At 42.5% G+C, this 50,639-nt stretch overlaps 1 protein-coding gene and 1 long non-coding RNA gene across 3 annotated transcripts; one reads left to right on the forward strand and one right to left on the reverse strand.

Moving 5' to 3' along the window:
- Positions 1-15,150: 15,150 nt before the first annotated feature.
- On the reverse strand, positions 15,151-20,684 carry isl1a (ISL LIM homeobox 1a). 2 transcript variants are annotated; one of them, XM_019860858.1, is made up of 6 exons: positions 20,520-20,684; positions 20,130-20,319; positions 19,411-19,670; positions 18,269-18,552; positions 17,622-17,789; positions 15,151-16,745 (listed from the first exon to the last, which is right to left on the reverse strand). In XM_019860858.1, exons 1-6 carry the CDS (start codon positions 20,545-20,547, stop codon positions 16,629-16,631), a joined length of 1,047 nt encoding a protein of 348 aa, XP_019716417.1. In that variant the 5' UTR covers positions 20,548-20,684; the 3' UTR covers positions 15,151-16,628. The 2 variants fall into 2 exon arrangements, with proteins under 2 accessions (XP_019716417.1, XP_019716416.1); XM_019860857.1 differs by having other exon boundaries at positions 18,269-18,555.
- Positions 20,685-32,819: 12,135 nt separating this feature from the next.
- LOC109510525 (uncharacterized) lies at positions 32,820-33,955 on the forward strand. Its single transcript, XR_002167142.1, has 3 exons — positions 32,820-32,951; positions 33,503-33,592; positions 33,855-33,955. It is a non-coding gene; the product is annotated as an uncharacterized LOC109510525 (long non-coding RNA).
- The last annotated feature ends 16,684 nt before the right edge of the window (positions 33,956-50,639 follow it).

The following is a 50,639-nucleotide window of genomic DNA, read 5'->3' on the forward strand; positions in this document are numbered from 1 at the left end:
ACCTTGTTTGGCCGGGCGACGTCTGAGCCGGCATGTCATTTATTTTATTGTCTCTCATCATTGTATGAGGTAGGCATTAGCGTGAAGGATCTTGCCCAAGGACCCACACTGGATGGTGTTATGTGCTCATTTTTGCCCCAAGCGGGATTCGAACTACCGTCTCCCGTATGCCAAACCAATGCCTTACCAACTGAGCTATACAGCCATATATATTATATATATAATGCAACTGATGACTCCTGAGAGACTATAATTAAATGAATAACCAAAATTATGAGGAAACAAAAAGAACAAACAAAAAAAAAACAGCACACTGAACTTGAGTGGATCAGGGTTGTTCTATATTTGGTAAATAAGGCTTTGTTGATAGTGATAGATGCATTTCAGATACACGCGTGGAAAAAAAAGATGACTGCACAGTGGAGCTCTCAGCCCCTCTCTCTCTTCTACCTCCAACCTTTGTGACTTCAGTTGTCATGGCTGCGAATGCCTCATGACAGATTTGCTAGTTAAGGAGCCCATTCATCATCTGAGAGCAGAGGCTTGCATCCAACTCAAGAGCTGGAGAAAAGTGGCTCTTCAAGAGCCTTGGCCTCGTCCCTGCAATCATCAAATGAGGTCTTCCATTGAGCATCATTGCTGACAGTGTGGAATATAATGTAAAGTACTCTTTTTCTAAAAGCCCCGTCAAAAGTCTTTAGTTGCCATCCTCGTGTCATTGATGCCTATCCTCCGTTTTTTTTTTTTTTTGACAACACAAAGCTTCATTTTCTCAAAGATAACCCTGCAACTGTCTGTTATGGCTTCATTTGTTTGATTCATAGAAAACGACTTGCAAAATTCAATTTGAGTCCCTCACTCCAATATTTATTTATGTAATTATTTATTTATTTGTATGTTTTGACGAATTGGAATTCCCCACCAGAAACCAAAACTGATCATGATGTAGACGTTTTATAATTATAACACACTGTTTAAATCGGTCCTCGAGAGCCCCAATCCAGCCAGTTTTCGATGTCTCCGTCTTCCAAAACACATAATTCAAGTGATCAGGATCGGTTTCCGGCTTGTCAGAGATTGCTGATGAGCTGACCATTTGAATCAAGTGTGCTGGACGAGGGCGACATCTAAAACATGCTGGAAAGGGACTCTCGAGGACCAGACTTGGGCACCCCTGGTTCAAACATTCCAAACCAAAGATATAACATCTGCAACAAAGGCAAATTGGTCAAATGGCATCAAACGGCATTGGGACATTTAGATATGTGTGAATAACAGTTGTTACTTGCTTTTCATTGTTAACAGTCATTGAGTCATAAAAAAAGACTAACAGTACACTGGCCAATCATCATTCTGTGTGTGTCCGGTAAGAGCCTTTTCAACGATTTTCTAGTCAAGCTTGTTTTGCTTTCCAATGTTTGTGCCAATTTCCCTGGTGACCCCGGGCACACACACCCCACCTTTCAAAACAAGGAAGGTCAAAACTCTCAGGTGTTCTGCCTGTCTAAGTATTTGAAAGCCAAGTGTGTTATCCTTGTCACCTGAAGAGAGGCAGCAATCGTAGCAAAGGATGGAGGTTGGAACCTAACACATCAGCCTGAGTGTTTTTAGGCCAAACCTGTTGTGTTTTGTAGTGTTGCAGCACGGCCTTGTTTTAAGCATTCATTGGAACAGATTGTGCATTTAAGCTACGTCTGATGGGTCAAACTGAAGCCTCTGCAAAACTAACTCACATGATCTGTCACCACAATCCAAACAGAACAGCAATATAGTTCACCTCTACATAGTTCAGTTTTACTCAGTATTATAGTTTTTGTAAATGTATAACCCTACACTATAAAGAATTTCATTGTAAAATAACAGTTAAAATATATTTTTTTAAAAGGCAGCAGAGATGCCAGTATTTTACTTTAAAATTTACCCATAGTATACTGTACTACTGTATTTTGAATGACGAAATCTTACGACTGGATAACAGTGGGTGGTGTGGTAATTTTCAGTATACTACTGTATTTTGAATTACAGTACATGACAGTAGGATAATTTGTATTTGGTATTTTTACAGTACATGCCAGTTTGTATATTAAATCTGATATTTAATAATAATAAGTCATTACATGTATATGGTGCTTTTGTGTAACACACTCAAAGCATCCACAATTTATACCTTATTCATGCACTCGCACATTGACACTCTGGTCGAGGTAAACTACGATGTAGTCACAGCTGCCCAGGTACAGGCTGATGGAAGCCTGGCTGCCAGTGTGCGCCTATGGGCCCTCCGACCACCACCAAACATTCACACCTAGTCAGACACTAGTGTAAGTGGCTCTGGAAACAAGGTGGGGGAAGTGTGTGGCCCAAGGACACAACGACACGTGACTCGGACAGAATGGAATTCGAACAGTGGAACCTTACTGGACTGCCTGCCCTACCTCCTGAGCCATGGCCACCCTGTATTTTGCATTTAATTTGCAAGAATCTCCAGAAATGAAAACAGTGTACCACACAGAAAAGCCCTGTGGACCACACAGGGATTTTCTTTTTGTTTTTCTTGAGTGAAAGAGTAAGTCAATCTGGACCCATGTCCATCCAATCATCATGGTTATAATTAGAGCAGATAACATCTACAATTTCTACTATGAACATGAAAAACATGACTTTTCTTTTATTTTACTTAAGTTGTATACATTCCTGTGCTTATGCTTGTACCTTACGCCTATCTCACAAACACATCCAGCAACATGCATCCACCACTATTCGCCTGTCTGTGCCAACTGAAAAAAAAAGTTTCAGGTTAAAGTACACCTCTGATAGCCCATTTTGAGGTATTGAAGGGGGACAGTTCACCAAAACAGCATGTCCACAATCCGTGTAGTTAATTTTTATGCAAGGTTGCTCCACGGTGCCCCGGCGTTCGCTCCACGCCTCCCCGGCACTCGCTCCACGACTCCCGGGAGTTAGCTCCATGATGCCCCGGGACTGAACCCACCAACTTGCACCGAAGTCAAGCGCATGAACCACTATTTCATAGTGCACAGTTATTAGTTGAGTGCCCTGAGTAAGAAAGCATGTTAACATACTCTAGCATAGCATAGCATAGCATAGCATAGCACAGCAGTGCCTGCGTGGGCATATACCCATGGCTCCACCTTTACATCTGACTGCATCAGATGCTCCCAACTGGCAGAAAAAAAAAAAAATCACAGAACTGGAAGGAATACTCACCAGACCTTATCAAATCAAATCCAGGAAAAGAGAGACAACTGAATGCCATCATTTTCGGCCCAGCTCACTCCAACAACACCAATCACCGCATCACTTCACCCTGTCCTCTTGCCACTGCTCCTGCGGTTCCTACTCTTGCCGTTCCAGCATTTGCTGTACCTGCGCTTGCTATTCCTGGTTCGGTTACCGTCGAGGATGACTCCTTGTCAAGGCTCGGAGCTGACAAACATTTGTTAGCTCCACTCCATCCCGCCACGAACCTTGGTCTCTGGTCCACTCTTGCAACAGGAGAGGAAATCGCTCATCACATACACATTCTCATTGGAACGTCCATCTGGAAAGTAAATATAGTATCCTGGACATGCACGATTTCCATCTCCTGTCCACAGACTCCCAGTCCCTGCTTTAATTTCCCCCACATAAGCCCAGCAACCCCGAGCCATCTTTGCTGCCTCCTCTGGTCATCTCCTCACCCTCTCCTCGACCTGTGACCCGGCACTGCATGCTGGTCTTCACACCGGCGCCACGCAAAGTCCCCGCTCCTCTCGCCGTGTGCCACTCATCTCCTGCCCCAACTTCTCCATCGCCCATTCCAACTCCATCCTCGACCAAGCCTGAGCCACTCCAGACTCCTCCTGCACGGATGTTTGTTTTTTTCAGAGGTGGGGAACGCAGACTGCGAAGGGAGCACTTTAACAGGACGAGGACGGACGAGGACGTAGAATGATTATTATATGAATAAGGACGGAGGGATGATGACGAAAGGGTGAGAACGGACCAGCAATATAAGTCTGTCATTCGTCATTCACCAGGACGTGAATGACGCCCATCCGTCATCATCAGTCTGTCATTGTTTCAAGATGAATCAAAACTATTATGGAACACCGTGAAAAGTAAAAAAAGATATTCCATAATTTTTACAGCAGTAGATAAAATGAAGATAATAAAATTCCATCAGCAGTCGACATTACGCTCTGGTCTGTCTCTCCAGGAATCTCTCTCTCTCTGACTCTCCTTCCAGAATATGTCACCAAAGCTTAATTGTTTACACAATCTCAAATTAACTAATTTAACAGAAAACCACAATCATAAAGGTTTATATGCAAATTGATGCACTGTCTCTAAATATTAGACTCAAACAAAGGTTGTAGATTTCTGTTGTCATGGCTACCAATCTACGGTAGTAAAACCAGCTCATCTGCAAAGTTGTGAAGTGTAACAGTGTTAATATTTGACTTTAATTTAATCCCACTTGAAACATAAAGTGGGGCAGCGCGATGGGCAACTGGTTACCATGTCCGCCTCAGCGCAAACGTGCAGGGTTCATTTCCAGGCCCCAGCCTCCCTGTGTGGAGTTTGCATGTTTTCCCCGTGCCTGCGTGGGTTTTCTCCGGGTACTCCGATTTCCTCCAACATTCCAAAAAAAGGCATGGCAGGTTAATGGAACATTGTCCCTAGGTTTGATTGTGTGCACGAAAGGTTGTTGGTCTATGTGTCCCCTGCAATTGGCTGGCAACCAGTTCAGGGTGTACACTGCCTACAGTCCAAAGATAGCTGGGAGAGGCTTAAGCACTCTCGCAACCCTCGTAGGATAAATGGATTAGAAAATGTATGGATGGATGGATGAAACGTAAAGCATAACATTGACATTTGTCGACAGAGTAATAATATATCAATTTAAAATTGCAAACAGTGCATTTGTCAGTCAATGACGTGACGTCATCTTTATCTCCATCAAATGACATTGAGGAGCCATCGTCTCATTACCCCAAAACATGTCTACCTCCTCCCTCCTTGATGGAATTTCTGGTGAGAGTTGCTAGCATGTAAACAAAGCAGTGAGGAGCGAGAACCTAGTAGTGTGAAATTAGAGGAATGAGATGAGTCAATGCAGTCCACCCGAAGCAACCACAGTGTATATTCACCCCCTCGAACAAACACGCGAGACATGTGGTGTGTCTCTGTTTGTCCTCAGCGCTCATGAATAGAGATCTGCCGGTATTTCAGCCAAGAGCAAAGACAACGTCTTCTCCCAACCATACACGGATGCCCCCGAACCTCCACCATTGTGTTGAAAGTCTAATAAAGATTCACGATCATAAACAAATAGAGACTCCACCAATAAAGCACCCATCACTGAAAACAGAAAATAAAGCCAAGGCAACAGAAGGGTCGCCGCACACATTGGCGCACTGTCCACCATCTTCGTCTGACAGCCCACCCTTATCCTCCACACACTCAGCAGCGCAGGTAACACCATTGGGTTGTCGGAGGGACAGACAAGTACATGCTCCCTGTGGATCGGAAGTTCTGCCACATCTCAGAGAAGGCATGTTCCATGTTATGTGCCCCTAATTTTGAAGCAGCCAAGAGGAGCTGTGGCCGTAAGGTGGTTGTTGTGACGCCAATCCATGAACCAGTTGGTGGATACAATTGGTGAGGTATGCCATCAAGCTGAAGGAGTCCGATCTGGTCTTTTTGGCCTGTGTTACTCTCGAAACAGCTGATGTTTCTTGGCTTGCTAAGCAGAATGCAGATTTGTAGGTCACTGAGGTAAAAACTGAGGCATAGGAGGATTTCAGTGAAGCCAAGGAGCTCAATTTCCGAACAGCTTCAACAAAATTCTGAACTACCATCCGACATCTCAGGAAGAGGAAGCCATGCAGTCACAACACTATTTATAGTGGAAATAAGGCGTGGCTGACTCGGGACGGTGAGAGTCAGTGGGGAGAATACTTCAATGACCTCCTCAAGTCCACCAACATACCTTCCCATGAGGAAGCAGAGTGTGGAAACTCTGAAGTGGGCGCTCCTTTCTCTGGCGTTGCAGTCACAGAGGTGGTTAAAACCCATGCATAGCATGCATTTTTTTTTTTGCAACACAACGCATGTCAGGTGTACATGATGTGTACCTGCAGGGCACGAGGGTCTGTTAATGCTCATAAACTGGACTTGCGCAAACAGTTTTCATGTACACAAAATACCAGTTTCGCAAAGCGAAGTCGTGCATCTAATTCACACAAAAGCTCATGAGCAGGAATCAGATGGAGAATTAAATGTTTCATAATAATTATATTAACAATGTCATACTGTTAAAAATATTTCTAACATTTAAAAAAACAGTTTTCTTACCATTTTCAGCACATTGGCTTGGTCTGTCAATCAAATCACTTGAAGAGGAGACAGTTAAGTGACTGGCTAATCCTTTACACAGACATGAGCAGCAGCACTTGCAGTATTGATTCAAGCATAGAGACTTATTACTAATGCGGAGAAGCCTGAGGGCCACAAGACAGAATAGCTGCGGGACAGAAGTCAGTTTCAGAGTTACTCATAGAAGTAGCAAATGGTTTGGATTGTAACCTAAGGGTTTTCTTTTCCTCAGCCTGAGGATTGGAGCAGCAGAGGGTTTTTGATGAGGTGGTGTCTGGAAGTTCGCATAACAGCCCAGTATCAACCAAATGATCACACTGGTTACCGCACTCCGAAGTCCAACCTACGGACGTTGATTGCCAGATCAAGGAGTTGTGCTAAAAAACAGCATTATGAAAGAAAAAGGCCATTGTTGAAAAGGACATAACGTGTTTTAAAAATGAAATAAAAATGTCCTTTGTAAAATACTTTTATTTTATAAAATGTTGGAAAATAAATAAAAGTTGTTTTTTTTTAAGTACAGGTTCAGGAAAAATGAGCTGACACATTTGTAAGTTAAATTAAAGCCAAATAAAGTAAAGAAACAAAAACGTGTTTTTATTTTTGAAAAGTGCATATAATGCCATTCTGTTTCATTGTTCATTCATTTATTCATTCATTTTCCGATCCGCTTATCCTCACAAGGGTCGTGGGAGGTTCTGGGGCCTATCCCAGCCGTCTTCGGGTAGTAGGCGGGGGACACCCTGAACCGGTTGCCAGCCAATCGCAGGGCACACAGAAACGAACAACCATTCGCGCTCACACTCACACCTAGGGACAATTTGGAGTGTTCAGTCAGCCTGCCATGAATGTTTTTGGAATGTGGGAGGTAACTGCAGTACCCGGAGAAAACCCACGCAGGCCTGGGGAGAGCATGCAAACTCCACACAGGGAGGCCTGAGCTGGACTTGAACCTCTGCACTGTGATGTCAACGCGCTAACCACTGGAACACCGGGCCGCCTCCTGTTTCATTATGTTTTAAAAATTAAATCAGTCAAATGGGATCCATTATTGTCCACACACTGTCGAAGGCATTCACGAAAGTTGTCTATAACTTGATGGGTCAGTTCATGTGGAGTGGCAGTAATTTCTTGATGAATTGCATCTTTTGAAGTGCAAACGGAATGCTCGTTGTGTTGCAGTTAGAGATTCGTTTGTTTTGATAAACATTTCGACAATGAAAGCGTGATGCTCACCAGTCCAATTCATGGCAGCAACTGAAAAAGAAATGAAAAACAATGGCTTTATAAAGAAACAAAGCAAAATGTCATTATATAAAAAAAGAAATGGCATTATATGTACTTTCCAAAATAACAACACTTTGTTTCTTTACTTTATTTGCCTTTTATTTAACCTTCAAATGTGTCAGATCATTTTGCCTTACCCTGTATATCGTTGTTTAACTGTGATCATGAACTATTAATAAAATTATAATATAATATTCAAGAATAGTAAAACCATTTTTGATAACATTACCTTATCCCACAAAATATATTTTAATGATCATATGATATGTGTTTTTATTTTCGAAAAGTACATATCATGCCATTTTGCTTTGTTTCTTTATAATGCCATTGTTTTTCGTTTCTTTTTCAGTTGCTGCCATGAATTGGACTGGTGAGCATCGCGCTTTCATTGTGGAAACATTTATCAAAACAAACGAATCTGTAACTGCAACACAACGAGCGAGCTTGCACTTTAATCTTGGTAGACATGATCCCATACGAACTCAAAACACGATCTTGTTATGGGTTACCAACTTCAGCGCTACTGGATCTGCATTAAAACGAAAATCAACCGGCCGACCCCGCACGGCCAAAACTCCACTTGATTTTTAAAACAGAATGAAACAGAATGGCATTATATGTACTTTTAGGAAATATATATTTATATATATATTTGTTTCTTTACTTTTTTTGCCTTTTATTTATATGAGTTGGATCATTTTGCCTTATGTACTTTTAGGAAATATATATATATATTTTTGTTTCTTTACTTTATTTGCCTTTTATTTATATGAGTTGGATCATTTTGCCTGACCCTGTATATTTGTTATCTTGGAGACCACTTTCCATCCCTGACCATCGGTAGCTTCAGGGAACTGTCCCGGCTCCTCGGTGTCATGTTGCGAGGTGGTGGTGGACCCCAAAAAGCAGGCACGAGAGAGGGGCAGGTTGTACTTGAAGAATTGTATTAAAACAGAGAAAACTAAATCCTAAAGAAACAAAGTCCTAAAAACAAAACAAAGCCAAAGTATCAAACAAAACCATGACTGAAGCAAAAAACTATCAACAACAGAAACATGACCAGAACAAGCATGACAGCAGCAAACAGCAACAGCCACAAACAAACAATGACCCGACCATGAGTGTTCGGGCGGCAGTCCTTTTATACAACTAATTACCTAACGACCAACAGGTGTGCAGCTGCAGGGGGAGCTCTACAGTGCCACCTGTTGGTCTCAAACCGAATCATGACACTTGGCAGCGCCAGATCTCGACCCTGCCCTGGCAATGCAAACCCTGTGATTGCCCTCTGTTGTTGTTCTGGCGGTGCACATCTTGCGGCTGCCCTACAACACTGCAAGCCCTGTGGCCGCCTTCAGACCCTACTCCGGTGGTGCAAGCCCTGCAGCCACCCTCCAAACATGCTATGGCCTTGCAAGCTCTGTGACCACCCTGTAAGTCAAGCCGAGCAGCTGCCTTCGTTCACCCTCCAATCCTGATACAGAGGTGCATGTCTCGAGGCCACCGGCCAACACTGCTCCAGTGACGCAAGCTCTGCAGCAGCCTTCCGACCCTGCTCCAGCAGCGGAATCCCTGCGGCCATACTCCGACCATGCTCTGATGGTGCAAACCCTGCAGCTGACCTTTGACCCTGCACCTGCAGTGCACATCTTGCATCATTTAGATTTTATCACCAGGAATTCCTTCACAGCTCGGGGAGGGCATCGGGTGGTGCCCCAATACTTGCGAGAACCTCCTAAAAGAAATGCAGAGGAACAAAGTCATAAGGGGAGCCAAATGGCTTTGACTGCCACATTCTCTAAAAATGTCTTGGAAACAACTTCAAAAGAATTTAACACCACTGAATATGGGACATGGACAGCCTTCTCTTCTTCCGTTAGACTCGAGAGGCGTTCATGACCGGCTCCAAAAAAACGTAAATTAACGATTACTTCAATGAAACTACGAAAATTGAAAATACAGTAATGCATCAAAACAGAAAATCACAAAATAAATTCTATAGCCCCCCGACAGAATTTATTTTGGCATTGCTTTGAGCGTAGCTGCAACAGAACGATCAGATGTCACTAAAATGTAAGACTGGACTGCCTCAGAAGTGTTTGTTATTTATTCTTTTGTTGTGTACTGTATTCACAAACAAGGAAATCACAAAATAAATTGTGTAGTTGGGCTATATAATTTATTTTGTGATTTCCTCGCTTGATTTTCAGTTTTGATGCATTATTTTCAATTTTCATCGTTTCATTGAAGGAACGTTAATTTACGTTTTTGCGAGGCGTTCATGAACGACTCTCGAGTCGAACGGAAGAAGAGAGGGCACGGAGACGGACAAAGACATACCTGTATTTGTTGAGACTGTGAAAACCATTTTAATAAAGTGTATGTTTTCAAAAAACAACACCACAGCTCTCCTTTTTTTAGAGCTGCAACATAAACTTATTTAATAAAGCAGCGACACAGTTCACTGAACCAACAGCAAGTTATAACATTGTAAGCATGTCCCCAGCAAGGACCTATCTTGGGGTCGACATATTACCGTAATGACCGTACACAAGGCGCACCGGATTTTAAGGCGCGCCGTGAGCTTTTAAGAAAATGGAAGTCACATACTGAACGGTGGCTTGCACACAGGTGACTTCTTTCCAAAAATAAAAGCCAATCTCCATTTTTTAGTTTCTCAACTAAATTAACAAGACAGTATGAACATGACAGAGAATATATTTTATTTTTTCCATCTACTGAAATATTTTCAGTCTATAAGGACACCCTTTCAATGTACCATCAGATGTTGGGGGGAAAAGAAACTAGAGATTTTTTTGTCTTAGCCTGCAAAAACAATTTTAGACACTTAAAAGCTGTTTGGAACTGGTGAAAAGCCGTCTGAAATCTGAAGCTGCACCATTGCCTGTGCTGCAGTGAACAGATGAAGAGCATGGTGTCAAGTCACCATTTGGTTTGTTGTTTGCTATAACTGGAATTCGTAGAGTCCATTCGGTAGAGCCTAGCCTTGTTAACTATTCTCGGGTGAACACGTGAAAAAAATATTTGTGGAGTGTTTGTTTGTCTACCTGTTTGGCTAGTTTTGGCATATATCCTGGTTCCAGAGGGATCTTGAACAGATGGTGGGTGCCATTATGAATCTGGAGGGCTTGGCACTTTCATTCCTGCTGCTGTGACTCAAATGGTGAAAACAAATTCCTGCATTCGCACTCATGTCCAGATATTTCAAAACATGTCATGAGTTCTTCCTTGTCCTACAACAGCCTCCACAAAGTTTTATAGAATTAGATTTTGGTTTTATTACCAACTTCTGTTGACTCTGTTATTATTTCATTTTTGCAGATGGGGTCATTCAAACACTAAGCTAGTGCTTGCCCAAGACATTGGAACAGTACTATGCATACTATTGTGTATAATCACATACAAATTTAATGCTGTGTGAATGTCTTTCATAAATCACGCATGGAAAAAATGAAGATTGAACAAATAAATAAATAAATAAACAATATTGAAAGGGCACATATTTAGTTGTCAAACAAGTCTTATTTGTGGCCGTCTGCCTGGACACACTAATACCAAACTAAGATTTTTTTGTTTACATTTAATTAGAACCCAAATTAGCATTCCTTTGTTTGTTGAGAAGCCGATCCAACAAATCAAGAACAGCACGCGGCAAATAAGGCAGCACAATGTTGTTTTCTGTTCAAGGCAACAATGAGGTTATTTGTCACAGCTAAAGGAGCCGTGATAGAACTATGGCCACTTTATCAGATTAAAAAACAACCAACCAAACAAAAAACAAACAAACAAACAAAAAAACCCAACAACAATTGCAAATTGACATGAGATTCAAGGATTTTAGACAGAACCCAAAATCTGGGGATTGGAATTGTTTAATTTGGAAGTTCTTGGATATGTTGCATCTCCTCTCTTTGTAAATGACAGTTATCAATATCAGACATGTTATAAAGTTCATCTAATTATCGATTGAACTATCGGTCTGTCCGTCTATCAATCTATTTGTCGATCTATATACACACACACGCACACACAAATATATATATATTACATATAAAATTTCATTTTTGTTATTTCATTTTTGCATATACTATATATATATATTTTTCATTTTTGTTATTTCATTTTTGCATATAATAAAACTTTCCTTCCATCCATATGTACTACTTACATTTACTTAATTAACAATAAGAGTTATGTAAAATATTGGATGAATACAATGTGTTTTGAGTAAACTTGACAAGTTAATGTATTCAACATTAACAAAACCAACATGTTTAAAATCGAGACAGGCGCCCAAGTTTCTGACAAGCAAGTTGCATTACCACTTGTGACTGACTGGAAATGTGGAATTTTATCGATAATTACATGTTTTAGCATCATGTTACTTCCTGTTTTGTATTTTTAAAAGTTTATCATTTGTTTTCAAATCTTTAAATGGCCCCGCCCCACCTTGCCACTCTGAGCTCCTCCAGCCCCAAACGCACCTGCATCCCAGACACTATTCGAGGTACCAAGAACTAAGCGGAGGCTCAGAGGGGATCGAGCCTTTTCCATTGCCGGCCCCTCTCTTTGAAATGACCTTGCGCTAAAAGTTAGGCAAACCCCCCCGGTGCCCATCTTTAACCAGCAGTTACTACAGTGGACAGCTTATCATGTTATCAAGTTACAGGGTGCACGAAAGGGTTAAAACTTGCTTAAAACTCATTTTTATTCTTTGGATTTTGACTCAGATGAGACTTGGTTTTAGTTTGACTATTTTCGTGCTTTTTCCCATCTTCATGATTAACTTATTGCTTTTATGACTTATTTTTGACCCATGTACAGCAATTTATATACAGCGGTGGTTGTTTTAAAGTGCTCTTTACAGCTGAATTGAGTTCTGCTTTTTTGTAATAGTAGTTGTGTGTGTTATTACTTCTTATGTATAACTTTGTGGCATCGTTACTTCATTTTGTGTTCAGGTTAAAGACTCCCCTGACCATTCACTTGCCTATAATGCATTATCTTTGATGCTCCTGGCTACAGTTGGCTCATAGAATGAGCATGATCGTCTCGTATTTCCAAGTTCCCCTGAGAACTGCATGGGTTTGAAAGTCTTCCTTGGTTGTTCTTGACAATTTCAAATGCCGTTGACAAACAAGTTACATTACCACTTACGAGTGGAAATGTGGAACATAGACTGACTGAAGTGATTATCTCAACCTAATTGTCGGTGCTATTCCGGTGCACCTTTGAGGCCAGCGTAACGACGAGTCTTAAACGCAAACAACACGACATTGACTTCTTTGTATTTTCTGTTTATTAAAAAATAAAGTATACAAAAAAGTTCTCTTCAGTTTTTCTAATTCGTTTGTCTGTATTGTATGTATCGTATTGTATGTCTGAGTTGTACGGTCAAAAAACTGTATCGCTTCTATCTTGAGCTGGCCTCATCTCTCTCTGTCTCTGTCTCTGTCTCCACACTGTCTTCATCCGCAAGTCGCGTGACGTCACAACAAATAGCTCTGCAAAAGAAACACTCAGAGATGCACAAAACAACAATGACGACCATTTCCAAAAAGCTGGGAAATATGCCGACCGGACATATCAATACCACAGCAAATGGAACACACAAAATTCGACCAATGTCAAATTGGCACCTACACTAATGGAAAGCATTTTCAGGAATTTTACAGAGATTAATTTTGGTTAATCCACAGCCTGCCCTATTTAAATGCTGTTCATTTGTTTTAACTGATTATGATTTCATTGGTTTTGAAAGTTGGAGTTCGATGTGAATTTTCAGGAATCTAAATAAATCCATTCATGATAAAATGGTATGTTTGAAATCAAATTAAATAGATGAAAATACATAAACGATGCTATTATTCGTTTTTCTACGTGATTAGTAAATTGAGAACTGAATATCTTTTGCAATGTCCACCCTGCTGCAAAGTGTCCTGGGGAAAGGGCGCTAACAAATATCCTCTTGCCCTTTGGTCTCTTGAAAACTTTTCTTCTCTGTTTCGGTTGGAGTGTTCTGTTGAGGAGAATCTATTCATATAATTAACCAAAAATTAAAAAAGGAAAAAGATTTTGACTGTATCAGCTCTGACTGTTAAGATTATATTAGCCTTTCAAAGAATTCAACCACATTTTCGAGAAAAAAAAAATCCTTCTTACACAATGGCACAAATACTTTAAAAAGTCACCGTGGATGATTATCAAATTAGGGCGATGGCAGCAAAACATGTGAGGATCTAAATTATTTATCCCTTTTCTATGGCTTTGTGTGTGTGTGTGTGTGTGGGGGGGGGGTGTTATGGGCAGAGACTCGTCGCTCGTACACAGCAGTCCTCCCGTTTGTACGTTGTATGCAGCGTTTAACTGATTGTTGTATATCAATCAAGGATCCGAACTGCTTTATCCTCACGAGGAACGCGGGCGTGCTGGAGCCTATCCCAGCCGTAGCCGGCCAGTGACTTGGGACACCCTGAACTGGTTGCCAGCCACTTGTAGACAAACAATTATTCGCGTTCACAATCACAACTCGGGGCAGTTTAGAGGGTTATATTAACCTACAATGCATGTTTTTGAAATGTGGGGAAGAGACTGCAATACCCTGCGAAAACCCAGGCAGGCTCGGGGAGAACACACAAGAAGGCTAACCAGTCTACACTGCGCCGCTCCTTATTGTTGTAGATTTAAAAAAAAAAAATTCAATTTAAGAGTGTAACAATGCCACTTATAAAATCGCCTGTATGGTTAAATAACTTTGTTTGGCCACCGTTTAATTCAATTCCCGTCAAAAAAAGGGGGAGGGGGTGTGTGTTGAAATGATTCCGGTGTCACTGAACTGACTGTGGTCAGTTCCTAAAGTTGCAGTACAGCTTCAATAAATTGGCGCACCGAATTACCCACGCATTAAAATGTTACATTTCAGAATTAAGAATTGAGCACCCCATCGCGCATGCAGTCAAAGAATCAAGCGCGCAGTTTTGTTGCTGCGTTGGATACAAACATTTTTGTTCACCTCAAAAGAGAGGTGAGAATATATACCACTGACCTTTTATTTCATAAAAAGAATCATAATAATAATAACATTAAAAAAACTTCTGAAATGTATAGGAATAATAAATGTCTTCAACTGAAAACATTTACACCGAAAAAAGTACCTAATTTCTCGATGCGTGATTTAAATATGTCAAGCAGACGTAATCCCCCCGTTTCTCTTCGAAAACGATCGAATTAGATATATGTAACACATTTGTTACATGCAACGGTTTTTTTCAGTATACTCTGGGAAAAAAAGATCGTTTGGATTTACTTAATTCGAACATGTACATCGGCTGGACGTATTTAAAATGCGGTAAACCAAAGCCCTTTTCCCGTCTTTTCCTCAACAAATGGTAAGTGCTACTTAAATCCATTTTAATCATGTGCAATCGAAAATCACTGTTCACTGTTAGACGACATCATAAGTAGCACATCAGTCTCAGCTTTTACTTTATACATTTGTCTCTTGTCTACAAACAAATCATGAGAAAACGGAAAAGGTGGTCATGTACAATGAATATTGGCATTATTGTACTGGCATCCACTCAGCTGAATTAGTAATGAAACTTCAGTTATTAAAAATCCCGAGACATTAACAGTCGTTTTTACTTAGTTGACAGGGTATGAATTCTTCGGACAAAAAAAGGAATTAAAAGTGCATGGACAGAACAGAACCCAGCGAATTAAGTGGTCGTACTAAGTGGTTATAAGTGGGTCATGATGGAAAAACAGACCTTTAGTTTGTCACAAAGAGTGTCTGGATTAATCCCTTTATTTTGAGACAAAAAGAGGGGAGCGGTTTTTTTTTTTTTTTGTCGTCCTTGTTGTTGTTATCAATTCATCAATGTTATACATAATACTCCCGGTAAAGCATCACTCCAAAATGTGCATTTGCTTTACAATCATCAAAGCTCCATATATGACAAGTCTCGCTGAAATAAATTGAATATGTAACCTATATTTAAATAGATTGATAAATACGCAATGATAATTCAGGATGTAAACCTTCGAAGCGCATATCCCAAAGTTAAATTGAAATTCTGAAGCCAAATCCCATTAAACCCGCTATCGGAGGGCTACCTCTTTCTTTGTTCGAAATAAGGGGTGGGGGGGGGGGGGATTTGCAAAGATGGCGCACGCTGCAAATCATTTATAATAATTATACTAATAGTGTCGCAATTAGCATGTGAAAAAAAACCTGAACAAACCTCCCAAACGCAAGTCAAGAAAGATACACCAAACATGGCAATTTTTGCTGACAATAAATAATAAATATTATTTTCCATGGAAACAAAGACCTAACGTATATTTGACTTATTACGTGAGAGGTATACACATCTTTGGAAAAAGAAAACAATTTTCTCGGGCGACCCGAACTCACACAAATGTCCCACGAAGCTTGTGACGAAACAGAGGTATACCTTGTTGCAAATGCTTTAGTACTTGGATCATGAAAGAAATCATGAAATAACAAGAAGAAAACCCGTGCTGCTTTCCTCCGGGGCAGGTGTGAGGGGGGGGGGGGGTTGCTGATTTTTCGAATGAAAAAGAAAAACCTTCACTTGGATGTTGCGCACAGCAGCTCGCAAATCGAGATTGAGTTCGACTCCCACTCAGAGGTCCGAAAATGTCACAAAGGAGCCCGGTTTGCGTCTTCTCTTTTGGCAATTATAATTATTAAATAAATAAATAAATAAATATGAACAAACAGCGTCGGCTTGAGGGTTGCAAGTTTCTCTCCAGCGTGGATTTGAGAATTGGGTGTCGATGGTAAATATCCCATGATTGTCTTCACAGTGTCAAAAAAATAAAAATAAAAAAATACAACCCGTTTGGTTGTTTGGTGCAGTCTGGAGGGATGAAATGAACATAGGGAGGTTCAGTCTGTCCAGACAGACTCGGACTCAGGTCTCAATGGGACTTGACACCATGCTGTTCGGTGTGTCTGGAAGCTGAGATGACATGGACGCTACCTCGCTGCCAGTTGAGTTCGAACCCGGTCCACCCTCCGAAAAACTAACCTGTGGAAACCAAGCATGCTGTGAGAATCCTCGCACCCGACTGGGGGAAGGTGACACATAGTGCGATGCAAATTGGAAAGGAAGGCAACTCGCACGCTTATCACGACTACTACTCCGAATAATAATAATAATAATAATAATAATGATAATAAATCAACAGCAGCGGCATACACTTTTAAAAAGCATTGCGTGTTCATTTTACAAGGACTTTTCCCGTACACCCACACAATTCTGTGAAAGCCAACGTCTTTACTGTCTGTTCATGTTACAATAAGTTATCACCGTACATACTAAAATGAAATCACTTAATATAATAATAATAATAAAACATAATAATAATAATGACAATAATAATAATAATAATAATAATAATAATAATAATGAACAACGATAACCAAAAAGCGAAAGTCCATAACGCTTGCATCCGTCTTGTCGCTTGTATTTTTAAACAACCAGTTCCGTATTCCTAATAAATATTTTGACAAGCCTTTAGTTAAGGACGATTTGGGTTAAAATAACGATGCCTGCTTCATACATGAAAATCAAATAATTTCACCTCAATACGGAGCGCATTTGGGATTGCGTTCAATTTAGATCTCGCACGAGCCACGGAAGACACTGCGTTGCTGACTAAAAGATTTAACGTGATTATTTATATAACATCTCCAGAGGTAATCGAAGGTTCGTTGTCTGGCTGGGCAAGTAAGTAAAAAAGACGTTCGTCTGAACGAACAAACAATCGCGAATAACCAGAATAAATTGTTATGTGTAAATTCAAACACATTCGATTATATCGAGAGGAGCTATATGCATGCTGAACATACATGCGTATTATTTCTTTGAACTGAACCGGATAAAAATGAAAACATCACGCACCAGTTGCTGAAAAGCGGGCTGGTCGATGTCGCTCTGCAGAGCAAAATCGCTGAGGACCTTCCAGGGCGGCTGGTAGCTTTGCACCTCCACCGGGTTGGCTTGGATGCCACCGTCGTGCCGTTCCGGACTGGCCGCCACCATCGGGGTGCCTGTCATTCCCTGGATGTTCTGCAAGAGGGATGCTCTCTCTGCTCAGAGTAGATTCACTGCAGGTGATTTGATGACTGTGGGTTTGGTTACTGGGTGTGGTTATGCTCGTTAGTGTGCGTGTGAGCGCGCGCGGTTTGCACCGCCGGTGGGGAGAGGAGAGTTACCGGAAATTAATCCCTTCTCAGTCAAAACAATCAATAAACCCACAGACAAACAAATATGTCAACTCAGCGAGACGCTATTGGAAGTATAACCAACCCGCCGCATGCCATCGCCGAAAGCAATTTTCATTTTAGTTTTTCTTAAATTAATTACTGTGTTCGTTCACGGCTAAGGTGCCAGCTGCAAGAAATAGAAAAAAAAAAAAACATTTTAAATGTGTGACAGTAACGCGTGTGTTCCGAGTGACAGTCGTTTTACTTAAATAGAGAATGGGAAGTATTCAGTGTTCTTTGGGCGTGAAAGGCTAGGTAGGGTTGAATGAAACCTTCCCTTACCGTCTTGTCGTTTGGCTGCTGCTGTTGTAGCTGCTTCATCAGAATACTCCTCTTCTTGTCTTTGCAGCGCTTGTTCTGAAACCAGACCCGGATGACGCGCGGGCTCAGGCCGGTCATCTCCACCAGCTGCTCCTTCATCAGAGCGTCGGGCCTCGGGTTGGCGTTGTAGCAAGTTCGCAAAGTGTGTAGTTGCTTCTCGTTTAGTACTGTCCGAACTCGCGTGGTCTTCTCTGGCTGTTTATGGATGTGGGGCCGAAGTGCAGACTGTCGAGCGGAGATGGGCTCTGCTGTGAGAATGGACGGGTTAAAAAACCCAAAGAAGCACACATCAGTTTGAATCACGACAATCCAAGCAAATAGAGATTTTATTCTTTTACAGGAATTCATGACATTTCATTCTTAATAAGCAATGACCACTTTAACCACAATCGGGAAAATGATACACGTAAGAAGTTCAAGTCTTGCTTGTTTTGTCTGTCTTAGTCAAGTGAATGCTGTCTCAGCCGGCTGATTCTTTTTGTCAAATGTACACGTTCTTCAGTTGCATCAAGACATGTTTTTAAAAATCGCGACTCGTTGCGTAATCGTATTTTTTCACTTATATCAATTTAATTTCACTTGTTCGACGCTATAATAGCCACTGTTCAAAACCATCCGCAGCTTTGCTTAATCTCATTCGGACCGAGGGTGGTCTGGACCTATCCCGGCTGACTTCGGTGAGAGGCGGGGTACACTCTGGACTGGTCGACTGTTCAGAACCAAAAATGTAAAATGCAAGCGCAAGGAACACATGCGCGCGCGCACACATACACACGCAAACAAACGCGGACACGCGCGCGCACACACGCGCACACTCACACGCGGACACTAAAAAACGCAAACATATGTAACCAACCGCATCCGCATTTTTTGGGTCACAGCAAAACCCTATGGACCGTATCAAATGTGTCATGAATGGATAGTCGTGGTGTTTGTTTTTATCAAGTCAACACCAGAGTGGCCAAAATTGCATCGCCTAAAAAAAAAGAAAGAAAACTAATAAAATAGCAGACCGGCAGGAAGCGCACCCCCGGACTCGTCAAAAGTGAATAGTTGGAAAGCTCCTTGTCGGGCTGCCTCCCACCGCACGGACTGGACTTTACCTGCCATTTGTAGCGGTCTGGCGGGGTGCAGCGGACTAAGCGGGTCTCCGTGTCCCAGAGTAGCCCGCTCCACTACGTCGTGGTCGGCCCGGCAGAAGAGGCCGTCTTCGCGCAGAGCGAACTCGTCCCCCGGGATGAGCTGTCTGCTGCAGGCCACACAGCGGAAACATTCGATGTGGTAGACTTTGGATCGGGCCCTCATTACAAAGTCGTTCTTGCTGAAACCGATGCTGCACTTAGCGCATTTAATCCCGTATAACCTGCGAGACAAACCAAAACGTGCATAACAATTAGAATCGACAATTATTAACAGCAAGGATACGTTTGTAATTTTTTTGCCCAATGTTTAAATGCCGTCCATTCTTATTTTTTTATTCATGACCGGGCCTAAAATCACTTGTTGGATTTGTAGGTTTTAAAGATGGATAGGCAGCTGGGATAGACACCAGGGCGCTCGCGACGCTCATGAGGATAAGCAATTCGCATAATGGGTCGATGGGTGTTATACTATAACTACTGTTGTTATAGTTTAGTTATTATTATATTACAGCAAGAAACAGCCAGTGTAACGAATTGGAGTGGAAATATAGGTCTGAGAATAATATTTGAAACCATTTTAACGCATGGCAATATTGGAATTTATTTCAAATCTGTTTGGATTACACTGCACCTCCGGACATGGCTGTAATTAAGTGAAAGCCCAGCCGTGGTCATCCTACCTGATGTAGTCCCGTTTACAATATGTCTTTCCGTCTCTGACGAAGCACGTGCACGACTCGTCCAAGTACTGACTGCACTCGGCGCATTTGAGACAGGCGGCGTGCCATTCCAGATCTGGGGAGACCCGCAGGATGTACTGGTCGTGGATCTGGTTTCCGCAGCCCACACACAGAGACACCAGCCGTTTTTCTAGAAGACCGTTGTGAGTAGAATGATCAGTATGAATGTATATTTGGATCGTGGTTAGTATTAGTACAGTGGTTAAACTTGAAAAGAAATACTGGACAAGTTTGATTGAAAATAGAATAAAATAAAAGAACAATTCCGTGTCGCAAAAAGTTGACTAAAATGAAAATAATTGAGTTCAAGCAAGTGGGCGTCCAACTTACTTTTCGGCGGATCCCCCATGTCTCCCATGCTGACTAAATAAAGCGGCGTTAGGTCCACGGTCAGAGCGGGCTGCAACGCCTGGACTCCTTGATGTGTCTTCTGTTGCCGGGCCAGAGGGGGCTACGCCGTCCGGCTCGGAGATGGAGTGCGTGTGTGCGCGTGTGTGTTTGTCCACGGTGTGTGTGAAACTCCGGTGCTGGTGGGACTGACGTAGGACAACAGCACGTCATCTCCATGCCCAGCTGATTGGCTCTGCAAAGTCCCGGCAGCTCTGCGCACACCGCCCGGCACCCCCCAACACAGTGGCACACTTGGTGGGCTTCTCAAAATCATTTGTTTGTTGCATTTCCTTCTTTTACCTTTACTATTGTAAACCAAAAGGGTTCAAGTTTATATGCAACGGCCTACTTCAATGATAGTGGAAACGTGGAGTTATCCAATCACGAATGTGTTCAAACTGCAGGTTCAGATTTCTTTCTTTCTTTCTCTTTCTTTATTTCTGAATCAATCAACCGATGTAAGATTAAAAAAAAAACGCTTTACTCTTTACTGCGAGCCATTCTCTTATCTGGTAATTTCTTTACTTTTTTGAGGGGGAAGGGCATTCCTTTGACGCCGCTGCGTGGACGCTCCAATATTTTCGGGGCAACAAAACGTATGGTGTGCAGTGGGCGATCACAACTCGACAGCTGTGGACTCGGGCAGTGACAGGCCTGTGACAAGCACGCGCGCGAGCACGCACGCAATTACACAAAAACAAACACGCCCTCTTGTGTTGGTAACCAACTAAGACCAATAACATATCAGCAGGAGGGCAAACCGTGCATCATTCCTTCGTTCTTTACACTTTCAGTTGGTAATCAACAATTAAAAAGTCACTATTTTGTTTTTTTTGTTTTTACTCCAGCCCAGATATTTCATATAGATCACGACGAGAAAAAATATATATTGAGATCCGAGCCTCAAATGTAAACATGAAAATTCTTAGTGTTTCCCTGTTTTTGTGAGTAAATATATAAATAAATGATCAGTCACCCTTTCCTTTTAAAAAAAAACAAAAACAAAACGATTGTTAATAGAAAATGGAACAAAAGACGAACGATGCACGGTTTGAGAGCACAAGTCATTCACAATGCTGTCCCCCATTCGGTTAATTATTCATCTCCAATGCATCAATTTGTATCTTTTCCAGACTATTGTTTTTCTCTACTGCTATGAGCAGTACATAAATAAAGATGTGTTCTATGTTTTGTATTGTAAAAACTGCATACATTTAGTCCAGCTTTCATATATCCCCTTCCAAAGAAGCTGCATTGTAAAAAAACAAAAACAAAAAAAAGTCTTTTTTTTAACATTTTGAATTGTTTAATCCTATTGTCTACTTGTAAAATTACAACACTTACAACATCTTACAGTCTTGCCAGATATCCATTACTTGAACTGTGCATGTACCTTTTGTCATAAAATGGGCAGACTGTATGTGTACAAAATTATTCACAAATGCTCGACGTTGTTCCCTAAATAATATCCACCCATTATCGAAACCGCTTCATCCTCGCAAGGGTCGGGCGTGCTGGAGCCTTTCCAGGCTGTCCTCGGGCAGTAAGCGAGGGACACCCTGAATTGGTTCCCAGCCAACAACTATTTACACTCACAGTCATACCCCTAAATAATATAAGGTTACAAATATAAAGAGTACCAATTTTTTCTTCATATGGTGATCTTGCAGCCACACTGTCACTGACCAGTCTGTGTTGCATAGAGCACTGTCGTTGTGGGGACAAAAAGGAAAACAACAAGAGCTTTTCCTTTAAATTTTCAAAGTTTGGGGAACATTGTCAAAGCAGATGGAATCAAGTGTTATTTGAGTGTAGAATTCATAATCATCCTCATTAGCGCTGGGTATGAGTTGAGATTTCTAAAACTGATGCGATTCAGGGGCCCAATTGGATACAATTTACGATTCACTTTGACTGATTTTTGATGCAGAATCAAAATCACACAGAAGGACAATTTAGAGTGTTCCATTAACTTGCCATGCATGTTTTTGGAATGTGGGAGGAAACTGGAGTAAACCTGGAGAAAACCCACACAGGCACGGGGAGGACAGGCAAACTCCACACAGGAAGGTCGGAACCGGAATTGAACCCTTGCAACTCTGTACTGTGAGGAGGATGTGCTAACTAGTCGATCACCGTGCCAGCTTACATTCATCATGTATGTTTTATTGAACATGATCTGATCAATATAAATAATGATTTTAATGAATTCCAACCACAGGGCAGGCTATTTAAAAAAAATGCAAAAACACACTGGAGAACTCATGACATTCACATTATTGTACTGTGAGTGTCTCACAAAATTCCAGTTTATTACTGCTTTCGACTTTTTGAAAACCCCGAAACTTCCACGTATCTGTGATCAGGCTTGTTAGCGCGAATTTCCCTGCTTACTTCTGGTTGTTTTTAATATGCTACACTCGTGTAGTGACACGAGGAATCACATGAATTTATGGGAAAAAGACGTCTTATGGTTTTATGAATCGATATGGGACTGTGAAAAAATTCGATTTGATTCATCGATTTTTTAAAAAACCCACCCTTAATATTCATACTCCTCTTCCTCTTCCTCCTCCTCCTGCTCCTTCTTGTCATCATCATCATCATCATCATCATCATTGTCATCATCATCATCATCATCATCATCATCCCACGTCGCTGTGATTTTTAGACCCTATAAATGTAACGACCAGGTGTCCCAAGCATACAGTAAAATGACAATAACTATTCAAGTAAACATTTTCAAAAGAATGTAATTTGCAGGGGACAACACTATGAAATGTTGTTCCACTTGAAATAGAAACACAACAGTCCTATTAGCCTCGGCTATGGTGGTGTCCAGGAGCTCAGTGGTGGCTAGAGCCTCATGTTGCAACACTTGCAATGACTCAGTGGGATATAGTTGAGCTACCGGAGGATTTCAGTACCGGTATTTATATTTTGTTAACTCAAATATATACGATTATGTTGGCATAAGAAAGCTGCTTGACGTACGCACATATTTAATGGACAGTTAACATTTGAGTGGTGTATGTTTTCTGCGCATTCAGCAGACACGCCCACAGCCTCTGAGAGCTGAGATAAGGGCTTGGTTTTTCGCTGCTTTGAAGGCTCATTTTATATACTTGGCAATATGTTTAATCATTCATTGATATGTTTGTTAACAACGCTGTTTCTGTGGTGTGTCATATTCATAGACATTTTTTTATTTTCAATTTAGAGGGATTTCAAGTTCTTATTCTATTTGGTACATTTTTGAGATACTATTAATCATCAAACTTAGGCGAAAGAAATCATCTGTGCGGCACAGGTAAAAATGGCCTGAAATGTTTGAATGTCAAAATTCTATTCAAAAATGGCAACCGGCAATGTCCGACAAAGAAAAGAAATCGATGATGCAGCTCTGTGCTTGACTCTTATTTTGACTACTCTCCTCCCATGTGATGAAATTTTCCTGCAGCCACGGCCTAAGGCTATGGTTGCCCTTGAGACTAAAGAAGACTGGCTGCCACCATCATGTTTAACTACACCTGACACATCATCACCCTTATTGTGCTTCCCAATCTGAACACATATACACAGAGTAGCAGCAACAGCAGTCCAAGGCAGCAGTGCTGGCATACCATCTGTCAGGCTGGTGTCAAGTGGCCCTTGTCTCCAGTGATTATGAAAGCTCCCACTGCCTCAGGTGGTCCGTGGACCAAGTCACCCATCTTAGAATGTCTAGGCCAGGCCATATGGTGGGGTGCAAGGGGCACCCAGGGGAGGCAGCACTCCTCCTTTTCCTGCAACCAGCAACACGCCATTCGCTGCCCACTAAAAGTGTCTGGATCTGAATGGGCAGGAAACGTCCTGACAGATGCCATTCACAGTATCTGCAAGAAGAGTCAAGCAGCAGCACAAAGTGAGAAGTTACCCAGGTAGTCACCATCAAAGCTCTGCTTTGACACTGAGATCTGATGTGAAAGTTGTGGAAATGGAGCCTGACGATCCTTTCCAACCGATTCTGAGTTGCATCGAATTCAGATGTTTCTTACACTTGAGTTAAATATACGGAAGGAATCTATGCGTTATCATTCAAAAGTTTGCATAGACATATTTTTACATTATTGGAGAAGGTTTTTATTTAAAAGAATACACTGTAGGTACATAAATATAATCTGAAAAGACACCTACTATAAGTGCTACACATAGTCTTTAATATAATATTTGATAATTATGGGCATTCAACCAATACCCCATATCATTTTGTCTTTTTCTAGTTTGAATTAAAAGTGATTAAGAATGCTTTGATTACCAAAAGCAGATCCCTAATCCTTCGCATGTTTCATCAGTGAAGTTTACTGAACTGCAGTTCTGTCTGCAACCCAAAGATGAGGCGGTGCTCCTGCAAGCATGTCTCAGAAGGACGACCATCTGCCATCTGGCTGACAGTGCAGATCACACAGATGTGAGCATTCACAATAAGTAAACAATCAACTCAAGAAACACGATTGATTTTTTTTTCTGCAAATATTTTAAATCAATCACTAACATCGTGTTCTAAATGATGATGATGATGATTTCTCTTCATCCCTCGCATGGTGGGATGCCTCCGAGTGGTGCGAGGGGGGGAACGCTGGGGCTCTTGGGCCCCAGACGCGGCTAAATACCCACCAGCCGGGGGGGAAGGAGGTGGGGTCTCACCGGAAGATGAGGTGCCCAGCGCTCGCCCCGCCGGAACGGAGGAGAGTGGCTGTAGCCGCCCCACAACCCTCCTTAAACAATAATCAGGCGAGGGCCCTTCCAGGGCCCACACTGGGTGTTAACCTCGCGAGGCACCAGCGAGAGTCGTGCCGGGTGTGGGACCCGGGAGGGGGGGCAAGTCCCTGACAGGGGCCGATTGCCCAGGAGGAGGAGGAGGATTTCGCTTCATAAATAGTCTACGCCAGGGGTGTCAAACTCATTTCACATGGTGGGCCACATACGGCCTGGGTAGATGTCAAGTGGGCCGGACCATTAAAATGATACCATACTTTGCTATAAATAACCAAAACAATATGTCTTTCCTTTGTTTTGGTATAAAGAAGCACAAGAACATTAGGAAAATGTTGAAATTAAATGAACATATCTTTTACAAAACATTTCATGAAGCACCTTACATTTCCTTTGACGAATGTGCAATTTACTTTTATCATTCACATGTATGCATTGCAACTGATCCCACTGATTGTACAAACTTTAACAAGTAATTGGTTTTGAAAAATATAGTAATGCACTTTAAGATTAAACGAGATTTATAAAGAAAGGAAGTTTTAAACCATTTACACGTGCATATAAAATCTAAATGTAATCCCTGCCTACACCTTACAAACTAAGGAGCGTGCTATTAAATGTGTAAATGTGAGAGTGCTATTGATAGCGTCTGCTGTCATGGGTCTGTCTCAGTGATGGACTGAGGCTGCTGTTGTCTTCTTCTCTGATCAAAACAGTGTCCCCTAGCGGATACTCAATGAATTGCACCTTATTAAAAATATTTATTCTGTGTCTTTTATGCATTTTCTTCACTTTTAAATTATCCTGTGGGCCTGATGGAACGGCCCGCGGACCGTATGTTTGACACCACTGCTTTACATAATCATCTCGCGGGCCGGATTAAAGTCCTTTGGGGGCCGGATCCGGCCCGCGGGCCGTACGTTTGACACCCCTGGTCTACGCAAAGGGCATCATTTAAATTAAGAGAAAAATGTCAATGTTTTTAAACAAACCTGCCAATGACAAGTCTTTTTTTTTTCCAAATACAAACAGTTTTTATTAAAATACACAGATTATTTATTTATCATATAGCCACTTACTGAATTTGCAGCATTGGGAAATTGTGTTTGAAGAAAGCATCTTAATACATGTATAATTTGTTCATTCGTTTTTCAAAAAAGGGAAGCAAAAACAAAAATAATTACTTGTTTTCTCATTATTGAAAAAAACAAAATGAAAAACTCATTTTCCGATTTCAGATTTTCTGCACAAATGTGAACTGGAAAAAAACGATACAGTAACTGACGATTAGGACCTACCATGTAATTTGGAAATTTTCAACTGCCGCAAATTATATGACCCGTGAGGAAAGTTGAATGCAGAGAGAGCTTTTACCTGACTTGTTGGAACTTGACTAATTGGGGCCCCAGCAGCAACCACTGTGAAATCTTCTTTTTTTTTGTATAATTTATTATTATTCATCCATCCATCCATTTTCTGATCCGCTTAATCCTCACAAGGGTCGCGGGGGTGCTGGGGCCGATCCCAGCCGTCTTCAGGCAGTAGGTGGGGGACAGCCTGAACCAGTTGCCAGCCAATCGCAGGGCACACAGAAACGAACAACCATCCGCGCTCACACTCACACCTAGGGACAATTTAGAGTGGTCAATCATTCTGCCATGCAAGTTTTTAGAATGTGGGAGGAAACTGGAGTACCCGGAGAAAACCCACGCAGGCCCGGGGAGAACATGCAAACTCCACACAGGGAGGCCGGAGCTGGAATTGAACCAGGTACCTCTGCCGCCTTTATTATTATAATTATTATTATTTTAGTTTTATTGTTTCATTAAGGTCCAAATGGCAACTGCTGCGATGTCCCTATTTGGTTTTTGGACATTATTATTATTGTTATTTACAAAAATGAATTGCATTTTTAGGGACCTAAACATGTGTAAAAACTCATTAAATTTTGCACACTCATTGGCCCTGGTTAATAATTTGATGTTTTAAAGTTGTCATAAACGATGAAAAAAAAAATGGCTCTGCAGTAGTGAGCTATGAGTTTTTGAAAGTCCGATTTGGGCGCATTTTGCCGCATTTACAGGGGTCCTACATTTGCACCCTTCTCCCGGAGGATTAATCTGATCGACATCACATTTTGGCTATACCATTCTAAGACCTTGGACAACAACATGAAAAAAAAGTTTTTTTCGATACTATATGAGGAGCATCCAAATTTGCATTTAATATTTCTTTCGCCATAAAGGTGGAGATGCTTCATAACTCCCCTGTACATGCACCAAAAAATCCCAAACATCACATGTCTAAAAATAGCTGTGATCTGAAGACATCTATTTGACAGTATTCTGTTATACAGTACTTATAGTGCCTCTGAGTAATGACTAAAAATGTGATTTTTTTTTTTTTACATTTTAATGCACTGCACAAAGCCTGTTGAATGAATCAGAATGAAAATTTGTCAGAAACGCTTCAAGACTTTGAGCTTGCTCTATGTCGAATATTATGACTTTTTGGCGAAAGGCCATTATGGTGCATAGTCTAATGCAGGGGTGGGCAATTCCAATCCTGGAGGGCCGCTATTTGAGCAGGTTCAATATCAGGCTTCCGCAGATCTTGCTGATGATCTAATCATTTGAATCAGGTGTGTTGCAACAGGGAGAGATGGAAAACCTACAGGATAGCGGCCTTCCAGGACGGGAAGTGCCCATGGCTGGTCGATAGATTCACCTTCACAATAATCGTTGCTATAAACTGACCAAGATTATCCTATCTTCCCCAAATTTCACTTATTTGATGAAAGTCCAGACCTGGACTGATCTACGAATAAAATTTTCACCGTAGGCATAGCGCCGCCTACTGGCCACAGGAAATAAATGTCTCATTCTTTTATGCTTTTCTCTTTCAAACTTGACCCCTTTTGGCCTTTAGTAGGGGTCACGTTTTAAGAAAACTCTTTCAAGAGATTTCATCAATTTGTCTTGAAACTGTGGGTGCTTCTACTAAAATGCTCATGATTATCGATTATATCTGATTGTCTTGAAACTATGAATGTTTCATCTTAAGAAGTTCAAGGCAACCAGGAAAAAGCAAAGCATTTTATTTTGTCCAACGCTGTTGTCGTGGCATCTCACTGTTTTCGAAAGATCACACTGATTTTGATGGTCCAAACATTTGTGAAACCATATGAAACTTAAGTCGTTGTTGGTGACTCACTTGATTTATGTGCGGGCAGCATGGAATCGATTCCCACTCAGTGACGGTGTCATTGTGGGTGTGAATTGTTGCCTGCCTCGATATGTGCCCTGCAACTGACTGGCGACCAGGTCAGGGGGTAGTGCGCCTTCGTGCACCTTTCATCCAAAGACAGCTAGGACAGGCTGCAGCAACCCCCGCGACCCTCTTCTTGATAAGCAGTCTTGGAAATGGATGCATAGATGATATGAAACTTGGCACACACAACATGCTTGGGAAAATATTCACCATTTAATGAGTTTTTTGTGCAGTTTTTTACAAATAGCTTGGTGCACCTTCTGTATATTTTAACAAAACAGCTCCGGTTGACCATGTCACAAAAATCCATGAAAGGGGGCTTATGTAACAGCCCAAAAAGTCTCTGAATCCCTATTCTAAACTCATCAGGACTACTGCTAGTCTAAACACGGCATTCTGATTAATATTGCATTTGTCAAAGATGAGTTAAGCACCAAAATCCATCCGTTTTTGTGCATCTAAGGGTGCGGCCAATTTCAATCAGAATAGATTCATTGACCAAATGTCAAACACACAAAGAATTTACTTTCCGAGTAACAACGCGTCCAAAGGAGCGGAAACAAAACAATGACCAACAAAGGGGAACAGAACAGGCGGTCCGCTGTTTAGCACCCCAAAATCTAAGATGTGAAAGGAAAAAAAAGGGGTAAAGGAGGGAAAGAACCCGACATAATCTAAATATTCTCCTTGAATGGCAGCATGGTTTGAGCCTGAGATAAAACCTCAGCACATGCAGCATACATTTAAGACATGTACAGCAAATCTCGAGACTTTACATGTAGTGAACGGGGAGGATGGAAAGAGGGAGGAGGAGGGAATGCAAGCCAACCAGTCTGAAAAGCACCTCAGACCAGTTGAGCGGTCTGTTATTCAAGTTAAGTCATGAGGGCGGAGTGTATAGGCATCAAATGAATGAATGAATGAATGAATGAATGAATACTTTATTGTCATTGCACACTTGTTACAACGAAATTCTGCAGGAGCCTCCATCCCCAAGTGCGTCGCGAAATATAAAAATATAAAAAATATATAAATACATTGCACTCCCCTGCGGTGACATTCAGGCAGGTGTGTAGCATGTTGTCGTGGTTTTGTGTGCGTGTCACGCATCTGCAGCTGCATGGTCAAGCTTATCGTCTCCGTGGAGAAATCCTTCGAATATCAGTTTCGGGCTCGGGAAGGAAGGGTAAGGGGTTGATTGGAATTCTAGCATCCAAGCGTATTTTTCATCCAAGGGAAAGTCCAGATAGCAGTTGTTTTGGGAACAGGCCTTCAACAATTTCAGACAGCCTTGAAAGTCTTTTAGCTTGTGACGCTCAATGGCATCAATATGCCGAATCCTCAATTAGTTTCTCCAGGCAGGATGCCAACTATTCCTTTCTTTTCCATTTTGCGAAGTGACTTCAAAAGGGCATTCGCCTTGCAATTGACTTCAGTGTTCATCACCCACCCCACATCCTCCATGAAGACCATCAGCTTATTTCCATCCAATGCAGCTGCTCCTAATGACTGAATTTTGCAAAAGATCAGGAAACTGCCAACTCCAAAAAGCAGGATACCTATCTGAAGACCAATAATGAAGATGTCTCACACCTCCTCTACGGACGGTATTGACAGGCACACCATTCTCCACTTCTGCCAAGGCCAAGGGTCAAAGGTGTCAAACTCCGGTCTTGGAGGGCCGCCATCCTGCATGTTTTTTATCTCTCCCTGTTGCAACACACCTGATTCAAACGAACAGGCTCAATATTAGGCTTCTGAAGAGCTTGCTGATGAGCTGATTATTTGCAGGACGGCGGGCTTCCAGGACCGGAGTTTGACACCTACGGTCTAAGGCAGGGGTGGGCAAACTTTTTGGCTCGGGGGCCACATTGATTTCTAAAATTTGACAGGTGTGCCGGGTCAGCACAAGATACGGTACATATAAAAAACTGCATACGTTGATAGTCCATACCAAACATCAACAGAACAAAAGCATTAAAGTATTAACATATTTTTTTAAATGAGAACAGTGAAACAACTATGGTATCTATCCTGTATGAACGTCCAAGTATGTTAACAACATACATGTGTGACAACACAAGCAACAAAGTGCAACAATATATTGCCTAGGGAACGTTCATTTACTCAACTGTCCGTCGAGACGCAAGCATTCACTCTGAGCATGGAAATTGCCAAAATCAGACTGAGCAAGAATCTCTTCCTCGTTTTTCAAAGTCTCGTAGATTTGAGTCTTTCCGACTCCATGCGCCTCCTGAATGTTTCGTACTTTGTAACTGTCAGAGTTTTTCTCAGACAAAGTTAAAGAAATGACTCGGCATACAGGGAAAATTGTCTTCAATATCGGCGGGAGGGATCTCTGAGAGCGCACGACTTTAGTTGCCCCGATGATCACACACTCGGCTCCCTCTTCGCCGGTTCGAACTTTTATTGCAAAATACAAGAAAAACACTGCCCCCGATATTTGCATACCGCGCCCCCCGGTCCGTCCCCTCGGTAGTGATCTGATCTACCCGAATACACAAGTCACAGACTTTGCTGATGACAAATGTCCCCCTGGGTGCGACAGCTGTTCCCAAACCGTCCTTTGGTATTCAACAACTCTTTGTTCCCAATTCGTTTATTCCCACTTTGTGATTGAGTCAAGCCTTTTTCCATCTGTTCGCCCCCCTTGCTTTGACGTGATTACTCAAAAGAAGGCCCTCCGCCCAAACGGCCGACACCTCTGCGCTGAGTATGTCCAGACATGCCCAAATTAACCGAAACTTTAAACATGATACAATTTTGTTCATAGATTTCTCTATCAGTAACCCACTTCGCTTAATCAGATACATTTCACTTTCTCTTCCGCCGTCATTACTGTTCCTCTTCGTTTGGATGCCATGATCAACAGGACGTAAATGTTAATGATCGTCGTACCTTCACCTTCCTGGCTTGGAGGTTCTGGTGGCCCACCATGATGAGAGATGTTAAGGAATTTGTCATGGCCTGCACTGTCTGCGCTCGCAGCAAGGCTTATCACCAGGCACCCGCCGGTCTGCTGCAGCCCCTTCCTACACCAAGTCGGCCCTGGTTCCATGTGGCATTGGACTTTGTGTCCGGACTTCCCCCTTCTCAGGATAACACTGTGATCCTAACGGTGGTGGACTGTTTCAGCAAGGGAGTTCACCTGGTGGCCCTGCCCAAACTTCCATCGGCGTCCGAGACTGCTGAGCACCTCATGGCCCATGTGTTCCGCCTGCATGGCCTTCCCAAGGATATTGTCTTGGATCGAGGACCTCAATTCGTCTCCCGTGTATGGCAGGCATTTTGCAAGGTGTTGGGTGCTTCTGTTAGTCTCTCCTCAGGATATCATCCCCAGACTAACGGGCAAACTGAGAGAATGAACCAGAGCGTGGAGTCCGCCCTTCGTTGTGTGGCCGTGAAGAAGCCTGCCTCCTGGAGCCAGTTTCTCCCCTGGGTTGAATATGCAATCAACTCCCTGGTCTGCTCCACCACCGGACTCTCACCCTTTGAGGTTTGTCTGGGTTACCAGCCACCCATATTCTCTGCACAGGAGTCTGAAGTAGCTCTGTGCGACGGAACGTGCCAGTCGTGTTGCCAACCGTCGTTGTTGTTCAGCACCGGCGTACCGACCTGGGCAGAAGGTGCAGCTGTCCTCCAAAGATCTTCCACTTCAGCCAGGTGCCAAGAAACTAAGTTCCCGGTTTGTTGGACACTTCGAGATCCAAAAGGTGCTCGGTCCTGCAGCAGTGCGTCTGAAGCTCCCTCCTTCCATGAAGATTCATCCTGTTTTTCATGTGTCCCGGGTTAAGCCAGTCTCCGTCAGCCCCCTGATGCCTCTGACCCCGGCCCCACCTCCCCCTGAGTTTGTGGACGGGCACCCCCAGTGGAAGGTCCGTGAACTGATGGATGTCCGGCGCTGAGGAGGCGGATTCCAATATCTGGTTGACTGGGAGGGCTACGGCATGGAGAATCGGAGCTGGGTCTCCTTCCGGCTCATTATGGACCCTGCCCTGATCACTGAGTTTCATCGCTCCCATCCCGACAAACCTGGCGGGTCACTAGGTGGCTACCGTAGGGGAGGGGGTACTGTTAGGGAGGGGCCAGCCAGGTAGTCTCCTCAGCCAGGTCGCTCTGCACTTCACACCTGACACTCGCCAGCTCATCACCCACCTGTAGCTCATCTGCTCGTTTAGACGAGTATAAGTTGGCTCCCAAACCATTCCTCAGTGCAAGTTTGTGCCGTCACCACCTATAGTGAGCTCTGTTGGCATCGCCTGCAGTTTTTTTTTCCTGTGTGGACATTCCCCTGTGGACTCCTCGAGCTTCTCCCTGAACATTTAAGTAAGTCTCAGTTTTCTCACTGAATGAGGTTTTCGTTTGTTGTGTTGACATTTCCCAATGGATTCTTCGTGCTTTTCCCTGAGTGACATTGCAAAGACCGTAATAAACAACGCCAAGTGTTGGCTTCCACCATACCTGCCTGTTGTCGTGCAATTGGGGTCACATACAAACCCTAACAGAAATAGCATGGCTCCATTTTTATGGCAACGAATACCATCAAGTGAGGACAAGCAATGGTGGAGGAACAAGGCATGCCATCATGGAAAAAACAGCAACTGTTCCTCAGATTTTGGAGTTTGGAAAAGAGCTATTTTTCCCAGATGGAAGCTCAACCAAAGGACCAGTTGGTGACTACTTTGGAGGTCTGTGATTTTAAAAGAAATCAGATTTCTTTAGATGAAACTGTTGGCAGACTCTATGAAAAAAAACAAAACAAATTGAAGCTGATTAGATTTTACATTTGCACAAAAGAAAATCCTCCAACATGTCATCTGGATGAATGCAGTGAAACTCCTTTATCTGTCACCTACATGGTGGTATAATGTTCGCAGTTGATTGAAGATGGATCTCACCTTGACACAAATGTGCATAAAAATGTATTGCATCATGGACACTCGTCGGCCAGTGGCATAGGAGAACAGGTTTGCGCCACTTGTTGCAATTTTTGTTGTGATAGATTGAAGTGAAATCATTTTGCTCTTTAAAAAAACTAAAAACATTGTGCGTCCCAGTAATGAACATATTTGCTCAAAAATGCATCTAAGGGAAAATTCTCAACAATCTTATACTATTACTGAAGTTTAATCCTAATCTGTATTTAATCAGAACAAAATGCTTACCATTACATGACTTTAAAATTGCTGCAAACAATTATTTTGAGAGTGTTCATTGTGTTTGTTGCAGAGCCTGCATTTGCAAGCAAGGTCCACAAATCAAAGAGGACTTTCTGAGACCGAAACAGCAGAAGGGGCAGGAAAGTGTATTGAGTGATTAGCACGTGTCTTGTCCAGGGAAACCAAGACAAGTATGATTAAAAAATGATGAGATTTATTCAAAAAAAAAACATGGAGAGACACCGTTCACACATTTGTCAAGGGAGCCCTCTCTGTTTCGCACTCTTTTTATCTCGTTTTCTTCTTTTTGGGAGGGGCGAAGGTCAGCACAATCAGCATTTTGAGCTACTACACAGAATGCAGACTAGTGCATGAGCAGGCAACTTTGCTTATCTGCAAAATAATTGGTCAACATTCAATGGTACAAACGATTACTTACATTTTAGCCCTGTTAGATGTCAAATTCCCATAACACATGTCTCACAGTTATGAGGTTCTTTGTGTATGAAGTTGGCTTGTACTTGCATGGGTGATCTGCAGGTACTCCACCTTCTTTCCAAAATTCTCAGGTCTGTTGAACTTTTTAATTTGTAAAAAAAAATATCTTTACTGAGGTGTGAATGTGCAAATGCTCTGATCTTAGCAGGGGAAAGCGTTCCTGGGTTTATAAACCCTACCCTCACCCAAAGGCACGTGGGACAGGCTCCAGATGTCTCACAAAACTTAATGGGGATAAGCGTAGAAAATGAATGGGAGCTTGAAAATAACTGCCACTTTCATTTCTTTCAGTTTGACCCAAAGGTTTGAAGTTAAGGTTGTACAGTTGATACATCATAAATTGTTAAAAATTTGTGCACTGTTAGAAGAAAAACACGTGCTTTTCTAGTTTATATTCCCTTTACATGTAAAGGCTGTTTGTGATTGATGTTTGTAAGAATTTGTGAATGTTAATAAAATTAGTTCCAAATCATTCGAATAGTTCGTTTTTTTTTTTTAAACACAAGAAACCACCTACTGACGAAAGTCAGGAGTGACAATTATGTAGTCATCTTTTTCAGGCAAAAAGCGTGAAATCTCAATCGGGATGTTGTACAGGTATGAAGGAATACTAGTCAGCATCCAATTTGGTTGTGTAATTGTGGATCAAGTCAGTAACCAAGAATTAAAGTTTATTTTCACAAATAATGCTTTTACAAACTAACATTTTATATCATAGATCAAATATGTTGTCCTTGTACAGGAAGAAAAATAGCAGAGACAACAAATGTTTTAATTGCGATGGCTATATATTATTAGTCCTCAAAAATGTTACACTTCTGCATTTGTAGTACCGTAACCTCCTAATCAACTTTGGGTCACTACTTGCTGTGTAGCCACCAGTGGCGGATGCTGGTCTGTCAAGGAGGGGAAGCTCAATTTTGGCCAACATCATAAAATGTGTCCCTATATTCATACAGTATGTGAATTCTACTCTCCGTTCATTTTCAAGAAAATTATCTGTGACCCTGTCATACCAACAAGGCGGCTTCTCCAGGGACTTAACTAGTGTCCTGCAACTACAATAAAACCTACCAGAAATAAAAGATTAATTTGTCGCGAGTTGCTTTCTACAAAGAGAGTGTCGCTAAGATGATTAGAAGAAGTCTCCCGTTCAACTCAGAACAGAATGAGAATTGAAAGATGCTCCCACGGATGCCTACACTAAAAGATCGTGATTGGCTCATTTCGCTGTCAATCAAAAAGAGATTCAGCCTCAGACAGATCATCCAATCATCATGCAGAAAAGCTCAGCGTCCGGGCCAGCCGATACATGCCCACTGCCCATAGACTCCCAAAGACACTGAGCATCCGGTGGGAGGGACAAAACCAGCATTTATCCAATGATTCGTCTAGTTTCAATGCATTGGGGATACTCTCTATACGCCCAGCGTCCGAGCGGTCAACGCTCGGCGTCCACACAGTTTAAAGCACAGTGAAGCTGCGAGAATGAATGAGAAGAGAGTCGCGTCGTAACCAGTCTTAAGAAGCTGATTCAGAACAAAAGTAGAGCGCGTTGTAACGCATATTTAGTCAATGACATGTATACACAATTGTATGTACACACATATATTTGATCACTTACTTTTTGACATTATAGGGGAAGCTGAGCTTCCCTTGCAGTCTTAGAGCAATCGCCTCTAGTAGCCACATTATACTAAATAAGATTTGGCCACTTTAGAGAAGTTAGTATCTCAGATGTCTTGCTTGCCTGAACGACACTCTTCTCGGATCCAACTCTTTCCGGACCAGACGAACAGCCTCTTTCCTGACAAGAAGTCCATGTTCTCTGTACTTACTGTACATCCGTTTGTAACCGTGTAGCTGTTTGGAATGGTGCAATTAGCAACAAAGTTAGCAAGAACTGCCAAGTCAGTGAACGTTTTCTGACGAAATAGTCCTCTTTTGTTCAGCATTCGCTTCAGATGTCTTTCGTTGATTTGGAAACCGTTTTTCAGCTCAAAAACAGATTTAAAGTCTTTGTATTACAAGCCAATTTCAAAGTACAATTCAATGAAACTCGCCAACGGGTAAAAACACGCCATGTTTGTTGGTTTCAGTCACTCGGACAAATCCAGAAGTACATCAACGCGCATTAAAAAAAAAAGTGTGCGATATCTCGCAATCTTTGCGAAGGAACGCAAAACTTTCCGAGGGAATGCAAAGGTCTTTTTTTTTTTTTTTTTTGTACCCTTAGGGCCTCCATAGTTTGTGGTCACACTTTTTTTCTTTTAGATTTCAACTCAACATAAACTTGTGAATTTGTCTCATTTGAAAAACTGTCTTGAAATGTTCTCAATGTGTCAATGCCGCAGTCTGTACTGTATGTCTCTGCCCGCCTCTCTTTATTACACATGACAATTTAGCATCAGTAAACAGCTAGACAAGGCGAGCATGGATAAGCAAAGGGGCAAAAATCTCTCACAGACTAAAATAAAATGCCCATGTATAAAAAAAAAATAAATTAAAAAAAAAGAACTGGAGTTGATAACAGAGAGGGTTGGTTGATTTCGGAGCAGCACTAGGCATCTATCTGTGCATGTATTTGGCATTTTAGGGTGTTTTGGTGCCTTGCTCAAGTGCACCAATATTCCCAGGATAGCACGCAGCATTCTTGGCCACTTTTTATGTTAATCTTCATCATAAAGCAATTTGGGGAAAAAGAATTTTTTTTTTTAATTCAGCGGTGAAGAAATGCAGAGAATGTGTCTCAAATAAAACATGAATGAACTTTGAAAGTGTAAGTTGATTATCTTTTGATGAATGATGATTATCATTATTACAATTATATTTATGTACAGGGCTGACGGTAAGCTGATGTTAAAAACAAACTACTCATTTGTAGTATGTATTTTGATTAAATAAAACAAAATGATGCAGACTGGTTTTCCTCCACAATGAGCTGCATCTCTGCTCGTTTTCAAAACAAAATGAATGGGGGAGGTGTGATCTCACGTGGTATTCAATTTGAAGGCCATGTTTGAGGGCCAATAGAGATGATCATTATTCTTGGCATCTGCCTGTCTCGAAAGGCAATTGTGATTGTGCCTGTGGAGTCAGTCTGTGGCAGAACAACAGCACCTGCTGTGCAGGCGTTACAGGCGGTAGAGTTGCTGCAGTGAGGATTTCGCTGTGTGTCGGCACGGACTTTTTTCTCTCGCTTGTCTGCATGCCCTCCTTTTTTCCACTTATCCCCCTTTCCACTGATGTTAATGTATGATTGCGGAATTGACAGTGAGTTGCGAGCCGCTAGGATATTTGGCTGCTTCCACAAGGCTGTGCCAGTTTTGATACCCACTTCTTCATAGCAGAGAGCCATCCTGTAAGTCAAAAGCGAGCTGGGCTTTCTGCCCTTTTGTGCATGGCAGACATGATCAAGTGGGTGTAAGCGTCTTTTTGTGAGCGGGGCAGAAACGCCACATCAGACATGGTTCTGCCGTGGAAAGCTGAGGATCGGGTGACGATAATTTGAGTTCCAAAAAAGAGGACACTAGGCACGGCCTCAAATGATACTCAGAGTTTACTCAAAGATTCAGAGTACGTGGAGAAAAGCCATGCAGGCACGGGGGAGAACATGAAAACTCCACACCGGAAGGCCGAAACCCTGAATCGAACTCTGGACCCCTGCATTGTGAGACAGACGTGCTAACCAGTCAACAACCATCCCGCCACATATAGATATGCTGGCATGATGGTCGACTGGTTAGCACGACCGCCTCACTGCAGAGGTGAGATGCAGGGTTCACTTCTGGGTCTGCCCTTCCTGTGTGGAGATTGCATGTTCTCCCCGTGCATGCGTGGGTTTTCTCTCACATTTCTAAAACATGCATGGCAGGTTAATGGAAAACTGTCCCAAGGTGTGATTGTGCTCACATAGACAATCATTCTCACTCATAATCGCACCTCAGGACAATTTTAGAGCATGTAATGAACCTACCATCCGCTTTGTTCCAGTAGCCCATTTTTCATCAAGGTGCTCTGGTTCCCCAGCACCTGACGCAGAACTTGTTTGGCCAGGCGACGTCTGAGCCGGCATGTCATTCGATTTATTGTCTCTCACCATTGTATGTGGTAGGCATTAGCGTGAAGGGTCTTGCCCAAGGACCCACACTGGATGGTGTTATGTGCTCATTTTTTACATATATATGTGTGTGTGTGTGTGTGTGTGTGTATGTATGTGCTTTTGAATGAAGGGATGGAAATCGAATGTTTTTTTTGTCAGATTCATCGACTAATCTACAGATTGATCATTTCTTAAAATAATCATTAGTTGCAGCCCTTACGTAAGCATGCTTACTTTACAAAATTGAAAAACCAATCACAGGTGTAATTTCAACATTGCATGGCTGTGCAATAAGCAATAGTGTACATTCACTCAAAGACAAACGTAGAAACTCAAGCTATATTGCTTTTACAAAATATTACAAATGTACTGTATTTCAGTTCTGGAACTTTTCTGAGCTCATGCTCATGCAAAAACACATTACTGGTAGTTCCCTTTTGGCTTCCATGGTAACCTTTGCCGTGAAGTGCACTGCATACATTAACAAATGCACCACCCAACACTTAATGTACAGTACATGTAAATGACTTGAAAATGTCACCGCCACTGACTGACTGCCATATTTCCTTGTTTTTGTTTCTCATAGATGCACTGTTTTTCATGTTAAAAAAAAATTATAATTTTAATATGAAAGAAAATCTGAATTTAACACTTACCCTTTCAGCCGCACGAATGTAAATAATTTCAGGCTTAATTTGCATCCTCACTAAATCAATTAATAAATATTTTTAAAAACGTGTTGACTGTTTTTTAAATGTTACTATATTTATTCCAGCATTTGTTATATTGCCATGTCTGTAATGCTCTGTCTTCCAAATGGTATAAAGTGTGGGTGCGCTGCTTCCAAATGGAGTAAAAGAGTGAGTGGTTTTCAAATGGTGGGCTTAATGCTGCCGGTGCCATATCTGAGTCACACGAAAAATGGATTGCCCACACTACCACATAGACTTACAGCTGAAAAAATGAAAAAGTAAAACGTGACAAAAAGTACAATGGAACCAACACCAACTGTGAATTGTGAAATCATAAAACAATGGAAAAGGTACACATGCTGCTTTTCCACTGCAGAGTAAAATAATGTTGTGTGAATGTCTGGTCTCTATCTATCTATCTATCTATCTATCTATCTATCTATCTATCTATCAAGAAGTTATAAAAAGACAAATGTTCTAACACTGAGAATCGTTCCGCAATGTTTGGAAATCAAACTATGATTAAAATGAGCCCATTTTAAAAAATGGATTCATTTGCAATGAAGTGATCGTAATTAATGTGCCAAAGTCCCACCACTAATACAGAATGGTGTCAAGAGTTTTTTACCCAGACAAAGTTAAACAAATGACTTGACACACAGGGAAGGTTGTCTTATCGGCGGATTCGGATCTCGAAGAGCAAACGACAGCAGTTGCACCGTGATCACACTTCGAGATCCCTGTGCTCCTGCCGGACTTTTATTGTTTACATAGGCAAAATACAAGAAAAACACTGCCCCCGATATTTGCATGCCACGCCCCCAGTCCGACCCCTTGGTAGTGATCTGACTACCTTGGTTTAAGCTTTGAACCACAGATACATTGACACCTTCCAGTCTGGTCTACAAGGAATAAGCAAGTTGCAGACTTCGCAGATGACAAATGTCCGCCCGGGTGCGACACCTGTTCCCAAACCGTCTTTTTGATGTTCTACAACACTTCGTTCCCAAATTGTTTATTCCCACTTTGTGACCGAGTCTAGCCTTCTTCCATCCGTTCGCTCCCTTGCTTTGACGTGATTACTGTGGACATCAAAAGCCCTCCGCCCAAACGGCCGACACCTTTGCGCACAGGCATTTTGGGGCGCTGAATACGGACCCAAACGTCTAGACATGCCTAAATGAAATGAAACTTTAAACATGATACCATTTTGCTCATAGATTTCTCTGTCAAATGGTCAATGTTCATTCTGATGTTTGCATGTCTTGACATTTGATATATGAATCAATATTTAATGACTGCAACCACCTGTCAAAGGCTTGACAGTTTTCATAATAACATATGTCAGTAACAGAAGAAGTAAAAACCCTGCTATTTCCTGTTGTTTAGAAACCAGAAACCCCAAAATTATGTTGTCATCCAATCTATTTTGACCATCACTTAAATGAGACATATTTTTCTCAACAATTCAGAGCAGTTCCCATGTTTCTTAATAACATATCTGTAACATGCCTCCATCAAAATATCCCAAGAGTCAACCATTACAGCACATATTTCACCCTCTTTTAGATTTTTAAATAAGTCTGTTTTGAGGGGGCAGTTATACGTAATTATGCTGTGTAAAGCGAGGGCCATCTCTGAAGTGCATGCGATCCCCCATCAAGAATTGTAGCCAAGCGAAAATCATCAGCCTGAATGGGTCCCACACATGTTAAACTGAATTTGGGATCAGATCGGTGCATTATTGAGTAATGGTGATGCCTAATTTTTGAGAATTGAGATTTGCTGCAATCAATTTATGCTTATCTTCATTAAAGTGAACATCCATCCATCCATCCGTCTGTCCGTCCATTCTCTTCACCGCCTGTTCTCAGTGGGGTCACGGGCATGCTTGTGCTTTTCTTTGCATACAGTTAATGTTGAGTTATGCTTGAAGCAAATATGTTTTGCACGAAAATGAGAAGTGCAGAATTCGGATGGCACAACTTTTGTAACCTTTTTGACTTTGTCTGCCTTTCTCCCACTTGTCTGTCGATATTCTCCCAAACTGTAGGAAGCGGTGAAGTACATCTAGCACATATGAACAACACTTCACCACGATAGAATTAGAACCTTTTTTTTCTATTAACCCTCACATGGTCATGATGATGTTTGACAATATTCATGAAGTTGGGAGGAAAGCACTGTTTTTAATGCACCGCTTTTGCTCGTCCGCCATTCTTTTTACCATCCGTGTAGGTTTCAGATTTTCATAGGTGCATGGTGCAAAAATATATGGGCAATGCAGACGCCGCGCAGAGAGGTATGGTTGAAATAATATAATTTTGTCACATGCTGTCATGTGGACCTCATGTGTCATGCATAAAGGTTTATGAGAGGTGTTTTAATTGTAGTTGTTTATGATGGTCACATTGTCATTATGTCAATGTCCCATTGCTGTTTATGGGTCAAAATTTATATATTGCACCTTGTTAAGACACATCTAATAGCACAACTGAATGACTGGCCCCTCAAAACAGACTTATTTAAAAATCTAAAAGAGGGTGAAAAATGCCGAGACAACCGTCAAAAGAAAGTAGCAGATGAAGAAGAACCACCGAGACGGTCCAAAAAAGCTTCGCTGAACTCATGTCAGAAAGTAGGGGGAATCTCTTGGGCTCATTTCGCCTATGCGGGTAGTCAGAGGTCAAGGGAAGCTCTTTGCTACTTAAGCAGAAGCAGCTAGCTAGCAACATCTTCAGGTGGCTACTAGTGCACCTTAACACATCAAAGAGTCACTCCTAAGTTGGCAATCATCACCCGTCGTGGCTATGACAAGTGTCATACTCACGAAGGGAAGCTAACCTAAAATTTACACAGCTATGGGTTTAAGACTGCAATTACCGGTTAAGTGTTTGGGTGATCAATTACACTTTTCACAGACAGCTGGCTGGAACCACGTCAAAGTGGAGAACCTCCAACTCTGAACAGTAAAAGAGCAAGATGATTAAAATGTGTCTGGAGAGAAAATCATACATGCTAAATTGAATTAACTTCCGTTATGGTGTACGTAACCTAGGAGAAATGGCCTATAAGCTTAAAACTATATCAAGATACTATGCAATGTGTATAATCTGTCAGCGATGGTTTTTGTCTGTTTTTACAAAACAGCCCTGAGTTTTGTCTTTGACCTTTGAGGTCTGCACAATTATTGCTCTTAAAATTACAAAATAGCAGAGCTTTATTTTTTTTCTTTTTTTTTTTAAAGCAATTTACCTTTTTTTCTAGGCAAGAAAAAAGTTTTCTGTTCAACACAATGTGAATTTAAGAATGAACAACTGTTGACTCCTGGAGTCAACAGTTGTTCATTCAGACAGTCAGACTCCATTAAAAAAGAAAAACATTTGTTAATTCTGTATTGTCATACCGCGACACGCAGCTATCAGGGAATTCAAAAGGTGGTGGAATATGCTTTTTTATCAATGAAGCATGGTGCACTGATGTCACGAAGCTCAATGAACACTGCAGCCCAGACTTGGAGTCGCTGTGTCTCAACTGACCACATGAGTTCTCCTGTTTCATACGAACAACGCTACAAACGCTGGCTGACCAAGTAAATAAACTCAAGCTGAAGCATCCAGTCACCCCTTATCATTTTGGGTGATTTTAATACAACACAACTTAACCAAGAACTTCCCAGATTTACACAACGTTTAAAGACTCATACCGTTCTCTTGCCAATTCAACATTGGGCTTTTCTGATCATTGTTTAATACACTTAATCCTTACATACAGTAGCAGACTCAAATGTGTAAAACAGGTTGTCAAGACTGTGAAAAGATGGACCGATGACGCAAAGCTGGCACTACAAGAATGCTTGGGCTGCACTGACTGGGGCATCTTTGAGACTTCAACTGGCAGCCTGGACCAGTCACTGTAAACTTCATACATCAGTTTCTGTGAGGAGATGTGTGTACCAACAAAGTCTTTCTGATTCTTCAACAATAATAATCCATTGGGTCACTGCCAAACTCGGGCAATTTAGCAAAGCGAAACAGGTTGCCTTTAGAAGTGGAGATAGGGCACTTTATAAACACGCCCAAAACCAATTGACAAAGGAAATTAACATCGTAAAGAAAAGTTTTTGATGATGACACATTATCTGCAGACATTTATTACCGCTGACAGTTACTCCATCCACACTTTACATCAGAAGGCAGAATGGGCACATCCTGTCTTGTTTGATTTTTGTTTCAGTCTCCATCTGGCGAGTGGGCGTTACCTCACAAGTCACACATGTCTCGAATCTGGCCTTGTTACCAGCCTGCTTTATAAGGCAGGCCACACCAACCACTGACTGTCGGATTATTATCCTCGCTCACGACTCTGTGTCCAAGTGCTGAATTCTCTAGACGTTCTTGATATTTTGCATCATAGCCTCTTGCCACGTTTTTTCTGAGTATCGTATCATTTAAGTAGTTCTTATCATACACTATTTTGGTTTGTATTCTCGCATATTGGAATTCCTTACTTTTGAGTTTGCAAGCAATTTATGTTTTTCTTGTTCCTTGCCTTTGGCAAACATTTTTGGTTTGTTTTCACCTTTTCCCATTTTCTTTGTTACCAGCGTCCTTCGTTGTACTTTGTCAGTCTTGCATTCTTTGGTAAATATTTTTTGGTAAAATCTCTTGTCTGTGCCTACGTTTGTGGAATCTAATTATGCCTGGAAAATTGTGGACGCCTGACAGTCTTCATTTGGCAAAATACATGTAATGCAAGGTATTTTACCAATTTATTAAACTGATCTCAAAAAACTCACCCAATATGTTCAAGTGATTTTTTTACTGCTCCACATTCTCTATTGGACTAAGACTGGACTTGGTAAAACTGCTTTCAGTGTTTATGCTTCAGCTAGCGGAAATTCTCTACAACAGACACTCAAACTCAACACATTTAGATAATACTTTATGTTGAAGAACTTATTTGCTTTAAAATGGAACAGTTATTGTTTTCCCTGTTGTTTTGTTTCTGTCACGGTACTCTTGACATAATTGAAAATGAGGTCATGCCCTCAATGCTCTCAAAAAATTTAAATAAAGGTTTGAATTGAATTCAATAATACTGAATCATATCCTCGCTGTATAAACTGTGTCCAGTGTTAAGCATTTGCATTGTTTTAATTGCAATTGCCATTATATTCAATATTTAGTGACAAACCCAAGATGGCAAAAGTCACCATGTGCAATTTTCTTTTCCTTTACATATTAATTCCAACAGTCACAGAAATGCCAGGGAATTATTAAACCATCCTTGGGCTCTCTGCTAATAACAGCATTACATCTTTCCAGTGACAGTGAAAAGTGATACAGTGAAAACTGTAATTAAATGTCTAATTGGCATATTTTAATAGAATAAAGTAAATTACCACAGTCACATGAAATAATTGAACAACAAAGCAATTATGGTCTGTAGGCACCAGTCAGCCTGATAATTGCAGTTTGGCTCAGGCTGACAGCAAATACAATTAGACCGAGTGGAGCTTCAGATTAGGCTGTCTATTTTTTTTTTTTTTTTTTTGCCAAATTCTCACAGTCTGCTTCTTATCCAGCAACACATTGGGAAAATGACATTTGTCATGTGTTCTACCTTAGCCTGAAGATAAATATTTAATAAAGCAGCACGGTGGGCGACTGGTTAGCACATCCACAATGCAGAGGTGTGGAGTTTGTATGGTCTCCCCGTGCCTGCATGGGTTTTCTCTGGGGACTTTGGATTCCTCCCACATTTCAAAAACATGCAATGGAGAAATTTGCAATGTACAGCAGCAAAGTTCAGAGGGAAGAAGTACAAAAAGTAGAAAAACAAATATTTGCATGCACAAAATAAGTTTTAAAAAATGAACTGGACACAGTACAGAACGCAATATAAAAATACAAAATATAAGATATAAGCATTTATGCAACTGTGTATGTTCTGCATCAGGTGGCTGTGCTATTTACAGTGGGTGAGTGGCGGAAAGTGCAGGTTTTCAGGTGCATTTATTCAGTAGCTTGACAGCAGTCGGCAGGAACGAGCGGCGGTACCTCTCCTACTTGCAGCGCGGGTGTATCAATCTCTGGCTGAAGGAGCTGCCCAGTGCTGTCAGGGTGGCCTGGAGGGGGTGAGAAGGTCTGTCTATCATAGCTGTTAGCTTAGATAGCATCCTCCTGTTGCCCACCTCCTCCAGCGTGTCCAGGGAGCAGCCCAGGACAGAATTGGCCCTCCTGACCAGTCAGTCCAGTCTCTCTCTGGCGCGGGCTGAGATGCTGCCTGACCAGCAGATTAAGCCATAATGAATGGCTGAAGCCACCACAGAGCCATAGAAGGTCTTAAGGAGTGACCCCTGAACCTTAAAAGACCTTAGCTTTCTGAGTATTTATACTCACAAATTACGGTTTGTGAGGTAATCTGTAATCCAGGATATGAGGTGGTGGTCCACTCCGGCGTGCTGCAGTTTGTCCCCTAGTAGGTTGGGCTGGATGGTGTTGAAGGCACTGGAGAAGGCTCTGTCCCTTCCTGTTCAGAGCGTCCATGTTGGTAGACCAGTCTAGTTTATTGGTGAGAAGAACACCCAGGTACTTGTAGGAGGTCACCCTCTCTATGTCCGTACCCTGGATGTTCTTCGGTGCAGGTGAGAACTGTTTCCTGCATAAATCCACAACCAACTCCTTAGTTTTCTCTTGGTTGATCTGGAGGTGATTCTTCAGGCACCAGTCCACGAAGTCCTCCATCAGTCCCCTGTACTCCTGAACATCTCCGTCTGTAATGAGACCGACGATCGCGGAATCATCAGAGAACTTCTGAATGTGGCAGGTTGGAGTGATGTAGCCGAAGTCCGAGGTGTCGAGAGTGAACAGGAATGGAGCCAGGACAGTCCCCTGCAGTTCCCTGATGCTGCAGAGAAGCCTGTCTGACTCAGCTCTGTGCCCTCACATACTGTGGCAAGATTGTGAGGTAATCTGTAATCCAAGATATGAGGTGTTGGTCCACTCTGGCGTGCTGCAGTTTGTCCCCCAGTAGGTTGGGCTGCATGGTGTTAAAGGCACTGGAGAAATCAAAGAACACGATCCTCACAGTGCTCCCAGCCTTCTCCAGGTGTAACAGCAGCGAATGGAGGAGGTAGAGCATGATATCCTCCACACCGATGCCGGGCTGGTACTGTAGCGGGTCCAGTGACGAGCTCACAAGTGGTTGCAGGTAGGCGAGGACGAGTCTCTCCAGCGTCTTCATCAGATGAGACATCAGCGCCACCGGTCTGTAGCTGTTGAGCTCATTCGCGTGGGGGGTCTTGGGCACTGGGACCAGGCACAAAGTTTTCCACAGCTGTGGAACTCTGCCCAGCTTCAGGCTCAGGTTGAACATGTGCTGGACCATGTCACACAGCTGGTCGGAGCAGGTCCTGAAGAGCCGGGAAATTATGGTTTCCGGATCTGTGCCTTACTCACCTTCCTCTTCCCCAGTTGGTTCCTCACCTGAGCTGTCGTGACAGTCAGGCAAGAGCCAGGAGGCAGGCTGGGGGATGGAGGTGGGGTGTTTGTTGAGAGGGCAGTTGTTTGGTGTTGGAAGCTGGTCGTGAGAGGAGGGGTGCAGGGGAGGTCCACGGTGAGGGGCAGTAGTGAGGGCAGCTGCAGGGGGTGATGGTTGGGGGGAGGGACAGACGTCCGGTCAAACAGGTTGAAAAACCGGTTTAGCTCGTCTGCCCAGTCCTTGTCTTTCACAGTCTCTGTCTTTGGGCTTTTGTGGCCTGAAATGGTTTTCAGGCTTCTCCAGACACCAGCGACATTACTGGCCTGTAGCTGATCCTCTATTTTCACCCTGTAGGCCTTTTCCCCTCTCTAATTCTTGTCCTCAGCTGGATCTGCACGGCCTTCAGCTCCTCTTTGTTTCTCGACACAAAAGCCCGTCTCTTCTCCTCCAGGAGGGCCTTTATGTCGGGAGTAATCCATGGTTTGTTGGTGGAAAAACACAGCACAGTCCTGGTGGGTACGGTGTTCTCCTCACAAAAGTTTATGTAGTCCATGATGGTGTCGGTGAGTGAATCAATGTCCTCCCCATGAACCTCACTGAAGAGCTCCCACCTGGTTGAGTCAAAGCAGTCTCGCAGAGCCTCTTCAACCTTAGTGGACCATCTTCTGACCATGCGGGTCACAGCTGGCTGGCTGTGCACACAGGCTGGAGATGCACCATGGTGTGGTCTGCTCTTCCAAGAGGGGGGAGGTGGTGGGGTGTATATGCCTCATTGGTGTTGGCAAAAAACAAGTCCAAAATGTTATTGTGTCTGGTGGCACAGGTTACATACTGGGTGAAGGTTGGTCGGAGGAAGACAAAGAGACATGGTTGAAGTCCCCAGAGATAATCAGCAGGGCGTTGGGGCTCTGTGTTTGCAGTCTGTTCACGACAGTCATCAGGGCATCACACGCTGCATCGCCATTAGCCGGCGGGGGAACATACACCGTCACAGCGATGACGTGTAAGAATTCCCTCAGGAGTTAGTGCAGCCTGCGGCTAATGGCTGAATGTCCCGGCTGCAGAGTTGCTCTCTGATCGTGATGTGTCCTTGGTTACACCATCTGTGATCCACAAACACGGCCAGTCCTCCTCCTCTCTGCTTACCACTCGCTGCCGTCCTGTCCGATCGTACGAGTTGGAAGCCTTCCAACTCGGCGTGTGTGTCCAGGATCACCGCAGTTAGCCATGACTCCGTGAATAGCAGCAGGCTCGCCTCGCGGTATTCCCTCTGATGTCGGGTCAGCACCGCTAGCTCGTCCATCTTGTTAGGAAGCGATTTTACATTCCCCATGATGATGGACGGGAGAACATGTTCATATCTTCTCCTTCTGTGGCGCTCCTTCCCAGCCCGACAACCCCGTTTCCTCCTCCTCAATTTACGGGGGATGTCTGGTTTGTCGCCGTCCAGTAGCCCGCCAAGCTAACAGCTGCTCCCTACTGTAAACAATTGGGTCACGTGTGTGAGAGAGGTCTTCGGCCACAGTAAATGTCGAACAGTCAAAGAAAATAATGAAGATGAGCAGAAATGAAGATGCCCATCCCCCCCACCCATAGATTTGGGGTACAAAAACAGACAAAACAAAATCGGGAGAATAAATAAAGAAAGAAAGAAAATGACAAAAAGAAACTCAAACAGGGAAAGATGCTGCTGTACAGGCAGCCAAGCCTGCGGCGCCATCTCGGAAAAAAAGAAAAAAGGTACACATTTCTGTGTTGCACCCTCTCGAACAGGGGTGTCAAACTCATTTTACGGCCTCGGTAGATGTCAAGTGGGCCGGACCATTAAAATTATACCATACTCTGCCATAAATAACCAAAATGATGATCCAAGATGGCGGACAGTGCGCCAGTGTGTTCGGCGACGCTCCTGCTATTTCGGGTTTTTTTCCTTTTCGCAATGCTTGTTACCTTCCTAACAGCGTCCCGATTGGTTTACGATCGCCAGTCGTTGTTATTGATTCAACAACACGTCGGAGATTCGGCCGCGTTTTGGCAAGACGGGGGTGAAAAGACGCTACCGCCGTTCTTGGCGAATGTGCCGGCTAATCTCTTCCGCGTTAGGTCTTTGAAGTCGGTCGTGTTTTCCCGGTGCTGTGCGCTGTCATTTACCGTCCTCCTAAATACAACAAAGACTTTTTAAGCGATTTTTCAACCTTTCTTGCGGAAATCAGGCTGAGATATGATCATATCCTCCTAATGGGGGATTTTAATATCCATGTATGCTGCCTGGAAAAACCACTAGCAAAGGACTTCTTAAGACTTATCGACTCTTTTAATTTCGTGCAATATGTGACCAGCCCGACACATGAACAAGGACATATTTTAGACCTTGTCCTTGCTTATGGTCTACCGGTGTCAAATCTAGAAGTCATTGAAAATGGGATTTCTGATCACATGGCAGTTTTATTTGACGTAGTCTTATCGCGTACTGCTGTAAAATCTCCCGCTCCTACTTGCAACCGCCGAATTTTTGACCCTCGCACTGCTAGTCGGTTCGCTGATGCCTTTGATAACCTTTGCGTACCCTCGTCTAACACGGAGGAACTCACCTCTTGGTTCAACTCATCATGCCGTGCCATCCTGGATTTGGTGGCTCCTTCAAAAGCTGTGCTCCCAAAACCTAAACTCGAGCCTTGGTTTAACGACAAAACTCGCGCAGCTAGGCAGGGGTGTCGCAAAGCTGAACGCAAGTGGAAAAGAGACAAATTGCAGGTCTCTTATCAAATTTGGAAAGACTGCTGGCGTAATTACCAGCTCACAGTAAAAGAGGCCAAAAGAGAATATCTGTCGGACCTTATTCAAGCTAACCGTCACAACACACGCGCACTATTTAAAACGATAGATTCTGTACTAAAACCCCCTCTGCCTTCTTGCTCGGATTCTTCACCCGAGATGTGCAACAGATTCCTTCAGTTTTTCATTGATAAGGTCTCTACAGCTAGGACTTCGGTCTCTGATACCGCATCTGACCCCTCTGTCCACAATTCGTGTTCAGCTGTGCTAAATTCTTTTGAAACTGTGTCCTTGAAGCTTTTGGAGGATGTAGTTCGCCAGACGAAGCCATCTGGCTCCCCCTGCGACTTTCTCCCCCCACATTTCTTTCGGGAGGTTCTACCGAGTGTTGGTGCATCGGACTTGGACATCATCAACAGCAGCCTCTCTTCTGGGATAGTTCCCCAACAGTTTAAACATGCTGTGGTCCAACCCTTGATCAAGAAACCTGGTCTTGATCCAGATGTGCTGGCAAACTTCAGGCCCATTTCCAAACTGCCTTTCATTTCAAAAATTTTGGAAAAAGTGGTGCACATGCAGTTGAAATCTTTCTTGGATGAACATAACATCTTGGAGGTCTTCCAGTCAGGTTTCAAGACGATGCATAGCACGCAGTCAGCCCTGTTACGCGTTACTAATGACATCCTGCTGGCAAATGACACTGGAGACTACGTGTGTCTAGTTCTATTGGATTTAACTGCAGCATTTGATACAGTGGATCACAGTATTCTGTTGGCTCGTTTGCAGCACTTGGTGGGCATTGGCGGTAGCGCCCTTGAGTGGTTTAGGTCCTGTTGAGCTGACAGAACCTTTTGTGCAACAACAGCATTCACAGATTTTTTTGGTGCATAGGTGACCCGCATTTATTAGATGCCCCGTCCATTTTGGAGAAAATGTAAGACTCTAATGTGCATCTTCTGGTCGTGGGAAATACAGTACTTTGCATTTACCCTCCATATCTCTCATGGCTGCTTTCAGTCTCTTGCTGTATATCCTCTCCATTTTCCTTTGTCTCTCAGTTTCTCGTTCTCGCTCTGCTACTGTCCTGGCCTCAGCATCCTGAAAGTCCACCTAAGAAAACCCAAAAAATGTGTGTATTATGAGGTAAGATTAGCAATTGATCTCTTCGAAAATGTTTCAAAATACTCTTTATCGAGTTGCCATTGTTCATACAAATAGAGTGTTGTGAAAAAAGTACAGTATTTGCCAACTTCCTGATTTCTGGGTTGTTTTTTGAGGGGGGGGGGGGAGCGTCGGGTACCCC

Source organism: Hippocampus comes, unplaced genomic scaffold (genome assembly GCF_001891065.2).
Source record: "Hippocampus comes isolate QL1 unplaced genomic scaffold, H_comes_QL1_v1.1 scaffold130, whole genome shotgun sequence".
Lineage (NCBI taxonomy): Eukaryota > Metazoa > Chordata > Actinopteri > Syngnathiformes > Syngnathidae > Hippocampus > Hippocampus comes.

Bases quoted from the DNA above. Each gene is read 5' to 3' on its own strand.
- isl1a (XM_019860857.1), bottom strand. From the start codon at position 20,547: ATGGGAGACATGGGGGATCCGCCGAAAA. The intron at 17,790-18,268 runs GTAAGGGAAGGT...TCCCTCTTGCAG, and splicing joins AGCAGCCAAACGACAAGACG to AACATCCAGGGAATGACAGG. The intron at 16,746-17,621 runs GTGCGTGATGTT...TGGTTTCCACAG, and splicing joins AGCCCGCTTTTCAGCAACTG to GTTAGTTTTTCGGAGGGTGG.